The 72,089-nt window shown below is 35.5% G+C and overlaps 1 protein-coding gene, 3 long non-coding RNA genes and 1 pseudogene across 8 annotated transcripts; 1 reads left to right on the top strand and 4 right to left on the bottom strand.

Annotated features, from left to right (window-relative positions):
* Positions 1–1,881: 1,881 nt before the first annotated feature.
* On the bottom strand, positions 1,882–14,055 carry LOC136225641 (uncharacterized). Of its 5 annotated transcripts, XM_066013735.1 has the most exons (7): positions 13,492–14,055; positions 13,130–13,256; positions 12,349–12,515; positions 10,769–11,182; positions 5,681–5,772; positions 2,937–2,995; positions 1,882–2,508 (listed from the first exon to the last, which is right to left on the bottom strand). In XM_066013735.1, exons 4-6 carry the CDS (start codon positions 11,114–11,116, stop codon positions 2,983–2,985), a joined length of 453 nt encoding a protein of 150 aa, XP_065869807.1. In that variant the 5' UTR covers positions 11,117–11,182; positions 12,349–12,515; positions 13,130–13,256; positions 13,492–14,055; the 3' UTR covers positions 1,882–2,508; positions 2,937–2,982. The 5 variants fall into 5 exon arrangements, 3 of the variants coding, with proteins under 3 accessions (XP_065869807.1, XP_065869806.1, XP_065869808.1); XR_010687203.1 differs by lacking the exon at positions 10,769–11,182 and adding an exon at positions 6,421–7,303 and having other exon boundaries at positions 13,130–14,037; XM_066013734.1 differs by having other exon boundaries at positions 13,130–14,045.
* A 12,328-nt stretch (positions 14,056–26,383) lies between these two features.
* Positions 26,384–27,639, top strand: LOC136225548 (uncharacterized). Its single transcript, XR_010687152.1, has 3 exons — positions 26,384–26,496; positions 26,691–26,887; positions 27,531–27,639. It is a non-coding gene; the product is annotated as an uncharacterized lncRNA (long non-coding RNA).
* Positions 27,258–28,532, bottom strand: LOC136225547 (uncharacterized). Its single transcript, XR_010687151.1, has 2 exons — positions 28,315–28,532; positions 27,258–27,620 (listed from the first exon to the last, which is right to left on the bottom strand). It is a non-coding gene; the product is annotated as an uncharacterized lncRNA (long non-coding RNA).
* Positions 28,533–42,822: 14,290 nt separating this feature from the next.
* Positions 42,823–43,960, bottom strand: LOC136226709 (uncharacterized). Its single transcript, XR_010687824.1, has 2 exons — positions 43,829–43,960; positions 42,823–43,289 (listed from the first exon to the last, which is right to left on the bottom strand). It is a non-coding gene; the product is annotated as an uncharacterized lncRNA (long non-coding RNA).
* A 26,351-nt stretch (positions 43,961–70,311) lies between these two features.
* LOC136225782 (receptor-like protein 7) overlaps positions 70,312–72,089 on the bottom strand; it is a 3,005-nt pseudogene continuing 1,227 nt past the window's right edge.

Consider the following 72,089-nt stretch of genomic DNA (forward strand, 5'->3'; position numbering starts at 1 on the left):
TATATTATAGGTGAGCTGCAGCTGATGAGCTGTTACTAATTAGTGATAAAATGACACATGTGAAATGTAGATCACAAGATTCATTACTAAGAAAACAGTTTGATGAATAATTTCTCAAGTTGACCTAATTTCTCAACGTTAGGGGTAAAATTGCCCTTGATTAATAACATTAGGAGTAAAATTGCACAGATTTTTACGTTAAAGATAAAATTATTTCTGACCATAAACATTAACGATAATTTTGGATCATATCTTTTTTACTTGTAAGTATAATTTGTTTTTATTCAACTTTATGATGATAATTAGAACCATGGTAAATTCGAGATGATATTCACCTTATAGTTAGACCATATTCACCTTTTAATAAATAAATACAAGTTTCAACAACTTTGTAAAACTAATTTTTATTTTGTGAGATCTCTAAAAATTATACATTTCCTGTATTTTAATCCCAACTATGTTTTACCCATAACGTTTAAAATTATGCGATTTTACCCTTAAAGTTCGCAATCAAGAGCAATTTTACCCCTAACGGTGACAAGTTAGGTCAATTGGAGAAATTATTCATCAAATTGACTTTCTCGACCATGAATCTTGTAATTTACACTTCACATGTGCGTCAGATTTATTACTCGTTAGTAACTGATCACAGACATATGATTATACGTGAATTTTTTTAAAAATAAATAAATTATACTATATTTTGTACAAGTTTGATTATACATCGGAACTAAAGTGAAGTGGAACTAGATGACAACATAAATTGTGTAACACAACAAAAGAAAAATTTGAATCTACAATTTGTTACCAAATACTTCGAGAACATTAATTCTTTTTCTCGTCAAATAATAACCAGAGAACACTGTCCTTGATGTCGAATAATCCTGCACGCCTAACACGATTATTAAAAATAGTATTAAATTGATATAGTCGGTGTAGTCTTTGTTATATACAAAGATAAAATAAACCTTGAAATGAGCAAAATTTTCATAAAATGAACAAAAAAAATTATAAAATTGTAAAAATAAAAATGGTTTTTCCAAAAATTAGAATTAATTTTGTTTAAAAGGAATTTGGTGTTTCTAATCATTCAATTAAAAAAATCGTTGATGAATTGGCTGGGTTAATAAGAAATTAGATTTTTCATAATAATTGATTATTTATTAAAGGCATAATACCCATTTGGCTTCTTAAACTAAGGCTTCAAACTCAATTAAAACCTTAAACTATCAAAATCATCAATTAGGTCTCCGAACTAGCAAAGAATCATCAATTGAGTCCTCATCCTAAACAAAAATCATCAACTGAGACCTCAGCGAAAATAATCCGGTTTAACAGTTTCAGTCTCTGTTTTCCAAACTCATTTTGAACCAACATAGAGATTATTACAGTCTATACCAAATAGTCAAAGTTATTGATTTTAGAGGAGGCTCAATTGATGATTTTTGTTTAATTCATAGACCTAATTGATGATTTTGATAATTTAGATTCTTAATTCACTTTAAAGCATTAGTTTGGGTACCCAAATGGATCTAATGCCTTTATTAAATGTTATTAATGAGCGATTAATTATTAGATTTATGAACCTTGACGCAACGGTCGTGTGACCAAGAGGTCACGGGTTCGAGTCTTAGGAGCGGCCTCTTACCAAATAAATTGGCAGGGGAAGGCTTGCCCCCAGTACACCCTTGTGGTGGGACCTCTCCCCGGACGCGTAGTGCGACCGGGCCGCCTTTTTTTTTTATGAACCTGTGCAGCATTGCAATAGGAATCAATCATATACCATTTCGAGCCCAACAATACTTACAAGCACAAATTTTGATAGTTGGGAGAACAAAAAAATGTGCAACATATGATATGCACCTGGAAACCAGCTTAAAGTTGTCACAAAATCAACAATAACTAAAATCCAACAAGATATACAACAACAACAACAACAAAGCCTTAGTCCCGAAATGATTCGGGGTCGGCTAACATGAACCATCATATAAAACCGTGAAAATCAAGTCGTGTCAGCGACACAGATTCGCTCCCTCCACTCCGTCCTATCCACTACCATATTTTCCTCAATTCCCAATAAACTCATATCACTTTCGATCACCCTCCTCCAAGTTTGCTTAGGTCTTCCCCTACCCCTCACCACTACATCCCTTTGCCACTCTTCGGTTCTCCTAACCGGCGCATCAAGCGCTCTACGTCTCACATGGCCAAACCACCTTAGTCGGTTTTCTCTCATTTTATTCTCAATAGATAAAATCCAACAAGATATATTGTTCATTTATCTATGAAACAGAAAAAAAAATGTCTGATGCTGATTTTCTGAGCTTTCTTCATATGCTGATTTTCAGAGTTTTCTTCCTTAAGATTGGTTATCTCCATGTTCAATTAAGTTACACACCTCAAAGGAGGGATTAACAACAATAGATTCTGTTTTGCTGTTAATAGGAAGCAATCTTAACCTTCTCTCGCAGGAACTGCAATACATGTTCGCGTTTCCAGTTGTCAATCCTGCACAAAGTAAAATCACAGCCTCAGAAAAGAGAATCATACATCATTTCACAAGTCACTTTGAAAGACCAAGAAGCATGGAAGCTCTGTTTCTAGTACTAGTGCTACCATTCGGTGAAAACGCCAAATCAATACCAATTAAAGTTGGACTGAGTGGCAAGATTATCTTTGGAGGAGAATTGAAAACATATTGAATTTTAACACTAGGGAACTTTTCCTTCTCCTCTTCTATAAACCCAACAATTTCAAGATAAAATACTAATTTCCGCATGCAAACCTCCAGAGTAGCACCAGAATAAGTAATCTGCAGTTGCACAAATTTAGGTTCCTCTTTACACAGCCAAGAAGAATAAATCCATATTTTAAAGCTTCATACGAAAAATCCCATACTTTAATTAGCATTAGCACTACTAAAGGTTGATAGATACCTTGCTCATGGAGTCATCGGAGTCCTCAGTGCAGCACTTCAAACAGTCAGACAGCAACTCTGCAACCAAAACTTTAACCTTTAGAGTACTTGTATAAGCTAAATAATCTGACAACTATGTCTATTAAAGAGATGAATCCGGGATATAATCCAATCTTTCAAGAACTTGGTTGCAGCCTCTAACATGTGATATCTTCAACAGATGCACATTTCTCCCAAAAACTAGATCAGGTATTCTAGATAAAATTCTCTTGCTTGCATCATGTAATATGCCAGCTCAATTTTATGCCATTACAATATATAACTCAACAAATCAATTTTCAAAAGGAACAAAAGGAAGCCTTCTTGCTCTGAGCATAGCCATTTTCATGTCAACATAGCTACAAATCTACTTATTCAAGCAACTTTGAAGTTACTAGGGTTTTTTTTAATTTGGAAAGTAGAAAAAGACATTGACATCAATCATGGCCGAAAAATAAATAGGAAAAATAAGGCCATTTTCTGGGGATTTGTGCTTCATACAATGAATTTTATAGAAGAGTAGAATGTACTTTACAATGAGATATACTGTTAAAAAGACACGATCAAGTACAAGGTTACTGAATTCTTGTTATCGTGTTTTATTTGCTTAATATCTTCAAAAATATGTGTAAAGCATGAAAGTTGCAAGAAAATTGGCATTCATAACTAATTCATGAAGGCTATAGAAAGTTGTTAAAAAGAGACCATGGTAACTAACATCCTTAACCTTAAGTTGACAGGATACAAATACATGTGTAATGCATATAAGAATATACATGTGTATGCATTTACACACAAATTAAGGAGTTATGATGCGTATTGTTACTGAGCATTTACAAGCTTCAATGTTTTTCAAACCTAAGAGAAATCATTTTAGCAGCTCTGGGTTAAGATGGCATCTATCTGCAACTGCAAACACATTCCTATCAAAATTTGTGTACTATTGAAGGAGTTTACGGTGAAGAACAGAAAATCCTTTTCTTGAGAAACTCGTTGTAGCAATCAATTCACTTCAACATCTAGCATGAGAAGAATTAAATGCATGCTGAAGTTACAATCATAGTTGTTAAATCGAGATACGACTCGTGACTCGAAATCTCATTTTGTGAATCGAGACTCGTGAATCGTATCGAATCGTAAGATACGGATCAATTTCAAAATATTATAAATAAATAAAATATTAACCATTTTTAACTTTAAATATGAGTCTAAAAATGAAATATTCAAATATTAATATCCAAATAGAAACCTTGATCAAGTTAAATATTTAAATTAAAATTAAAAATTCAATCCTAATAAAACAAAAGAGAGACAAAAAGTAGAAAATTGAAAGAATAGAGAGAAGAAATTAAATTAATAACAAATAAATAGAAGAGTCATAAAATTTGAAGAGTCCTAATTATTTGAAGAGTCATTTTTAATTAAAGAGTCTTAATTAATTATTTGAAGAGTCCTTTGATTTACTTTTAACAGTTAAAAAAAAACTAAACCTGCTGTACGTTTTTTTCATTTGTGAATTGTAACAATTTGTTTCCATTAAATGAATGCATAGATAGCTAGACCTGTACGTTTTTGTTTCCATTCCATTAAATGTACAAAACAATCATTAATGCATTTATTATTTCCTCCACAAAGATTCATGAATCAGATACAAATTGGACTTTTGACATTTCCGATTTAAATTTTTTTTTTTTCAGCCAATGCCATGACTCGACCGACTCGGATGACTCGGCCAATACGGCCGAGTCAGCGACGATTCGGCCGAGTCATGGCCGATTCAGGTGGATTTCGAGTCAGACCATAGAGTCGACTCGAAATCCACTTGACTCGTATCGACTCGTACGAGTCGACTCGCGACTCGTACGAGTCTAATAACAGTGGTTACAATTGTTTGCATGTTCTAATATTTAAGATGTCTACAAGCATAAGACTTACTGATTCAAATAAGGCATTCATTATAAAACCCTTCACCAAAAATAGAAAGAGGGCAGTTCTGGGAAATGTATTAGTTAAAAAGGGAAACTTTGGGGTGGACAAACCGTTGTGCTTGATTTCATTGCATTTGTTAACACAAATCAAACACCGGCATTCATCCATGAGTAAACGGTAAGAATTTTCAACTTCTTTTGCATCTGATTGCTGATTATTGTTTCATCATTCAAACTCACAACAATGAGAGAGAGACAAAAAAAATCTAAGTACACAAGGGTAAGAATGGAACAAGAATCCTTCACTGCGACTCATCACCATCACCATCACCAAATAAGAAAACATGCCAATTGATTAATCAGCTATGTTGCACAGACACAAGGAAATGTTGTTTCTAAAAAAATAGCCTTCAAACTGAAAACTGAAACGGATACGACACTGACATGAAGGCATCAGATAATAAGGATACGACATGGACATGTTATACTTTTTAGATCGGATAATAAGGTATCAAATAAGATTACATTGTATAGCTATAGCAAAGAAACCACTATATTTAGAGACTTCTATTAAGAACTTCTATAGAAGATAATTTACATGCATTGCTAACATAAAACAAGTCATCTAAAGAAACAAAATTACAGCTGCTATACAGCAAACACACAAAGAACTAGAAACTGCCAGTGTGATAGCTCTCTAAATGGATAATAATCATAACATAGTAGTTCGAAGTATTTCAGGGAAAGCAATTGCATCACACTGCTCTGCCAGTTAGAATCTTGCTCGGTATCTTACCTTAGACATGGAAGTAAGCTCTCCGAAGCAGAAGCCTCTTGCATAGCCTCTACTGCTGCTGCCTGTGCAGCATCTCTATGCCTCAGAACTTCCTATAATGAAAATATGTGAAAGAAATGAGAAAATGGAAACAAGGTGTAGGACTTAACAAATCTTTTGGCACAACAGAAAAACCAAACGAATAAAGATCGAACAAAACATGGAAATCAATCTGAGTTTGCTCCGGATGACCCGAGCAGTTAAAGCACCAATAATGGTGCAGTCAGCTGCTAGATAATTTACAGAGAAAGTTACAATTTCTCATGTATATGGAAAAAAAAAATTCTTGATTGGAGAGGGGTCACCTAAAAGGTGTGTGATCAATCTCAAAGTCTCGAACCAAGTAACCGGATCCATTTACCAAAAAATTTTATGGGAGCTTTTATTTGGTCTGTTTCTAGGAAGTGGTTAATGTAGAAATAACGTTACAGGCGTCTCTTTGATTAATTTGAGATACAGTCTATTAGAGTATATTACCCTAGAAAATGGCTAAACCGATAAAATCAGTCTATTACTAATCAAACGGATATTGGTCCTCACCACAATCAATTTTTCAACTTTATTCTATTATCACAAAATCAACCATATTTAACCAAAAACTGAAGACGACTGAGATTTCTAAGCGAGGAATGCTAGTTCGTGGCACCAAATAGACATGGATGAATGTAAAGTAAAAAACAAAAGTTATAGACAAAAGTTACCTTTTTCATAGTCTTCATAGTTTGAACACGTAACGCAAACCCCCCCCCCCCCTCCCCGCCCCGCCCCAACCCACCCAACCACCCCCTAATCTAAGAGAGTCGTTGAAAGGAAAGGATGATACTAGAGCGGGAATTGAACCGACTGATCTGGTCTCGTTCTAAAGTAGCCACCATTGACCGACTGATCTGATCTCCTTCTGAAGTAGCCAACCATTGTCCGACTTATCTGATCTCCTTCTGAAGTAGCCAATCGTTGTCCGACTTATCTGATCTCCTTCTGAAGTAGCCACTTTTGACCGACTGATCTTCTTTGTCTCCACCGATGATACTCGAGCAGGAACTGACAAGGTTAGAGTTTTTTTGGTGAAGAAAGGTTTCGGATCTATGAGGAATTTAGGGACTGTTGCCTTAAAGTGAAAGAAAGGGTTAGGGATAGTTCCTTAAAGAGAAAGAGAGGAACACAGAAAAGGTTAAGGATTTCGGCTCAAAGAGAAAGAAAAGGTTAGGGATGGTTGCCTCAAAGACAAAGAGAGGAACACAAAAAAAGTTATAGGGTAGGGATTGAGTACCATGTGAACGAGACCAAATCCTCCATGACCAAGTCGGTTCAATTCCGGGAAGCGCTATGAAATCAAAGAAGAGATCGAGAGCTCCAGTTACAGGATTGTTAGGGTGCCGATGTGGAAGGCTCTAGTTGCAGGTTTGTCTAGGGCGTCGCTGTGGAAGGCTGCAACAAGGTTTGTCGAAAGCTGCTGTGGAAGGCTCCAATTGCAGGATTGTCGAAAGCCACCGTGGAAGGCTCCAGTTGCAGGTTTGTCGAAAATCGTTGTGGAAGGCTCCAGTTGCAGGTTAGTTGTGCTTTCGTGGAAGGCTCCATCAATAACTGTGCAACATTCACAACGAAAAGAACTGGCTGTGTAAAAATAACTCACTTAAACAATCGGGTACAATGGCATAGAAAAGGTTTCTATGTATATACTTACTACATACATATTTGATACCCCTGGTATTTATCATCAACCTAGCATTTATCATTCAGATTTTCAGTAATCCCAAAACTATTTTTGCGGAAAAAGAATACAAACCAATCATTATATACAGTAAAGCGGATACGGTTTCAAGGTCAATTTTATATATAAAGCACCTGACACATCCAACACCGGAGACGAAAATTTTGTATCTTAGAAAATAAACCAAAGAACAACCCACAAATATCTAGTTACATACTTCACAAAATTTTACACCTTCATGAATTAAGCATTGTTATTCACAATAGCAGAGAAACATATCTTTTGAATTAATTCTGATGTTCAAATCTAAACATAGAGGTTTTATTTATACCCCTCGTAGTTCAATATAGCAATATTATGGATGGACTGCTACTTAGTATTTAGAAAAAATTGGCGCACCATTTCAATCTACAGAAATAAATCGATAATTCATAAATGTTGCACACAGTAAGCAATTCCTGCCTAGAGTATCCATTTCACATGAAATTCAATCGAAAACAGAGCACCCTTCCCAAGCTGAATAACACGTTCACATTTGCATTGTTATAGGTTATAATAGTAAGAAAAAAAAGGCTACAAAAACCATATCTATGTGGATGTCAGGATTAGGAATTCTGACTATAGAAGATTATGGCTGAAATAGAAGTAAGGGGAAGGGAAGAATAAGATAGAAGAGAGAAACAAAGAATTAAGGAAGAAGAGAGGAAAAAGGGAAGGAAGAAGGTAAACTTCATTGATAATAATTTTCTGATGCGTAACCTTACAAAAGAGAGAGACTAAATAGGAAAGTACTGCTGATGTGGCGGCAGTTACAATTTCCTACAGCTGTGAATAGTACAGCTGTTACAGCTGTAAAACATTACTAAAATAACAACTATTTAAGCAATCAAACACTAAATAACAAGATAAGTAACCATCCAAATAATATCTAAATTACTCCCTTTAATTACTCTAATAATCGTGACAATACTCTCCCCTTTAAAGCATTCTTGTCCCCAAGAATGTATAAGATAGTACACTGAACTGCCACATAGATTGATTCTCACAAGTAGTGTAAATGCTTCCATACCAGCCCATTGTATAAACAGCAAGGAAGTCCTCACATTGTCAATAATGGCATTACGAGTGTTTGGGAATTGCATCATCCTTTGATGCTGAAGAAGCCCAAGTGGAGCAACTGTTCGCAGCTGCTGGAAGGCTGCCTGCTTTGCACTTAGAACAAAAATTTGAATATAATCGGCTAAGGCAGAATTTTGATTGCTTAGATTTGAGCTTTTTATAGGATAGAAATAACTCATTCCCTTCACAAGCTTGACAACCCATCCACTCAAATGATGGGATGGGATTAACAGTTGGCATATAGGACTTTTGCCCTTGAAAAGGACATCTTCAATACGATCAACTATTAATTCTGTCTCATTAGGTTCTATGTGACTTGCTATGTAACAGTCCAAGAAGCATCTTAAAAGCATTAGTAGAGCAAGCTTAGTAAGGTCTTCAGCTTGAAAATGAGGAAGCACTTCAAGTTCTTCCATCCAGGGCCATGCTTGATTCTGTAGTATCAAAGAGCAATGATACATGGCCTGCTGAGAGTTGAAATTCTGGTACTCCTTTATCACCATTTCCTTGATCACAAAAAAACCTGGCAGAATTGACTTTGAATTTTGGGATCTTTTCGATAACCCTTTCCAACATGATCCTGATTTTAGGGTTGTAACCAACAACATTATCCTGAAAGTTATCATCACCAATACAAGCAATGAAACACTTCTCTAGTACAATTTGAGCATACCCAAGTGTTGCCCCTACCGACCAATCAATTGAGCCATTTTGCATTTGGAACTCATAGCCGCATTTTGTTGCCCATTTTAGCTTCTGACAGTTGAACAATAAGTCCCCATCAATGACAACAATACCACTGGAAAATATACTGTGTGTATGCTCGAATAGAACATTAACCCTCAGTGGTTCTTTTGATTCACTTTTCAAAGGATGTCCGACAGGAACATAAATCGTGCGGTAGTTCTCAAAGGCATTGGACTTGATCCTCTTTGAAAGGGTAGAAACCTTCATTAGAACAGAACCCAATGTAGGTCCATTTGCAATCACCATACTAACAGGCTGCATAATGACGGCCTTATCTTTCTTGAGAAGAGAGTACCCAACAAGGTTATAATCATTGAAAATGGGTCCAACAAACCAAGAATCATCAGCAGATCCCACCACCTTAACACAAAAAGCAGTGCTTACTGCACCCCCATAAGTTCCCTCGAAATGGGAATGGTCTTCAGGCATGAGGCCTTTAGCTGATGGAATCACAACCACGGGATAACCAGATGCAACAGCTAACTCAACAAAAGCATCGCTTACTTTCGCAACTCTCAATTTTTGAGCAGCCACCAAAACTGGTTTTACTGCCTCATTTGAGAAATTTGTTGCTGTTTCAATTGCAGCCCCCAACCCTAATTTATCACTCCATATGAGGGAGAGTGAAGATGGGACAAGATCACAGCTAAAAGTAGGATGAGGAATCATAACCAATTTACAGCTAATGCTAAGATAAACAAGATGGTTTTCTTTCAAAACAGTGGATATAGCAGTATCTACAAGCCCATGTGTATCTTCCAAGTTATTCACCATAGCCTGGAAGTAGGTAACAGTCTGAAAATACCTATGCTCCTGGATGAAATCAGGCAACCCAATGGCACGATGAAGGGTACTATTAGTCCCATAATCATTAGAATTAGGCCCCCCAACAATACATATAACAAACATATTCTCACTATAAGCACCAGCAATTGCATTAAGAATGCTAAGTCCACCAACAGTAAAAGTAACAACACAAGCGCCAACATCACGACACTGGACATGACCGTTAGCACCATACCCTGAATTCAGCTCATTACAACAGCCAGTATTTTTAAGCCCCATTTCCAAACACCCTGGCTAGGCCCAATGCTCTTCTCCATTTTAATCTTCACTACATTCAGAACAAAAGGTTTCCCTTTCTTTGTACAGTAAGCAATGACCCCCAAATTCAGCTTGTTGGAGCTGATATCTTTGTTATAGGAAAAAATATCCCCAATAATCGGGTCTTTAGGAGAACAAAGCATATGCAAATGCCTAGGTTCTGTCTTCTTTATGTATGCATTTTTATTCACAAGATTTTGACCTTGAATACTAAACAGATCATCATCATGTTTGTTTGGGGTGTTTTGGGTCCAAGATGTAGTAGTTAATGGGGATCTAAATGTTGGTTTTGGTTTTAGAGTGTTTGGAATGTTTTGGGTGTAATATCTAACAGTAGATGAGTAAGACTCAGTAATGGAGGGACTTACCTTCTCCATTTGAAGCTTAAGAGCTTCGGAATGACCTTGATTTGCATCTACATTAGTGGTTTGCTTCCTTAGAGAAGGTTGCTCCACCATTTTCTCTGTTTTACCTTGCAAACAGGAATCCAATTTCTGCTCAGACTTTTCATCAAACACTTGGGGTGCAACTGAAGAAGGATCTGTATTTCTTTGAAATTTTTTAATCGATTGAAGCAAGTTCGATAATGATTTGTAGATTTGTTCATCGTTCTCTTGTTGCTTCTTGCAAAGTAGTTTCCATTGTTCATCAAACCGTTCCTGCCGCTCACGATCCTCCCTGAGGTACCGTTCCATTCGTTGTTCAAAGTCTTCCATGGCCGGAGGAAAAATGTCTCTGATACCAATGTCAGGATTAGGAATTCTGACTGTAGAAGATTAGGGCTGAAATAGAAGTAAGGGGAAGGGAAGAATAAGATAGAAGAGAGAAACAAAGAATTAAGGAAGAAGAGAGGAAAAAGGGAAGGAAGAAGGTAAACTTCATTGATAATAATTTTCTGATGCGTAACCTTACAAAAGAGAGAGACTAAATAGGAAAGTACTGCTGATGTGGCGGCAGTTACAATTTCCTACAGCTGTGAATAGTACAGCTGTTACAGCTGTAAAACATTACTAAAATAACAACTATTTAAGCAATCAAACACTAAATAACAAGATAAGTAACCACCCAAATAATATCTAAATTACTCCTTTTAATTACTCTAATAATCGTGACAGTGGATATAATTACAACTGACCTACCTTTATAGTTGTTACCAATCCCAACTTGAAACAGGCATATATTTATTACATGACTTGCAATTGCATATGAATTCCATTTTCACCTATAATAACCATGTTTCTTTGTCATGGAATAAGATTCAATAGATGTTCCAAACCAGTTATCAGAAGGAAAACATCAAACTATAAACATGTACAAGATAGAAAACCAAGAAAGACATAATTTGTTTTCTACATCAACCAGAATTCTCATTTAGAACAAGCTGCCATTTTAGAAGTAATTCTTCAATGTCAGAATTACACAGCACCATTAGTCGCTAATCCAAATATAGGAAATATACTAGATGAGGTGCAGCTAATTCTTCAATTTTTGAATTCCAAACACAAATGACATAATCAATGGACCATGTATTCTAAAAAAAATATATGCTTATGCAATAAGTATTAATACATTAGAGTGAATCCTGTTTGATCATTATATTCCCTTTTTTATCATTATATTCAAATGTGTCATATTCCTACCTAAAACTTGTATAGGACAATTTCGTAAAGCTACAGGCTTCCTTATTAAAGGGCAGGTCTAAACGCCATATTCTTTAAAAGAGGAGATCATGGATAATAATAAAAAAATACAGAATCTAAATATCAGAATATCCAGACCGATTATGAAAAATAAAAACCTAGATCTCAAGAACCATCAAACTTGCCAAATTTAGTACTTAAACTTAGCAACCACGCAATTGGAAAAAGAAAATTCATTATCCAGATTTTAGCACATGCGTACGTTTTTTTCTTTATGCCTAGAAAAGAGTGAAAAGAGTAAAATAGACCTTTAATGGGAGACGCCGCAGCCGCCTTTCTGGCCGAGGAAAGAACGCAGAGGAGAGTTGAGGTCGTAAATCATGGTGTTGAGTAGTTGCAGATGAACCCTACGTTTCCTCTTGTGCCGCTGCTTATGATGTCCTAAATCATGGCGTTGAGTAGTTGCAGATAAAGCCTAGGTTCATAGCAGTATAGAAGATAAGAAGAACTCTCAAAGAAATATTCAATTCGGAACAGATTTGAAGATGCTATACCCATTACAGAACGAACAATCATGTCCAAAGAAACATGCATTGCTGACTAGAAAACCTTAGTTCATTCATACTAGACATCCAAAAATCCTAGCATTTTTCTAAAATTCTAAAACACCGTCCATCATTCTACCAATTATTTGTATCCAAAGGTGTTCAAAATCAAGACAATAAACATGCAGCAGAAATGGCTTAGGATAAATCTTTATTAACCCAAAAGAAACAACCTCGAGCATGGAATAGTTATAATCGAATAGAGAGGCTCAAATCATGATTATAAATGTGAATAATACAGACTAACAAAAAAGATACATCTACCATAATCTCAAGGGACAATTATATAATACATAACAACCAGAATTCCGAGAATACCGATAATAAAACACATAATCTAAATATCAGAATATCCAGACTGATTATGAAAAATAAAAACCTAGATATCAAGAACCATCAAACTTGACAAATTAGGAAAAAGAAAAATCATTATGGTACGTTTTTTTCTTTATGCCTAGAAAAGAGAGAAAAGAGTAAAATAGACCTTTAATCGGAGCCGCCCTGAGGAAAGAACGGAAGAGAGGAGAGTTGAGCAGTTGCAGATAAACCCTAGGGTTTCCTCTTGGTGTTGACATCGTAAATCTTCTTATGGTGTTGACTGTCCTTTCTGGCTGAGGAAAGAACGGAGGAGAGGAGTAGTTGCAGATGAACCCCATCAGAAATCAGAAATAACAATAAAATCAAGGAGGGTCGGAGCCTATTTAATAAGCAAGGCTTTTGAGGGGCTCATCTTTGGGGGATTTTATATTAGGAGCCAGGAGTTCCAACTCACGCAAAACACCTGCCACTCATCTTGTGACACTTGGACTCCATTTTTAATTAAAAAAAATTCAACGCAATAAATACCATTTATCTCGGTCTCCATCAATCTCCACCAGCGATACCCACCGCCTCCACCTATCTTCACTGCCGGAATCAACCGATCTTCACCGTCGGAATCAAGTACTCATTTGAAGTCTCTTATTTCCAAGAGAGAATCTGGTTTTCTAGGTTCCTATCTGATAGTCTTTTGTTAGAATCGAAAAATTTCATGTCTGCTGATGGTTGCAAATTGGACATATGGAGGAACCTAATAATTTTAATTTAATCATGGAGGAAGCTAATTTAATTTATTGTGTATGTTGTGGGAGACTTGGCCTAGAATGAATTATAAATGGTTGGGTTGGAAAAGGAGGGTATATCTGTTGATGAAATTTGAAGGAAAGCATACATAATTTTTCTGAGTTCTGTAATTAGAGACTGATAAGGGTTGATTGATTCATTTGGAGAACACAATAGAGGTAGATAAATGGAAGACGAAAAACTGGAGAACGGCGGCGGCCATGAATATGGAAAGTGGAGATCGTGAAGAGATTGAGTTCTTTTTCTGCAAAAGTGTTTTAACTGATATTAATTGGATTGATTTTTTTTTTTTAATTAAAAATGGAGTACAGATGTCACAAGATGAGTGGAAGGTGTTTTGTGTGAGTTGGAACTCCCGGCTCCTAATATAAAATCCCCATCTTTGGGCCTTGGAAACAAATAAGAAAATTGAAGGGAAAATTACACAGAAATTCATCTTTTAAAAAACTAGTCAGAAATTAGGGTTGGGTTCTTCCTTTTCTGCGGAGCTCTGGGCTATTCTTACTGGAATCAATCTTGCTAAAAGGCTGGGTATTAAGAGGCTCTCTGTGGAGTCTGATAATTTGGAAGCAATCAAAATGATTTCTGAGAATCATTCTATGGGTCTTAACAATCGCAACCTCATCAAAGCTATTATAAGGCTTTGCTCCTCCTTTGAGTTCGTAGAGTTCAGACACATTTTTAGAGAGCAGAATCGTGTTGCTGATCGCTTGGCGGCGGCGGGCCATGAAGGGACGTTAGGCATTACTACCCTTCCTGTTTCCCCTAGTTTCATCTCTCATCTTCTCTTAGAAGATAGGATTGGGGTTAGCTTCCCTAGGCTAATTCCTGGGTAGTTTGTTGTTATTCGTTTTTCTTTTCCTTTTCTACCAAAAAAAAAAAAACTAGTCAGAAATTCATCTTTTAAAAAACTATTTACAACTATGTCAAGTAATAATTTTATATTGTATCAAACTAGTAAAATCAGTACTTTTAATATATTTTAAGGATTACAATTTATAAATAAAAAGTCTATAATATATTTTTTAGGGTTTATAATTTATGAATTAGAGTCTAGATTTTTTAAATTATGGTGTAAAATCATAATACATAGAGAATAATGACATATTAAGAATTAAGTTTGGTGATATGATTTAGTTGTAATTTTGTACTTAATTATGATATTCATGTATTTGACCCAAAATTGAAATACAAGTTTTAATAACTTTGTAAAACTAATTTTTATTTCGTGTATATTTAATCTCAAATGTTTTTTTTTCTCATAACGTTTAAAATAGTACAATTTTCCCATTAAAGCTGGTAGTCAAAAGCAATTTTATCCTTAATGGTGAAAACTTAGGTCAATTAGAAAAATTATTTTAATCCCAGCTGTTTTTTTTTCCCATAACATCTAAAATGATACAATCTTACTCATAACGTCTAAAATAGTGCAATTTTTCCCTTAAAAATGGCAGTGAAGAACAACTTTACCTCTAAAGATGGCAAATTAGGTCAATTAGAGAAATTATTCATCAAATTATCTTCTCGATCATGAATTTTGTCGCCTACACTTCATATGTGTGTCAAATTTACTACTTCTTAGTAACAGATCACAAGCATATGATTAAACATGAATTTAAAAAAATAAATAAATTATAAAATAGTTATGACGGGTAACGGGTAACGGGTGTCGGGTACCTAGGGGTATCCTCATTACCCTAATATGTAATGGTCTTGATCTCATACCCGTCCCGTACCTTTTTATACAGGGTACAGGTAGTCCCATTAAGGTCGGATACCCGTGGGTACAGTACCTGTTGTCTATCCTACTAACGTTTACTGCCAGGAGCAATTTCACTCCTAACGTCTAAAATTATAGTAATTTACCTCTAATATTGGCAGCCAACAGAGATATCAATAGAAAGAATTAAACGAACTGAATTTAGATACCCCTAAAAGAATTTCAAACCACATGAACCTATTAAAACGCATCAATTTTGCATTCAATATTAGACAATTTACCATTGCAGAAATGAGTTGCATAAAATAAAAACAAAGCCGTTTCAAAAATTTAAGGAGATGAAGAGGAGTAGTGTGTACTTTGGATTGTTGTTTTTATCCTTTCGCCATGGATTAATGCAGAAAATAAGGTGTGAGCGGGAGGAAACTCGCGTTTTATAAAACTATCCAAGAGCAATCTTTGTTGGCGATTATAGGTGCTGCCGCTGATGATCTATTACTAATTAGTGATAAAATGACACATATGTGAAATGTAAATCACAAGATTCATTACTAAGAAAACAGTTTGATGAATAATTTCTCAACTTGACCTCACTTATCAACGTTAGGAGTAAAATTGCCTTTGACTGCTAATATTAGGAGTAAAATTGAATAGTTTTTTACGTTCAAGATAATATTACTTCTGACCATAAACATTAACGATAATTTTGGACCATATCTTTTTTACATGATGCTTGTAAGTATAATTTGTTTTTATGCTTATCTCACTGCAGGGACATGAATATAGCGAGTTCACACATCTTTCGTGAAGGTAACCAGGCGGCAGAGTCACTTGCAAAATTCGGCTCCACCTCAACGGGCATTACGTGGTGGCCCTCGGTGCCCCCCTTTTTGCTCGTCTTCAATTTTCAATGATCATTGTAACATTTTTCATATTCACATCTCCTAACTCTTTGTATCTATTCTTTATTTTTTATTATATAAGGGTTTGGAGGTTGTGAAGGCCTAGGGTGCCGACCTAGTCGGGATGTCAGGCTAACACACCTCCTCGTCCCAGATTCTTATAAAAAAAGTATAATTTGTTTTTATTCAATTTTATGATGATAATTAGAGGCTTTAAGTTGAGCCGAAGTAAGACAGGATATGTAGAGTGTAAGTTTAGCGGCCATAGGAGTAGGGAGGCAAGTGACAATCACCCTAGATGGGAGAGTTGTTTAGGCATCGGATTGCTTCCGGTATTTAGGATCTATTATCCAAACGGATGGAGAAGTAGATGGAGATGTTGCTCATAGGATTAAATCTGGTTGGTCGAAGTGGAAGAGTGCTACATGTTTCCTTTGTGACCCCGGCATGCCTAATAGATTGAAGGGACAATTCTACTGCACGGCAATCAGACCAGTATTGTTATATGGTACGGAGTGTTGGGCAGTGAAACACTGTCACATCCATAAGATGTCGGTGGCGGAGATGCGTATGTTGAGATGGATGTGTGGTCATACGAGAAAGCATCGGGTGAGTAATGAAATAATTAGGACAAAAGTAGGGGTTACATCTATTGAGAATAAAATGAGAGAAAACCGACTAAGGTGGTTTGGCCATGTGGAACGTAGAGCGCTTGATGCGCCAGTTAGGAGGACCGAAGAGTGGCAAAGGGATGTAGTGGTGAGGGGTCGGGGAAGACCTAAGCAAACTTGGAGGAGGGTGATCGAGAGTGATATGAGTTTACTGGGAATTGAGGAAAATATGGTAGTGGATAGGACGGGGTGGAGGGAGCGAACTTGTGTCGCTAACACGACTTGATTTCACGGTTTTATATGATGGTTCATGCTAGCCGACCCCGAATCATTTCGGGATTAAGGCTTTGTTGTTGTTGTTGCATGCACCTTATAGTTACACCATATTCACCTTTCAATAAATAAATACAAGTTTCAGCAACTTTGTAAAACTAATTTTTATTTTGTGAGATCTCTAAAAATTATACATTTCCTTTATTTTAATCCTAACTGTGTTTTACCCATAACGTTTAAAATTATGCGATTTAATCCTTAAAGTTTGCAATCAAGAGCAATTTTACCCCCCTAACGGTGGCAAGTTAGTTCAATTGGAGAAATTATTCATCAAATTGACTTTCTCGACCATGAATCTTCTCATTTATAGTTCACATGTGCGTCAAATTTATTACTCGTTAGTAACAGATCACAAACATATGATTATACGTGGATTTTTTTAAAAATAAATAAATTATACTGTATTTCTTACAAGTGGATTTTTTTAAAAATAAATAAATTATACTGTATTTCTTACAAGTTTGACAAAAAAAAAATTAAATATTAATCTACTATGGTATTATTAAATCACAAATATATGAAATCTTTTTTTTAGAATCAAAATATCTATTTTTTATAATAATGTCTAAAATTGACCAAACTTGTCAACATTATGGAAAATTGCTCTTTCCTGCCAATATTAGGGGTAAAATTACACCATTTTAGAAGTATTAAGTCTAGTCCTATTTATTATTTTATAATCACGTTATAAGAATAAATTTTAGTTTTGTAGAATATTATCTAGTTTTGTGTTAGTTCACAAATATCTAAACTACATATTATTTCATTTGCTATTAGATGAGTTCGATCACAAACATAATAAATGAGTAATAGACGTACTATTTGTAAATATCTTGTTTATTTAATCACGAGCTTTGCTTGTGAGCTTGTTTATGTACACAATTAAAGAGCTATTTGCGAGCAAACTTCATAAATATAATTAACGATTTACTCACACACAATTCATGGTTAGATAATTTTCTTAATGAACCAAGTTCAATAAGGATTTTGGGCGCGAAACAAGCTCGAAGCTTGACTCGAGCTCGTTTATTTTCTAATGAGTTGAGTCGAGTTTGAGCAAGACAACTCGGCTCGGGTTCGAGCTTGTTAATTTTATAGCGAACTGAGCTTAAGCAGGCTAAAGCTCGACTCGACTCGATTACAGCCCTAACCCCTAACGCATACTATCAGGAGCAATTTCAGTCCTAACGTCTAAAATTGTACTAATTTACCTCAAACTTTGGCAGCCAAGAGCAATTTTACCCGTAACATTGGCAAGTTGAGCCAATTTTAGATATCACTAAAACACATATATTTTGTTTCTTGTTCTGTACTAATTGCATATCATCTTTAAAAAAAACCATACTTTTTATAATTTAATAGTAGAATTGGAGATTAATATTTTTAAATGCGGCAATTTATTTGAATTTTTTTGTCCAACTCGTACAAAATCATATGTATATATATATATATATATATATATACATGTCTAATTACATGTTTCTGATTTGTTACTAATTAGTGATAAAATAACACATATGTGAAGTGTAGGTCTCAATATTCACGACTGAGAAAATAGTTTGATGAATTATTTCTCAAATTGACCCAACTTATCAACGACATGGGTAAAATTGTCATTGGCTGCCAACATTAGGAGCAAAAGTGCATAATTCTTTACGTTAAAGATAAAATTACTTCTGGCCGCAAATGTTAACGATAATTTTGGATCTTATTTTTTTTATATGATGTTTATTAGTATAATTTTTTTTATTCAATTTTATGATGATAATTGGAACCATCGTAAATTCGAGATCATTTATTACTTGAATTTCTACGTATATTAGAAATTTTTTTATTGCAATAAAATTTTATATTTATTTGAATGAAATAACCTTTGAAATTCAAAATATACATTGTTTGGTTAAATATGGTACTGAAATTTTTAGGCGGCTGTCTGGACCGATTCTTATGGAAGATAAATAAGGAAGAAATTATGTGTTGATAATTTAACTGAGGTGCCCAATACAATAAACACATTGCCAATTCCCGATCACGTGAAACCATATTTACTTTCACATATACAATATTGAAAAAGTTAGTTATTTTAATCCTTATTTTATTTTACATTGTCATTAGATGTTATATTTTTTAATTTTCATATCTTTTTCGTTACTATATACTTTAATATATTTCTAGGTATTTGGAAGGAAAAAAATAGCATGACATATTAATAGTATAACTTGTTAATAATATATTTTTATATGAGAATAATTTATTTTGTTTATACTTTTTACAAAAAAGACAATAAAAAAACCATAAAAAAAACTCCTAATGGATACTAGGATTTTTTTAACTAAAAGGCTGGGACGCGAAGGAGAGGTCGGGCATCCCAACTAGGTTGGCATCCCCAACACAAACCAACAACCCGAATATTATTAATAAGAATAGAAAAAATATACAAGGAAATAGGAGAGGAGCGAAAAGAAAGAAAGAAAAAACAAATTAAAGAAAACGAAGATGTGCTAAACCACAAATGTCATTAAACACCAAAGATTGGCAGAAGTAGGGAGCAGACGACCACCACACAATCGAAGAAGCCGACTTGCCAAAGCTTGCAAGCCTATCCGCCGCCTGATTACCCTCCCTGAAAATGTGCGTTACACGGCAATTCATAGCGGAGACACGAGATAAGCATCTGCACCAGTCCTGTTTAACTATCCAGGGACATCAGCAGAATTTGCAACAAGTAAATTAACAGCATAAAGAGAATCTGATTCGATCCAGAGACAATGCCAATCCCTTTCCCATGCCGTATCCACGGCAAAAATAATAGCTGATAACTCCGCAACATGCGCATATGTGTTGGGGATTGGAAAGGCGAAGCAACCCTTGACGAAACCCCTGCAATTTCTGAAAATGCCTCCTGCACCACCCATTCCAGGCGCACCAGATACGGCTCCGTCCGTATTAACTTTTGTCCAACCTGAAATTGGACGCAGCCAACGCACCAACAGGAAATCCGGAGCTGGCAGCGGGCGTTCTCCTGGGCGGAACTCGCGGAGAAGGACGCGTAGACGCCGTTGTAACGTTTGGATCGAAGGCAACTCATCTTCAAATACAACAGAGTTCCTAGACTTCCAAATAAACCAGAGGGTGGTGACAACCGCGTGGTTCCAGCTTAAACGTAGGCCCCGATTCCGACGCACAGCCCGCACCGACGTGAAAAACTCATCAAAAGTCATACCACGACAGCAAAGCACACCGAACATGCTAAAAACCATAAGCCAGAGATTTGTAGCAACCGGGCAGACAACAAATAGGTGGTCAGTTGTTTCAACATTGCTCTTACACATCTCACACCTTGAGGCAAACTGAAAACCGCACCCTTGGATGTTAGTCTGAACTGAAATACGCTTATGGATGACAAGCCAGCAGACAGACGATCGTCTAGGGGGAATAGACGCGTTCCATAGGAACCTATGCCAATCACCAGGTGTAGCAGTTCGGAGTGAACTGTAAAGTTCACGCACCGTAAGTTTGCCTGAAGCTGATGGTTTCCATACACAGGTGTCCTGACCCTCAAGGTTCTGCTCAATCCGCCTGATATTGCATTGAATATGCGCAGGGAGCCGATGTAAATTAGACCAATCATTATCAGTTCGGAAGCTGCTGATCGGTTCAAAGAGGTTACGCTGAACCTTAATCGGTATATCAAACTGATCAGAAACCGTCGGGGATATCCAGAGGCCTGTCCAAAAATTCAGCGAAGAGTTACTCCCGAACCACCAAACCGTCTCCCGTCTAATCTGCACAATAGTGTCTCGCGTAGAAGACCAAATTGCAGAATTTAGAATATATTTTCTAGGAATCCATGAATGCTCGAAGAATCTCGATCTCAGCAAGGTGGGAATGAAAGAATTATTCTGTATTAAATCCCAACTAAATTTCCCGATCAAAGCAGAGTTGAAGGATTTGAACTCCTTGATGCCTAAGCCCCCCTCATTCAGTCTATTGCAGCAAGTTTTCCACGAGACAGTAATCAGCTTTCGTGTGTCCCTGTCACCCGTCCAGAGGAAATTTCTGATAGCTTTGTTGATTTTGGAGAGAAGAGAAGCAGGCCATTTATATATCAGAAAAGAGTGAACCAAGGCACCTGTCAGAACTGCTTTGATAAGCGTGAGGCGGCCTGCAAAGGAGAGAGTCTTTCCCCACCAAAGACTGAAATTGGCAAGGAATTTGTCCATCAGAGGCTGCAGAAAACGATTTTTTGGCGCGCCTTGGAACAGAGGAACGCCCAGATAGGGAAAAGGAAGAGAAGCTTGCCTTATTCCCAAAATATTCAAAAGCCTGCTTCGCCTTTGATTGCTGATATAATTCCCAAAAATGGCTTCCAATTTCTCCCAATTTACCGATTGACCCGAAATAGAAGCATAAAACTCAAAAAGCTCCCGAATACAGCGCATATTGCTAACTGTAGCTCTCCCAAACAACATCATATCATCCGCATACAGAAGGTGCGATGGAAAGTTGGAAGTCCCCGTGTAACTCATCGGGACATATTTTCTTTCCCTCACAAGGCCGGCCATCCAATGGCTGAAGAAGTCCTCAGCTAACCCAAAAAGAATAGGCGAAAGCGGGTCGCCTTGCCTCACACCGCGAGAACAAGCAAAATAGCCCTTACTACCCCCACTGAAGGCAATAGAGATTCGAGCAGATCGAAGAATTTCAAGGATCCAATTTCTGAACTGTAAGGAGAAACCAAAAGCCTCAAGCACAGATAGCATAAAGTTCCAGTCCAGGGTATCAAAAGCCTTCTTAATATCCATTTTTAGAGCCATATTCCCGCCAAAGCACTTCTTTTCCAACATATTTATTCCTTCAGAAGCCGCTGCAATATAGTGATGAATGCTTCGACCATGAATGAACCCAAATTGGTTTTCTGACACAATCCCCGCGGCAATTGGCGATAGTCTATCTGACAGAATTTTGGAGATTATTTTATAGCTGAAGTTCCCCATAGCAATGGGCCTAAAATGGTGAATTTCATTAGCATTGTCAACTTTTGGAAGAAGCGCCATGATGCTAGAATTCATGCCAGGCATAATGTAGCTCGTGTCAAAAAATCCTTTAACCATGTTACACACATCATTGCCGATAATTCCCTAGAAATACTGATAAAACACTCCTCCATACCCATCCGGGCCAGGAGAACTATCGCGGCTCATGGCGAAGACAGTAGACTTAATATCATCATCGGAAGGCCGACGCAAAAGTTCACCGTTGGCTTCGTCAGAGATGCATGGATGGACTACAGTTGCGACGGTAGCAAGGTCAATACTAAGCCGATCCCCAGTGAATAAAGAGAATAGTAGTCAATAGCATGCTGAGCAATAGTATTCTCATCAGAAGTTAAAACCCCATCAATACTCAAGCTATCCAGGGAAGAGTGAACCTTTTTATTTTTGATAGAACGATGAAAAAAGCTGGAGTTTCTATCCCCCGCGGCTAACCATTTTTCTTTGCTTTTCTCACGAGCCAAGAGCTCCTGACGGTATAACTGAAGATCAAGCATTTTCTGTGCTTCAATCTCCAAGTCTCTCCTCTCCTCATTCAGCCCAATATTAGAAATAAGCTTCTGGATGTTTTCTAGTCCAAGCTTAGCTGCAGAGATGTTTGAGTCCACTCTACCAAAGACTTCCCTGTTCCAAGTGCGCAGCTTCGGCTTGAGGGATTTTAACTTGTAGCAAAGAAGCTGCGCCGGAGGTAAAGAGATGTGTGAATCCCGCCAATGATCGGCAATTAGCTTATTAATCGAATCAGCGGTGGTCCACATCTTGAAAAACGGAACCGGGGCTTCCTGGTATTACCTGTCGTGCAAGACAAAAGAAGCGGGCAATGATCCGAGTGGTGCCGAGGCAAAACTGAGCAAGTGATTCTGTCCCAGGAATCCATGAAATCTTCATTTACAAGAACTCTGTCAAATTTGCTTTCTACATTCTCAGCTCCCAACCTCCCATTAGTCCAGGTATACTGAGGCCCCGTGCTATCAACCTCCACCAAGCCATTGTTACTGATAAAGCAACGGAAGTCTCTACAACTCACTTCAGATGGAGCCCTGCCAGTTTTCTCATGTGCCCCTGTAAGAGCATTAAAATCCCCCATTACTACTTTCTGATCGCAAGCTCTAATATTACCAACAGAATTCCACAGGCTTCGTCATCTGCCAAAAAAATTACTGCCATAAACAAAGGAGAATTGAAAAGAATGAGCGCCTGAGGAGCTGATAGTAATATGTTGTTCATGTTCCGCAATAACAGTGTAACGACTGAGGTAGCCTGTTCGACAGAAAACCCAGATAGAACTTACCGGATTACTGCAAATTAGCTCTAGACCAAGCGATTGCCAAAAAAAAAGAAAGGAATCCTGTCGAAAGCCACCATAGGTTCAGAAAGACAAACCAGGTCAGGGAGATTAACATTACAAATGAGCTTTAAAGCCCTCTGAGTTTCGCGGTTGCTGATCCCGCGACAGTTCCAGTACAGAACTATCATATAAAATGGATTGGAGGTCTAATCCGCACTCTAGAGCGGGAGTCAGAAGATATACCAGAGGTTTTTGGTTTGTGTTTTTTCCTGTTAGTAATCCATTCCGTATTTCCAGAGCCAGGAACACCTGAACTGCAGGCAACATCATCTTTGTTCTGCGCGCTTCCCCCCGGACTGGTTTCTGTAGCCTGTAGGGTCCCTTTTTCAGAATCCGATTGTTCCTCTTCTTCACTGTATTCTCCCTACTTTTTAGTTTCCTCCTGTTTTTCGTCAGCAGCAGGCTGATGTATTATCAATTGCAAAGGGTTAGACGGCTCCTCCTCATTCCCAGAATCATCATGTTGTATCTGTTCCCTTTGCTGTTCCCCCTCATCATCTCTTTCATTTACTGTCTCCAAATTCCTTTTATCAGTTTTCAAAGGTGTATTACGGCCCTGCTCACCTTCTTGCGAGTTAACCGCTGCCTTTTGTGGTTTCTTCTGCTGGTATTGCGGACGTGTGGCATTCCGTCTACAAGTTGCCGATGTATGGCCAATAGCCGAGCAAGTTCCGCATATAGCCGGTAAGTGCTCGTAATCCACATACACCCAGTGCTTTTGGTTATCTGTATCAACTCGAAGCTTTGTCTGAGTGTCCCGTGCAAAATCAACATCTACTAAAACCCTTGCATAATGACCAAATTTGCCCATTCATAGTATTATGATCAAAGCGAACCGGAGTTCCCACAACACGAGCAATACTGGCAATAATCCTAGTGTCCCAAAATTCCCAGGGTAAGTTGTAAAAACGAACCCAGACTTGTGCGGAAGTAGATTTGTACGAGTCTGGGTTAAAACCAGGGCTCCAAGGAGAGAACCTGATTACACCTGGTTTTAGCGAGAAAGGTCCTAACCCCCAAACAGATTGAATAGCATCCCTATTAGGCATAATAATTTGGTAGAATCCCCGTCCAAGGGAAATAAGACTCCAATCCATGTTCCGATTCCATACCTGATTCAGTTTTTGTTTCAGCTCTGCGTGCTTCCAAGGGCGATCCCCTTTGCTTAGCGTTAACTGGCCAATGACCGAGTGTTGAAAAGACTTAACCCATTCCTCGTAGATGGCCTGAGGAACTTTGATAGATTTGAAACCCCCTTCCTCTGATACCACAGGCTGAGATGGAGCTGGAATCCCTGTTGTTGCAATAGATTTTTTCAGGGCATTTGCGAAAGACATCGAAGGTTTCGTACCTCCATCTGAATCAGACGATACCAGTCGAGTGTAGGCGTGTCGATCGAATAAGTGAGCAATGGAGAAGGATGTGGCGTCATCCACGGCGTTGACGGCGGCCATGGTAGCGAGATTTGATAGCCTGCGCTAGGTCATCGGCGAAGAGCTTGTGAATCAAATGCAAATCCTAATGGATACTAGGATTAAATATGCTAAAAACAATTTATTATATCGCGCAACGCGCGGATACATTATATATATATCAGAATCTTGTGAACACATGGTGGTGGGGATGAGAATCCCATAAGATAGGTCATCGTAAATGAAGCAAATTTACTTTTAACGTTGGTATGTTTGACCAATATCACACATCATGAAAAAATTAGATATTTTGTTCTTGTGTTTTGCACTAATTGTATAAAAGAAGGAACATGTTACTAACTCTTTCCAATGTTTTTATATGCAAGTTCCTTCATATGCTTCGTAAAAGCAAGGATGAACATCATCTTTGTGTGTGACAATCTTGGAAGAACCTATTAGAAATTGATTTCCATAATTTCTTTTTATTATTATTATTATTATTATTATCTATTTATCCTAGTCAATAAATTCTTATTTGTATTTGTCCACGTCAATAGACCGAATCACTCTAACGATACGTGCCGCCTAAACTCGACGAAGATGTTAAATAAAGACTGAATACATAACAGAATCAATGATTAAAGGCTAAAAGTGGAAAAATAATTGATTATAACATATAAAGTTAATGGGTTAATAATGCTTTTTGTTTTGTTTTCATTCAATTATGATGATAATTATAACCATGTAAATTCAGGATCATATTCAAGTTTATTTATTAAGCTTAATGCATATTTATATGCTTAAACTTGATATGTTCTATCTAGTAGCAATTACGGATACACGGTTATCAATATATAAAGGGATATGGTGCAAAAATGTCCCTAACATTTAAAGGAGCAAAATATCAACCAGAAAATCAGCAAACAACCAGTTTATATTCCTATCGTATCAACCAGAAAATCAGCAAAATATTTTATAGACAATAATTTTCAAACAACAAAAACCATTATTTTTAAAACAACAATATATTTCGTAGAACATCTCCATGAGAGAAACCATTTGTCCGACGCAATCAACCCTAATCTTTCGATAGAATTCCATACTACTCTCACATTCTCCGAAACCTATCCCGGAAATCTCTGATCGTCTTCCTCTCTGTTCAATTTTGCTATTCATTCTCGATTTTCTGTTTCTGATTAACCAATCTCTACTAGATGGAAGTGAATTTCAGCAGCGATTGATTTTTTTTTTTGAAATGAAACCTGAGGATTTAGTATGAAGATAACTCGGTAGGAGCCACTCAGTGATTCAGATTTGTGATTCTTTATATTTCTCTGCTCCATTTGAAGGTATGAAGTTAACCCTATTTTCTGCTTCTTTCATGTGTAGTCTCTTAATTTTCTGTTTATCATCTACAAATTTTTTACTTATTTAACAAATTAATTTTTGTCGTTTAGAACTGTTTCTCTATATAGTCGTAATTCAGGTTGTCAATTATTTTCGATCAGAAAAAATTGAGCAAATTTTTGATGCTTTACTTCAGGCCATTCAGAATGCATTCAAGAGATGAGCTTTCAATTATAAGGAAGTGTAGATCCGAAACACAAAAACATCCATTGACAGAAGTTCATGATGATATCCTCTTTTTAATTCTTGAAAAGCTAGAATGGATAGATCGAATCCGCTCAAGCAGAGTTTGCAAAAAATGGTTACAACTGATTACTAAAATTCCTTATCAAGGTGAGTTTCCATGGTTATTTAGACATAGAATCATTGGGAGAGCTGGTTGGATATTTATAAAAGTTAAAAGGCATGAAATCACTTTGTAGGTATATTAATAAAGATGGTCCTTATAAAAGAGGTTCTTCATATGCTCCAAGAATAGCCCACTTTTATAAAAGAGTTAGTTGATGTTTGACCACCACAAACATACAGCCACTGCTGTCCGGCCAGATGGTGTCCGGAATTTAATGAAAGCTAATGAAGAAATAGGAATTGAAGTCATGGTCATGGTTATTGAATAAGAAACTCTATAAACAAACTAGTAGCTTTACATTCATATATATAGGCTATCGGACATGAAAGTATAAATAACTAAACAATAAAACAATAAAACTTGAATGCAAATAATTTATTAGTTGTTATATTTTTACTCAATACAATATTTAGTTTTCGTATTTCAATAATATACTATTTTAGTTCTTAATTTTTATTTTATTCAACAATTTAGTCTTTATAAACAAACCAAACTGTTAAATAACACAAAAATTCTATACTAAACACTATATTATTAAATTAATACGAGATTAAACAGTATGCTGTATAAAGATATAGAAATTATTAAATTATTTATCCTAGGTAATTACTGAATCTTAACATCCAGGACATGGAGAATCCGTACTAGGACCGCAGTTCACCGGTGGAGCTCCTGGCAGGTTGCTCATTGTGGTTGTTACTATTGCTTGCTGGCATTCTATCAAGGTGAGAAAATGCATAATTAATTAGTAATTAATAACAATACTAAAAAAAAGAATATAAAAAATTCGTGTTCTATTTTGAAAAAAAAAAAAATCATATTTGCAAATATATTGATTATGAAAGGACAAATTTTAGTGAATTCAATTTCATTTTCCATCAAACTGGTGAAATTAATTTAGTGATTTGAAGGATTTTAATAGGATTTTAAGAATTTGATTTTATAAAATAATGCATTAAAGTTCTTTGACCTATCATTATCATTAAAGAATTCAGTTCCTATAAAATTATTTGTGGCTACACTTTAATTTTTTTTTTTTATTATTATTGTTGTTATCTAATTTTTTTTGAAGAAATTATTGTTATCAATATTGAACTATGCATTATGTAGTTTAAGTATCATCTGTTTTCATTTTTCGCAATTACTTTTTGTTTTTTTAAGTCTAAACAAGAAACAAAAAGTGTTTGTGGTGAAGCTCTTAATTTGTTGGTTGAGAGCTTGCTTATGACCGTTGAGGTCATGAGTTCGAATCACATCAAAGTGGGCTGAGTTATGGATTTTCTTTTATTTTTAATGTAATTTTCCTTTGTTTAATATAAGTGCTGGTTAAAAATTAGAATAATATGTGCAAACAATAAATTGAAAAGAACTAGCACTAAAAAAAATAACTAATGAGAGTAAAATGAAATACCAGTGAGTAATTGTCGAGCAAGTGCTGAAGAAGGTGAAGCCATCATTGCTGCCAACAAAAGGTAGAAAAATAGCAGAGATATTCCCAGAAAGGCTTTCATTTTGAAATTATGTGTTAGCCTATCTTTCTTAATTCTAACTATTTATACAAATTGATTAATTGAATGGTTTCATTTCCAGGAAATTGCAGTACAGCTCCCTCTCTTTCTTCTAACACCAGCTGATTTATTTTAGTGAATTCAATGCATTACTTGGAATAAGTCTAATTTCAGATATTTATTAGTTTGATTTTAAAGAATCCACATAATGCTCTTCACCTGTACATATATATATCATTATCATTATTATGTCACAGTTTTTAATTTTATTTTAGGGTATAGTCACTAATTACCTAATCACGACTAATTTTTATTGACACCATTGAAATACTTTGGTGGAAAAAAGTATTTTTATCTAAAATTCTATGCTTTATTTATCTAATTGTTTTTCTTTGCATATTTTCTCATTCCATTTTTCTCTTGCTTTCTTTTTGTTGACACCGTTAATTGATCACAAGACTCATGAACTTAGCATAAAAAGTTGATTGGCTCCTTCAATTTGTAAAATGTCTAGAACTTTCTTTACGTGGTCTATTGACAATCTAAATTTGTTTAAATAGACATAAGCACATCATGCAGTACAACAAAAACAGTGCTTAGGGACCGTATTTTCTATCTGTATCCGGTCCTAAACTCGTGTTAGTGATCGAATTTCATGATTTAGCGACTGAATTAATTTGGTCCGTAACTCCCAAGCCAGTAACCATTTACCAACTATTTTTGAGGTCACAAAATTAGAAACCAATACCCAATATTATTGTCCCAATATCCAGGAGATTTTTACAGCAATTAACTTGTCAGGAAACATGTTTGAAGGAGAAATTTCGGAAGTGATTGGAAGCCTTACACAACTTCAATTACTCAATCTTTTCAACAACATTCTCACAGTTCATATTCCTTCGTCCTTGGTGAATTTGAAAAATCTCGATGCTTTGGATCTTTCGCTAAACAAACTGTCAAGAGAAATCCATTTAAGCAAGACATAGGAATAGTTATGATTTTATGAAATGAGAAGAGATTATTCAGTTCATAAAAGGATAATTGTATCACATAATCCACTTGTTTTGTTTTTAATTCTTAATTCTAATTCACTACAATAGGTCGAGGAATTAGGATTATCTATCTAAAAACATCCAAGTTATTTAATCATGGATCAAGAGATTGGATTAAAGACTCTTATCTGATACAACTGCATTAAGTTTGGAAAGTGTTTTCAGGTTTAAACTTATAAAATATGTATGTATTCTTGAGCTATGCACGTAACAGAAACTCAGGAAATATAATTTTATTTTCACTCTTCGAAACAAAACTATTTTCAAATCAAATTATTTATTCTCTATAACCAAGAGAAAACGAATTTATAAATTAAATCCATTATAGTAGTTAATCAACATTCTTTATGGGAACGATATCTTATTATTACTACAAGCGGAACCGTGCATTTACGGAATTCGCCTAACAAGACTTCGTAGTGATAGAATCACATAATATGGTTCTAGCATGTTTATTGACTTTTATAAATCACATGGTATTATACATGAAACTATACTGCACATTATTCACTAGAAATGAATGAAAGGCTGAAAGAAAGATAGGATACCGACCGAATCTGTAGTAGCTATTATGCTTAGTTCAGGTGTTGCCTCACACTACTGAGTAGAAATTTAATTGACTATTTGCTATATGCTAAATAGGGTCCCTAAGTCAAAAAGGCAAATATCTTCTTATGAGATTTTGAAAAATAAAACACCTCATCTGTCATATTTTTAGAACTTAGAGTTGTTTGGCTTATGTTAGGATTCATGAACCTAAGAGGGTTAAACTTGCTAGTAGGGCTTATGAATGTGTGTTTATTGGGTATGTTGTGAATAGAAAAACATATTGGTTTTATTATTTGAATGCACATGTTATTCTGGAATCAAATGATGCTAACTTTTATGTAGATGGATTTCCTTTTAAATTGAGAAATAGTTAGGGTGCATCATCTAGTAACATGCCTGCTGTTAGGCCTATAATGCAAAAGAAGGGTGAAGAATCTAAGCCTAGGAGAAGTAAAAGACCTAAAGTATCCATAGACTTTGATTTTAACTTTTATGCATTGACAATAGAAGAGGATCCACTTACACTTCATGAAGCACTAACCTTCTTAGATGCTTATTTATGGCAAGAAGCCATCAATAATGAAATGGACTCACTAGAGTCAAACAAAACTTGGCACTTATTAGACTTACCACCAGGTTGCAAACTAATAGGTTGTAAATGGATCCTCAAAAATAAACTGAAACCTGACAGTTCAATTGATAAGTATAAGGCTCGTCTTGTAGCTAAAGGCTTTATACAAAGAGAAAATGTAGATTTTTGGACACATTTTTACCCGTTATTAGAATTACATCAATTCGTGTTTTGATTGCTATTGCTTCTATACACAATCTTGTGGTGCACCAAATAGATGTTAAAACTGCGTTTTTGAATGATGAATTAGAAGAAGAGGTCTATATGGATCAACCTGAGCATTTTATAAATTTTTATCAAGCCAATAAGGTATGTAAGTTAGATAAGTCCTTATACGTCCTACAACAAGCACCTAACAAATGACATGAAAAATTTTATAATCTGATTATTTCAAATGGCTTTAAAGTGAATGAAAATGATAAATGCATCTACTACAAATATGAAAATGGTGTTTGCACCCTTATATGCTTATATGTTGATGACTTGCTTATTTTTGGATCTAATATTCATGTTGTGAATTCTATAAAGTTTATGCTATGTGAAAACTTTGACATGAAAGATCTAGGACAAGCAAATGTCATTCTTGACATCAAGATAACAAGGTCTGAAAATGGAATTACTTTAAATCAATCTCACTATATCAAGAAATTTCTAAAGAAATATGACTACTTTGAATGTAAACCTGCATGCACACCTTACGACCCTATAATAGACCTAGTGTGGAGCATTAGAATGCTATAGAAAGGGTCATGAGATACCTTAAAAGAACCATGAAACTTGGATTACACATTATCAAAGGTTTCCAGCAATCCTTGAAGGATATAGTGATGCTGACTGGAATACCCTGTCAAACGATTCCAAGGTACTAGTGGTTATATTTTCAATATACCTGGTGGTGTTGTTTCATGGAAGTCCAAGAAACTGAATATTCTAACTCAATCAACTATGGAATCAGAACTTATTGCACTAGTTGTGGCTAGTGAAGAAGGACGTTCGTTAAGAAGTCTGTTAGCTGAGATTCCATTATGGGAAAAACTGATTCGAACAGTATTGATCCAATGCGACAGTACCGCAGCTATTGCTAAGATTCAGAACCCTTATTACAACTATAAGAAACGACAGATACGTCGTAAGCACAACACTGTTAGAGCGCCACTCACTAAAGGAGCTATTACAGTGGATCACATACACTCATAAGAGAATTTAACCGATCCTTTGACGAAAGAATTAGCTAGAGAGAAAGTCCAAAATACGGCAAAGAGTATGAGACTTATGCCCTTATAATGATGAGTTACACATAATGGTAACCCAACTTATAGACTATAGATCCCAAGAAATAGATTTAATGGGTAACAACAAATTGCGATGTAATATGAGTTAGATCATGCATTGAAGGGATGTTAGGTTGAGATAATAGAAACTATTAATGAAGTTTATACTCCACTTTGAGTGAAATACATAGCTATATGAGTACTTTTGATAGACTCGCATGTATGTATGTGAAAGGGAGGCCGCTTCCTATGAGTTTAGGACAAAACTTTAGAGCATTCATTATACTGGGATAGATGTGTATAGCCATAAACACATGGGCTACTAGAACTGCACTCAAAGGTTATGGCGTGATACAATCTTCAAGATAGAGTTCACGACTATGAGTCACTCTAGTAAAATCTGAATTATACTCACTACGCAAAGGTTCAAATCGAAAGATACATTTGTTTATGTCTGACCTTATGTAACTGTTCAGTAAACGTTTTTTTTTTAATTGTAATGGAGGATTATTGTACTAGGCCACTTGACATCAATTTGAATTATGAAAAAATAGGCTCAAACCTTTGTGAAAGAGAGTTAGAAGAGTCGTTTAGAAACCATTAGGTGGAGATATTCATAAAGGGGGTCCTCACACACTTAGGTATACAGTACTCCATTTTTGTGAAAGGGTGAGGACATACCTCATGCTTGACCACCACACACGCGCGCCGTCGCCGTCAATCCGATCCGAGCCGGGTTTGGTTGGTATAGACTCCATTTTTTATTTTTTTAAATAATAATATTTTTTATTATTTTTTTTTAATAAATTCGGAATTGGTTTCTTAATTAATTAAATACTTTTTTCTTAACTTCTTTTTTTATGGGATCTTTTCTGAACTAGTCTTTCTGAACCTTGCCCACTTCCCTGATTTCTCTCCCTCTTTTTTCTCCACGAAATCATAGCGTAGTAGCTTTTTTTTCCTTATATAAATACCTGTTGAGACTGCCATTCCAAAACACAAATTTACAACAATAATTTCCTCTGAGCAAATTTCGAAACCGGACATTTAAAGACTGTAGATAGAAATAAGTTTGTACAGTGCAAATTTCGAAACCAGGCATTCAAATGTCAGAACCGGTCCTGACCTTAGTTAACGGTTTCCGATAACTCTCGAGGGAAATGGAAGTATAACCTCGTGCCAGGAGGATGAGCTAACCTCCTGGGCGTTATCAATGATGCAAGTTCTTTATTGAGTGTTGTGTCTCGTGCATGCATTTGATGATTGCAGCCACAAAATAATCATCATGGTTGTTTTCTCATTGGTCGTTCAGCCGTCTTCGTTGAATCAAAGCCATGAAAATCAACAAGATAAACGTGAATTAAAGAGGCTCTTAACATAACTTTTCGTTGATTTATGGAGATGACTGGACCAATAAATTTGGTGGTAGTATTTCAGTCACATAGTTTGATTTCTGAAATCTTCTTGCCAAAACTTGACCATTCTTGATTTGTTTCAATTTTGATTTTTAATTATTAATGGTCGCCCACATTTCTTTTTTCAACGTGTTTGTTATGCAAGAGACAGTGACGGAGCCAGGACCTATAGGTCGGAAGGGCTAGACCGCAGACAAAAAAAAAATATTAAATGCTATGGGATGGGCTAGATGTTGCGAGACCGACCCATATTATTTTTATAAGTCTCAAGAAATCCTAAATTAGACTCTAGATTAATTATAGGAATAGGGTACCAAAATAGGCCTATGGTTTTTTTGGAGAAGTATCAATTTAGGTTCCACGTAAAAAATAACACTAATATAGGCTTAACGTTTAAAAAAATGTATCAATTTAGGCCTTGATAACGAAATGAGACACGTCATTGATACTTTTTTAAACGTTAAGATTATTTTGGTACTATTTTGTACGTGAAGCCTAAATTGATACTTCCCCAAAAATCATAAGCCTATTTTGATACCTTATCCCTTAATTGTAATCACTAAAAAAATTCTGAGCAAACAACATATGAAACCCTAAAGCAGATTTCCTAAATTAAACCCTAAATTAATTGTAATTACTAAAGAATCTTTAAGTAAACAACATATTAATAATAATCCCCTAATAATAAACCTTAATTTAGAAATTATAAAACTAAAGCTAGAAGAAATAAAACAAAAATTGAGAAATACAAAATTTATTTAGAAATTGGAAGTTGATTGGGAGAAGAATAAATGGACAATTGAAATTTAAAAGGAAGTATAAAGTGATTTGGGCATTTTTCCCTATATTCAAAACTTTCTCGTTTTCTTCATCTGCTTCTTCGCGAATAAGAGATTAAAGAAGGAAAAAGAGAGAGCTTTAATAAGCATTTTTTCCCAACAAACCTCTGGTGCTATTTGAGCTTCACCCCTCTTCATATTGAAGGCTTTATTTCTTGGTACATTTTGTGTCTGTCCACCCATAGGAGCATTATGTCTACCCCCTCTACCTCCTCCTCGACCTCTGCCTCTGCCTCTATCCACTCCAGTTGTACCACCTGCTATATTAGACTGAGGTTAAACTCTCTCTCCTCTATCAACTAATAAGGGACAATCATTACGATAATGGTCTGTTTCTCCACACTCAAAACATGTACCCTTCTTAAATGAACCATAACACTCTCATGTGTGAGATCAGCCACAAACTAGGGAAGGTCCCCAACACTCACCTCGATGTACCCATCCATATGTCTGACAAACTGGAAAAGATGTTGTCCTCGCTCCTCCTCTATACCCAGTGCTAAATCGACCACCTGAAAATCTTTTACTACCAACAAATGGAGCACTACTCAAAACATCTCCAAATCTGCCCCGTGATCTAGTTCCACCACGATGGATACTATTACTACCTCTAAATTGTTGAGAATAGCCTCTAGAAGAAACTGAGAATCCACCTCTCTTTGATGGCCTGCTAGACTGACCCGCTGTATCAAATGGAAAAGGCAATTTCACCCTTTTTATCAGTTTATTTTTTTTAATCTAAAGGCCTAAAACGGTTAATTTTTTTGCACCTAAAGGCCCGAAACGACGTCATTTTGAGCTTTAGGTTTAAAAAAAATTAAACAGATAAGAATGGCGAAATTGTCCTTCCCATTTGTTCTTTGCTAAAGAAGAAGGAGTTCTTCTTCAGCTGCAGCTATGGCTGGAGGGGCTCCAGCCGTAGCAGCCGCTGGCGGAGCCAGAGTAGAAAAACCCATTCATGGGGTTTTTCGGCGGGACCGGAGGGTCAACCGTCCCTCCCCGCCCTCTGGCTCCGCCCCTAGTAAGAGATAATTATCATCTACTATAGATTAAACTTTTATTCCATTTAGTAATGGACCCTCTTAGCATCATTTATTGATTAAGTGAGTGCTTATTTCAGCTTTTCAGATGAGCGTTTAGCGTTTCACTCCAAACCGCGTGAAATATAGTGTTTGGTTAGGTTTATACAACTGCACCGTTTAACATTTTCTCCAGAAAGGGCAGCGTTTTGGAGCTTTTCACGAAAAGCTCATATTTGAGTTTTTCATAAAGAGTTGTCTGTAGTTATTTGTTATTGACAAAATTATCATTTTTATTTCTACAAAAATGTGTTTCTTTTTAACATTATTTATATTTCTACAACATAAATAACCAGAAGGATAAGATTTTGCTGCATTCAATAAATTTTTATTTTTTATGTAGATTATTTTTATTAATTTATGTGATACATTTTTTATTTTAGAATATGATAAGGTGTAAAAATACCCATAATGTTCATAGCTAGGAGCAATTTTATCTTTAACGTCTAAAATGATGCAATTATACTCCCAACGTTGGCAGTCAAGAGCAATTTTACTCATAACATTGATAAGTTTGATCAATTTGAGCAATAATTCATCAAAATGTCTTCTTGGTTATGAATATTGTCATCTACACTTCACATGTGCATTATTTTATCATCATTAGTATTTCGCCGAATTTATAAATATCAAATCAATTTTATTATTAAATCACAAAAAATATGAAATCTCTTTTTTAAAACTAACTGACACAACTTGCCAATGTTAGAGATAAAATTTCTCACAGCTGCCAACATTATGGGTAAAATTGCACCATTTTAGACGTTAAGAGTAAAATTGCTCATAGTTGTAAACATTATGAGAATTTTTTTCACCTTATCTTTTTATAATTTCTTTGTTGATTAATTTAAAACATGTCCATATTAGACATTTTAAATCCGAACAACAATAGTTCAATATAATTTTACCAAACATTAATAATTAAACAACTAATAAGAAACAGCTAACAGCTTACTGTAACTGCAAACAACTAACAGCAACCGCAACAGTTATTAGCTAACAGCTGAACCAAACAACTCGTAAATTTGAACACGATAAAAGATAGACACGCGTATTTGAATATGTAAGAAATAATTGTAAATTTGTATATTTTCTACATGCCCCCCTCAAGATGTAATTAGAGGTAAGGTAACTACACCCATCTTGATAAGGACTGAAAACATAGAATTAGAACTGAGAGGTTTTATGAACATATCAGCCAGCTGCAACTTTGTAGAAATGTGAGGTGTATGAAGAAAACCAGTTGCAATGTGTTCTCTGATCAAATGACAGTCGATATCAACATGTTTCGTTTGATCATGGAGAATCGGATTTTTGGCAAGAGCAATAGCAGATTTGCTATCATAGTGGAGAGTGATAGGTAGTGTAGGCTTGGTCTGAAAATATGTGAGAAGATAAGTGATCCATTTTAGTTCACAACTAGTGACAGCCAAACTCATGTATTCTGCTTCAGCAGAAGATCTACTAACTATCGATTGCTTCTTTGTGAAACTAAGGAATAGCCTAGAAAGATGCAGTAACTAGAAATTGATCTTCTAATGAGTTTACATTTGCCCCAATCTGCATCACAGAATGCTTCAATGGTACAAACATCTGTAGTGTTTGGATAAAGCAAGCCAAGTTTAGATGTGCCCTTTAAATATTTAAGGACATAAAAAGCAGCTTGTAAGTGATGTTGACAAGGTTCTTGCATGAACTGGCTGAGCTGTTGAGTGGCAAATGTGATGTCTAGACGAGTAAACCCTAAATATAAAAGTTTGCCCACGATCCTTCTATAACAGCTAGGATCTGTGAGTGTTATGCCTGGATCAGTAAGCATAAGTCCATGGGACATTGGACTGGAAACCGTGTGAGCTTGTTCTAAGCCCACTTCAACAAGCATATCTTGAATGTATTTGACTTGAGAAATGACTAGCCCTATTTCTGATCTTGCAATTTCTATGCCAAGGAAGTATTTCACATTTCCCATGTCTTTTATGGTGAATTGTTGATGCAGAAAATCTTTAACAGCTTTAATTTTACACTCATGTGGTCCCATTATAAGAATATCATCTACATAAATGACCAAAGCTAAAAAATCATTTGGATGCGTAGTGGATAGAGTGAACAAGCAATGATTATTATGTGATCTGGAGAAACCAAAATCAAGTAATTTTGTAGAAATCTCTTTATGCCACTGCCTGCCTGCCTGCCTGTTTGAGGCCATAAAGAGATTTCACAAGCTTACAAACCTGACCTACAACAGCTTTAGTATATCCCTGTGGTGGCTGTAGATAAACTGTTTCATCCAAAATTTCATGGAGATATGCATTATTCACGTCTATCTGGTGAATTTGCTAATTATAAGCTGCTCCAATTGCCAAAAATAGTCTAACTGTAACAGTTTTTGCAACAGGGCTAAAACTCTCAAAATAATCAATACCAAAAGTTTGGTTATAGCCCTTTGCAACCAATCTAGCCTTGTACCTGTCCACCTCCCCTGTGGGTTTGTATTTTACTCGAAAAACCCATTTTGTAGCAAGTGGCTTGATATGAGGGGGTTTTAGAACTATATCCTATGTATGATTGTCTTCGAGTGCCTGGAGTTCTTGATGCATAGCCTTAACCCATAACTCATTATCTTTAGCTTTAGCATAAGTATCTGGTTCTTGTATCTTCTGAATTTGAACATGAAAAGCAAAATGAGAAGAAGACATATGTAGAACTGCAGAAAAAGAAGAAACAACTTGACTGCATGACACAAAATCATTTAGCCATCCAGGCTTATGAACAGCTCGAGAAGATTTTCTAAAAGGAACTGAGCTGGGAAAAATAGTAGAAGTAGAATCTGCAGGACTGGGAACATCAGAAGAGTTAGAATCTGCTAGATTTGGAGTAACATGAGAACCAGAATCTGCAAAAACATGCTCCAAAATTGCATCAGAGGAGACAGAAGTATGAAATGGCAAAATATCTTAATGGAAAACTACATCACGAGAAACCATCAGTTTCTTTGTAGAAAGATCATATATCTTGTATCCCTTCTGTGCAGTAGGAAACCCCAGAAAAACACCAGGATAAGCTCGAACATCAAATTTGGATTTAGAAGGTAAAATGTGGGTATAGAAACACTTACATCCAAATATTTTAAACATGTCATAAGAGGGAAGTTTTCCATATAACTTTTCATATGGACTCATCCAATTTAGAACTCTGGTAGGTAGAACATTTATAATTTGTGCAGCCATTTGAATGGTTTCTCCCCAAAACATTTCTGGTAAACCTGCTTGAAATAACAAAGCTCTAGCCACATTGAGCAAATGACGATGTTGCCTCTCAGCAACTCCATTTTGCTGGGTGGGGGGGGGGGGGGGGTATAAGCACAAATCTTTTGGTGTAAAATCCCCTTTTCTTGAAACATTTGTAAACAAGTTTGATTTACAAATTCTGTACCATTGTCTGTGCAAAAGATCTTGACTCTAGCCTCATACTGATTTTCTATCATTTGAACAAAAATTCGTAAAGCATGAGCTACCTGATCCTTCTGTTTGATTAAAACGATCCAGGTAATTCTAGAAAAATCATCTATCAGTGTGGGAAAGTAATTTTCACATGTGAGAGATTGAACTTTATAGGGTCCCCAAAGATCAACATGGAGCAACTCAAAACATTTAAGTGTATTAATGTTACTATGCGGAAAAGGGAGTCTATGTTGTTTTGCACTTGGACATATATCACATGTATACAACAAACTAGAGGAATCAATCGTTGAGATATGATGTAAAGCATCCAGTGAGGCATGACCAAGTCTACAATGCCATAATTGTGTTTGCATATCATTTTGATTAGTTGTACTATAAGAAGAACAACAAACTTGTAATTTGGAAATGATAGAAGAATTGAAAGACTGGTCATCCAAGATATATAAGCCATCCAACAACTAAGATCTCATGTGATGCTTTACTTTGTAAAGAACAATGATCTTGATAAAAAAAAATGACCTCTATATGACTTTGCTATAAAAGTTGTCCAACAGATAAAAGACTATATTTGAAGGTAGGAATGTGCAAAAGATTATGCAAACTTAAATTTTGGGAAAGGACCGCAGTACCAATGTGATTTATAGTTTGAAGAGTGCCATCTGGGAGAGTAACATATTGAGGGATATGAGTTTCTTTGTAGTGACTGAACCATTTTATGTGAGGACTCGTGTGGGATGTTGCTCCACTATCAATGATCCAGTAATATTTTTGACCAAGAAGTGCAGTAGAAGAAGAGCCTGTACATCCAGCAAAAGCTGTAAAATCATTTGCATTGATAAGAGAATCTGGAATTTGTTTGCCTTTGAGCATTTTGTAAACTTCCTGGATCATGAAATTCATACTTTTATGTCCATCCTCTGGCTCATACTCATTTGCATCATTATATACATTACTGGTATGAGAATTTCTCTTTTCTGTAGAGGTTCCTGGAACACCAGAAACAACATTAGCTCGAAAAGAAGAGTTAGAATTTGAGCCGGATTGATCCCCTTTCCCAGTTATTCTTGGCCCTTTGTACCATTCAGGATACCCCACCAACCTGAAACAACCAGATCTATTATCCCCCCTTTGTTGTAGTAGTCACAATGATTACTCCCTTTGTCTCCTTCATATTTCTTGTATATGTGATCGCCTTGTGACTTTTTCTCATATTTTGTAAAATTTGCAATTTCCACATATTGGTGAATGGAAAGTTCTTGTTGTTTCTCTATTGTTAGCAACATTGAGTATGCCTTATTTATATTTGGTAATGGATCCATTAGTAACAATTGATCTTTAATATGATCATATTGTTCATTCAAGCCAAGCAAAAACTGCATCAATCTCTCTTCTTCTATTGCATCAAATATTCTTTTAAAAGCATTACAAGCACAATCTCTTGCTATACCACAGCGACAAAGAGGAATGGGACTCAATAAATTCAATTCTTCCCACAATTTCTTCAACTTATTAAAGTAATGGAGTATAGTAAAAGTACCTTGAGTAGATTGGCCAATTTCTCTGCGAATCTTGTAAATCATTGGACCATTTGTATCACCGAACCTATGCTTCAAATCTTTCCAAAGTTCCCTAACATTTGTAGCATATTGAAACCCATCTGCAATTTCTTTGTGCATTGAGTTTAGTAACCATGAAGTTACCAGATTATCTGCCTTGGACCACATTTGGTAAGCAGTTGTTCCTTCTTGAGGAATTTCCAGATCTTTGAGGATGAAATCACATTTCTCTTTCACCTTCAAAGCTCGAATCATCGTTTGACTCCATGACAGATAAATGTTGTGTGTCAATTGTATATTGACAATAGAGATGCCTAGGTTATCGTGATGACCTTAACTCCCTTTGTCTCCTTCATATTTCTTGTATCTGTGATCGCCTTGTGACTTTTTCTCATATTTTGTAAAATTTGCAATTTCCACATATTGGTGAATGGAAAGTTCTTGTTGTTTCTCTATTGTTAGCAACATTGAGTATGCCTTATTTATATTTGGTAATGGATCCATTAGTAATAATTGATCTTTAATATGATCATATTGTTCATTCAAGCCAAGCAAAAACTGCATCAATCTCTCTTCTTCTATTGCATCAAATATTCTTTTAAAAGCATTACAAGCACAATCTCTTGCTATACCACAGCGACAGAGAGGAATGGGACTCAAGAAATTCAATTCTTCCCATAATTTCTTCAACTTATTAAAGTACTGGAGTATAGTAAAAGTATCTTGAGTAGATTGGCCAATTTCTCTGCGAATCTTGTAAATCATTGGACCATTTGTATCACCGAACCTATGCTTCAAATCTTTCCAAAGTTCCCTAACATTTGTAGCATATTGAAACCCATCTGCAATTTCTTTGTGCATTGAGTTTAGTAACCATGAAGTTACCAGATTATCTGCCTTGGACCACATTTGGTAAGCAGTTGTTCCTTCTTGAGGAATTTCCAGATCTTTGAGGATGAAATCACATTTCTCTTTCACCTTCAAAGCTCGAATCATCGTATGACTCCATGACATATAAATGTTGTGTGTCAATTGTATATTGACAATAGAGATGCCTGTGTTATCCTGATGATGCGAACTTCCGCCTGGAAATTTTGATTTTGATCTTGAAGTTTCTTCATCTGTACTTTCGTAAGAAATTTCTTCATAAAATTCATCTTCATCATGGACCTCCTTGTTGCGATTATTCTTCTTTTTCTTCCCAGCCATTACTGATGCTCTGATACCATATAAAGCTTATAGAAGCTTAAATGAAAACAAACTGTAATCAATTTCCATGAAAGAAATGGAAAGGAAGAAAGTATATTAGATGTTGTATTTCATCTAAACAATGTAAATTTGACATTATACAGATGTTGGTATTTATAGAAAATACAGAAAACAGAGATACAGTAAAATACAGTTTTAATTGAACCCATAAACTGCTGCTAACAGAATTCTAACAACTTGACAGCTGCAATCTGGTGTGATAGGATCTATATATGATTTGTACATTTCCTACAGTTCCCATTGTTTTAACTCACACCACATGTGAAGTAAGTGACACGTACGTCGTGTGAATTAGCCAAAAAGAAGTTGATAGCAGCTACACAATCCACATGACGCGTCGACAAAGTCACACGATGTGCCTGTTCCGCTTAGATTCCTCCTCCCTTTAATTGCTCAGACGACGTGTTGACTAGGCGACACGTCGTGTTAACCCTGTTTCATACTTTGGCCAATTTGATCATGTTGATGCCCTCATCATTCTCTCATTCTCTAGAGGAGTTGGACCCAAATTCTTCCTTGGTATACTCAAGAGGCGAATTCGACTTGTACGGGCTTAGGTCATGTATATCAAAAAAGGAGAGCGACATCTTACCTAACCAATTTGGAAGTGCGATACGGTATGTATTTGGATTGACTCTTTTGATGACCTTATATACTTCTTCTACCAGAGTTTGCTACTTGGCACACTTGCAAGTCACTTCGTACTGGAGTATACCATCACTTCGTCCCCAACCTCAAACTGAATATATCCCTTTGGTGCAAGTCAACTTTAGCCTTTAGCTTCTTCTTCCACTCTTCAAGCATCTTTATTACCTCTTCATACATTTGTTGGTACTCGAAAGCAAACTTGCAAACCGGTATGCTCATTTTGTTGCCCTTTGGGGTGTTTACAATATCAAGAGTGTGATTGAGAGTCTTCGTATAAACCATCTCAAATGGTGACCTTCCTGTGCCAGAGTGAACGATCCTATTATAGGCGAATTTTCGGCTCGAGCCAACACTAAGTTCGACATTCTTGGCTTATCTTTGCACTCGCTCCTCAAGTGGTTTCTCAAGGTCAGATTGGTCGGTTTGCCCATCGTTTCGGAGTGATCGGTGGTACTAAATTTAAAAATCGAATAAGATCCACAAAGTTCTCCAAAAATGAGTTGGAATTCTAGTATACCGATCCGAAACAATGCTCTTCGAATACCACTTGTTATAGATAATTTTAGTAATTTATGACTTTAGATATTTCTAAAACATTATAAGTCGGTGTTGGTACTTTTTATTTTCACTGTTACAAGAAGTTTCAAAAGATTTTGCTATTGAATCACTCATCCATTCCGAGAAACTCTACAGATAGTCCATGGTTATTGATGAAACATATATGAGAAATAACATCTCAATAGGCCATTATACCCCAAATCTAGGTATATAAATCCCTATAATTTTTATTCCTAAAATATCACTCAAATAGAAACAACACCACACCAGATAACTCATACAGCTAAAAATGAAAGATACAATCTTTCTTCACCTCAACTTTTGCTGCTTTTTGAGGACTACTCGTAAATGATCCTAGAAATCTAAAACATCACACCAATGTCGTCTTCGTAAATCTAATACATACTTGTCTGTGAAATATTATTTTTTTCAATTCTTGGTAGGATAAGGGCGGGCAGCTGCTCTCCGTGCTGCCACCCCATTGCATATGTCATCACTGCACGGAGGATCAAAATTACCAGAGCAATATGCTGGTGGAGTTCCCCTCCGACTGTTGGGTAATGTATAAATTAATTAGTAACAATACAATAAAAATATAAATATACAACATTAAACAATACGAAATTCCATTCTGTTTCGAAACTTATTTTTCACTATACTCGTAAGTGAAACGATCAGTTGGAGTTACCTTATAAACATAATTAATGAGAATAAGAGTCACCACTCAATATGCAAGCAGATAAATGTGATAATCTAATATAGAATCTTATTGATCAATAACCTATAATTCTAAAATCTTATTAATCATAAAAATCTATAAAAACATAATTATAAAATTTTAAAATTGCAAAGACCGAAAAAAAATGAAAATATTTTAGGTAAAATTGAAAATGGGGTTGGAGACTCCTCCGACTGTTGTATTGGGTCTTTTCCTGAATTTATATGTAAATTTGATAATGGTAGACAGTAAATAGTTAGTCAATAGTAACATGAAACCAAACGAACTCTTAATAATATTAAATATTAATATTTAAGATATAATTGATGTTTGAAAGTCGAAGAGCAAAGATAGAGAAACTAATCAATTACCAACGTATTTGAGAGGAAGAAGCCATAATAAGGGTTGCCAACACAAACCAGAATAATACCACCGAAAAAAAGCCTTTCATTTTTTTATTTTGTTTTAATGGCCTGCTTCCTTGCTTGCTTGCTGCCTTATCTTCTGCCTATATTTTCTTCTATTTATACTAATATTTGTGAATTCATATTCATGTGATTACAGCATTGATGTACACGTCAAACAAAAACATAAGCAAAAGTCATACAAAAGACAAAACTAATTAATATAGGCATGTGATAGTTTTTGTTTCATGTGTCACACACGGTACATATGTTTACCGACAAGTCAACATTAATTATTAAAATATTACAAAAAAAAAACATTAATTATTAAAAAACAAAATAATGCTTTCTTCTTATTTGAAATGTGATATACTGTATTATCCAAAATAATAATAGTGTAATTGAGGAAGTTAAAGTAGGGATGGCAACGGGTACTCTACACGCGGGTATCCGACACTACCCGATTCTAATGAGATTATCCGTACTCTTCTCATATGAAACGGATATGGGATTAAAATCATTACCCGTTAGGATAATAGGACGGGTATGGGAAGACCCCTTAGGGTACCCAGTATCCGTTACCCGTTATAATTTTTTTATATATTAAAAAATATTATTGCGTTTTAGATGTTAGATGTTAGATGTGAGATTTGAACAACAACTTTTTATTTTTCAACCATTATGTTATACCACTAAGTTACTTTATTTTTATTCATGAAGGTTTAATTTGTTCAATTTCTAGATGGATGATTTATTAAATTTATATTTGTTAAATTTGTAAATTTTTTGTTTTATTTATTGATTTTTAACGGATAAAGGTACCCGTAAATACCCGTGAATTAAATGGGACGGATATAAGATGCAAAACATATACCCGTTAGGGTGATGTGAATTAAAGGTACATATGTTTACCGACAAGTCAACATTAATTATTAAAAAGCAAAATAATGCTTCCTTCTCATTTGAAATGTGAATGTATATATTGTATATCCAAAATAATAATAGTGTAATTGAGGAAGTTAAAGTAGCCAAATTTTATATAATAAATTATAGTATGAGACCGTGAATTTACACTGCATTAATTGTATTTTATAAATATGGTTTAGTTTCATTTTGTAATCTCAACTCAATTAAGTTCAATCAAAAAAAAAATTAGAAATAGTGTTCATTTTTTTTATTATGTTCTACTAATTGGTATAAAATATTATTTATACTCTACAATTAATTAATTAATTGCTTCTCTTGAATTGTCCAATGAAAAACAAGTAGTATCAGAGATTAGTCGATGAAATGTCAAAATTTTCCCTTTTTTCCAAATACCCAAACCCAACAAAAATAATTTTTTCTCTCCCTGTTGCCCTAATTTTTAACGGTGAAAAGTATGATTTTTGGAGCATCAATTTTAGAACGATACTACATACTTCAAATTTATAAGATATTATAGAACAAGGAATGCCACAAATTTCTCCATCGGCAGAAGCAGAAAAGGCATCATTAGATTCATCATGTGACTCTGACACCAAAATCAACTCCAAAAATAGTCATCAGTTCCAAGTCTATTCCAGATCAGCAAAAAGAATTGATCCAGAAGGATGCATGCACTAGCAAAAATTCACAATGTTGTTGCAAATTCAGTTTTCCCAAAAATCATAAATGTCACAATGGCTAAACAAGCTTGGAAAATATTGAGACGTGTATTTCAAGGCACAGCCAAAGTTCGCAACATCAAGCTCCAAACTCTTCAAAGATATTTTGAGAACCTTAAAATGAAAGATGGTGAAGGTATCAAAATCTACTCATCAAGAGTTAATGAAGTTGTGAACCAGATACGAGCTTATGGAGTAGATATTACTGATCAAAGAGTTATTCAAGAACTCTTGATTACACTAATTGAAAAATTCGATTTAGTTGTTAGCATTGTCGAATCTAGTGATCTTTCCAAACATCAGTCACCGAAGTACTTGGCACTTTACAAGCTCATGAAGAAAGAATATTTAGACGAGCATAAATTCATTCCGATGGAGCTTTGCAATCAAGGCACAAAAATAAATCTTCTTTCAGATCAAAAAATAAAATTAAAGGAAAAGAGGCCAAAGTTCGGAAAATACTTGGAGATCCAAAGATGGAAACTTCCTCCTTATGAAAGCATATGTCAATTGACAAACCACTTGGAAAAAAATTGTTGGAAGAAAGGAAAGCCCAATGCAATTATTGTCAAAAATTCGATCACACTGAAAATGATTGCAGAAATAAGCCACAAGAGCAAGCTGCAACTATTTAGGAGACTTGAGATGGAGAAAATTATTTGTTCGTCGCTTGTTAAACTGTTGCAGAAAATAAAGATATGTGGTTAATAGACAGTGGGTGCACTAACCATATGTTTAAAGATCCGCACATCTTCACCAAACTGGATGAATCTGTTCAAGTTCCAATTATGATAGGAAATGGACTTGTTGTAACATTTGAAGGGAAAGGAAGGTTCGCCATCAACACGAAGAAGGGAACAAGACTAATAAATGATGTCTTCTTTATTCCTAGGTGGAGTCAAAATTTGCCGAGTGTGCCACAAATGATGCTTAATGGTTTGCACTTTGAAGGTAACACTTGTGCAATTTATGATTCTTAACAAGGAAAGATTGTAACGGCCCGGTCTAAAATGGGTGGCGCTGGGGTAGAAGGCTTGAGCAAGGAGCGATCCTAAGGGATGGTGATGGGGGAAGGAATGACTAAATCCCATATCCAAAATGGAGAGGAGTGATTGAAGCTTATTAGTAAGATGAGAATCCAATGCATGCATATGCGTTTTTAAGCCGTGAGGCCCAGGGTGTTGGATTTATTCCGCAAAGGATAATATTTACATGGTAATAGGCAAGAATTTTACAATTGGTATCAAAGCTAACTCTTCACATACGATGTGTGGTTCGGGGATGAACCAGGCAGAAACTGGTGGGCCTGTAATGACCCGGTCCAGAGTGGGTGGCGCCGGGGTAGAAGGCCTTAGCAAGGAGCGCCCTAAGGGATATCGATGGGGGTAGGAATGAACTAAATCCAACATTGAACATGGAGAGATAGTGAATGAGGCTTATTAGTAAAATATGAATTAATGCATGCAAATGGGTTTTAAAGCCGTGAGGCCTAAGGTGTTGGATTTGGGCCAAAGCGGATAATATTTACATTGTATTAGGCAACGATATTACAAAGATAGTACGTGTAAAGATAGAGAACAAATAATTTCCTATTACATGGGAAAGTATAGCTACGACAATAATGAAAGCTCAAAATGAAGCTGTCAATTTGCTTTAGCATAAAAGGTTCGGATACAACAATCTTCAAAGTTTGAAGCTAGTCTCTCAATAGAACATGGTGAGAGATCTACCTATAAACTCTGACTGCACTAGAGTTTGCAATGGTTGTCAATTAGGAAAACTGAATCATCATTCATTTCCTACAAGAGAGGCTTGGAGAGCAAAGGAGAAGCTTCAATTGGTACACATAAACACCTGCAGGTCAATGAGGACTCTATCACTTGACAATAGTAAATATTTCAGCTTGTTTATAGATGATTATTCAAAAATGACTTGGGTCTATTTCATGAAAGATAGATCTGAGGTTTTGAAGATCTTCTAGTTTTAAAAATCTGGGCAAAAACCAAAGCGGAGACAAAATTGAAGACAATCAGAATTGATCATGGCAAGGAGTACACATCCACACAGTTCAAAATGTTTTGTGACAAAGAAGTTATTCATCAACAACTCACTACATGGTATACTCCTCAGCAGAATGGCGTTTCAGAATGGAAGAACAGAGCTGTAATAGAGATGGTCAGATCTATGTTAAAAGATAAAGATACGCCTAACAAGTTTTGGGCAGAATCAGTTTATACTACTGTTTATCTTCAAAATCGTAGGACTATAAAACGGTTTTGCTGAGAAAAGAGACAAGCGAGAAGCAAAAGCTGAAAAAGGAATCTTTGTTGGTTACAGTTCTCAATCCAAAGGCTATAAAATATACAACTTGGAGACATAAAACGTTGTTATTAGCAGATACTTCAATTTGGATGAATAAGCTTTTTGGATTGGCAATAGAACAACGAAGAAAAGAGACTAGTGAACATTCCATCATTTTAACAAAGTACTCAACCAAAACAAGATCAACTGCAAGAGGAGCCACGTCAGGATTCAAGTGATTATGATTATTGTCCAAACAATTCAAAATCATCGACAAGTTCCTCAATAAGGACAAGACTCTTAATGGATCTCTTAAAAAAGTGATTATTATTATCCAACCAATTCAGATTCAAGTGTTGTCATAGAGATTCGTAATCCTTAGAATCTACACAAAGAAGGACATACTCTTAACAGATCTCTATAACAATAACAATGAAGTTGTAAAATCTTGTAATTATGTTTCATTTGAACCAAAATGTTTTGAAGAAGCAACTTAACATAGTGAATGAAGGCTTGTAACGAAGAAGGAGATATGGATGATCGACAAGGATCAGACTTGGGAGCTAGTTGAAAAACCACCATACAAAGATGTTATTGGCGTTAAGTGTATTTTCAAAACCAATTGAACCCCGGTTACTCAATGTAGAAGCACAAGGCTAGATTGGTCAGAAAAGAATACTCAAAACAATTTGGAGTCGACTACAACGAAACATTTTCTCTTGTCTCAAGCCAAGATACAGTTTGTACTATTCTTGCACTAGCAGCACAAAAGACGTAGAAGGTTTATCAGCTTGATGTGAAGTCAGCTTTTCTCAATGGGGTTTTCAAAAAAGAAATCTATTTTGACCAACCTATAAGTTTTATTGTTGGGAAATATGAAAATAATGTATTAAGGCTCAAAAAGGCCTTGTATGGTCTCAAACAAGCCCCGAGAGCCTGGTACAACAGAATCGATGCCTACTGCAGTGAATAAGGCTTCAAGAAAAGTCTGAGTGAGTATATCTTTTTATATAAAGGCTGATAAAAAAATTCAAATATCATCATTGTTTCTCTTTACGTTGATGATTTGATCGTGACAGACAACAATCCATCCTTAATCTCTAAACTCATAGACGAGATGAAAAAGATTTTCGAGATGACAGATTTGGGCTTGATGAATTATTTCCTTGTCATTGAAATTATTCAAAGTGCTGAAGAAAATTTTCTCTGTTAGAAGTTATGCAAACAATCTCTCAAAAAATTCAAGATGGAGAATTTCAAGTCAATAACTACACCTCTAGTCAATAATGAAAATTTGACTCAGGAAGATGGTTCACCTCCAGCAAATCGAAGGCAATACAGAAGTATCTTATATCTATTAGATCATATATCATGTTCTCTACAAGCTTATTAATTATCACGGTTTATGGAGAATCCAAGTCAAATTCATTTGACAGTAGTAAAACGAGTGCTAAGATACATCAAAGGCCATGTTGACTTTGGAATCTAATACAAACAAATGAAATTTTTTGAACTAATCAGTTTTTTCGACAGTGATTGGGAAGGTTCATAACATGACATAAAAAGTACGCCCGGTTACAATTTAGTCTCAGTAGCGGAGTACTTTCATAGATCTCACAGAAATAAAACACCGTCATGCATTCAACTACAAAAGCTGAATATATTGCAACATGTTCAGCGGTTAATCAAGCGATATGGGTGAGAAGAATTTTATCCCACAAATGTGGGAAGTGCAGAACCATCTGATAAAAATATTTTGTGATAGCATGTTTGCAATTGTCATTGCTAAAAATTTATTCTAGCACTAAAAAATGAAGCACATCAAAATCAAGTTTCATTTTATTCGTGAAGGTGAAATTAATCTGATTCATTACAATAGTAAAAATCAGATTGTCGATATTTTTACGAAGGCTGTACTGAAAAATAAATTTGAGTTCCTACGAGCTAAACTTGGTGTTTATGGACAAGACATCAAGGATAAGTGTTCAAAATGATGTGTCTGTCAAACAAAAAACACAAACAAAAATCATTAATAAAAAAGACAAAAATAACAAATAAGAAATAATATATATACAGTAAAACCTCTATATAGGAATACACTTGGGACCGGGCTATTTGTATAACAATTGGGAGGTTATTACTAAATAGAGTTTAGTATAATAAAAAATTTCAACACATAAAATTTTAAATTTGCTCGATACTTGGCTAAGATTATCATAGGCATGCATGGTTTATATATAATGTCTGTGTTTCCAACTCATAGATAATTTCAATAGTTTTTTTTTAATATTTTATAATTTAGTTTGAATTCTTAATATATATATATATATATATATATATATATATATATATATAATTATTACTATATAGAGGTATAGTTTCTAAAGGTGGGACTTGAAAAGTGTATAACAAATAACGTTTGAGAGGTTATTCCTATTTATAACTGGCCCAAGCTGGGACCGAATTTTTTTTATAACAAAATAGAGGTTATTCCTATATAGAGATTTTACTATATATATATATATATATATATATATAAAAGTAAAAATTAGCATGCGATCCTTTTTTGTTCATATATCACATGCATACATATGTGTCGGGAATTCAACACTAATTATTAAAAAAATTTAATACTTTGGTTTAATTTGAAATGTGAATGTGCATATTAATATTGTATGAAAAATAAGAGTGCAATTGAGGAAGTCAGCCGAATTTTGTATAGTAAATTACGCGTATTAGACACTGTATTTACACTGTATTATATTCTATAAATATGATTTTGTTTGATTTTGTAATCTTAATTCAATTAAGTTCAATGAAAAAAGTTTTGGAAATAATTTTATTTTCTTTTTAAGTCCATATTAATTCTTACAAAATAGTATTTATACTATGCGATTAATTAATTGCTTTCGTTAAATTGTCACACTATTTCCAACATTTAACCATTAATTGCACCTCGCAATAAGTTATAGCTACTTTAATTGGGACATCCTTAATAATAGCAGGGTAGATCCAGCTAAAGCAGTTGGAGGAAAAGGACTTAAATGAAAAAATAACTAATAAGGAAATTATATTTTTATTAAAGAGGATAGAAGTACAACAATATGGAAGAGGTTTTGTAGTGCACTCTCAACTCACTCTTTTTATTATGTTCTGTTGAAAAGCTAAAACAAACTCTATTTATAGTGTTTAATTTCGGACACCATAACAATTACATGAAAAACCATAATTAGCAACTAAAATTTAAAATCATAGTGAGAATTGATTGGAATATTGCAACTTATGTGGTTGCAAAGGATTATATTTAGTTGAAAGGTGATGATTAGATGTGTGAAATGTGTTTGAGAAAACAAACATGGTTGGAGAGTTGTAATGGTTACAAAAATTACCACCACATAGGTTGCTAGATACATAGTTTGGTTGCAAATATTACCAAATATATTGGCGCCAAAGTTGTCGCCACTTACTATAGAGTAAGTAAAAAAATAAAGTAAAAAGTAAAAATATAAATTTCACATGTTACTCTTTGATCATCACTGTTAATCTTCATTAGTAAATTATGAATTGTTGAATAATTAACATTTGTCTTGTCTCTTCTCTGTCCATCTTCTCTTGAAACGCTCTCCATAGTTTTACTGTCTTCTCCATGGTTCCTCACCTAAAATTGGCTAGGTTTCATCTTGAAAATCAAATGCATAAGGCTTTACTTGCTTCTCTATGATTATTAGCTAGTCCGTTAAGATTTTCTAGCCGAACATTTTCTCTCAATCCCTTAATTGTTGCCTAGGCCGCACTTTTGAGTTTTCAACCTAACATGCGATTTTTTCTTTTATTTTGCCTAGATTAATCTAACATGCTATTTTTTCATTTTTACACATGATAGAGCCTTAGCCGGTCTTGGTTGATGGGATCGGTGAATTCATCACCATCCATGTCCATGATCTTCATAGGTCCTCATGACATAACTCTTTTGACGACGAAAGGACCTTCCTAGTTGGGCTTGAATTTTCAGCTGACATCGACATTGGCTGGGCAAAGTAGCTTTAGTACCCAGTTTTAAGTGCCATTTTCTAAAGATGGACTTTTTGATTGAATGCATGGGCCACGCGCCTTTGGTACATTTACTAGTATCCAAAGCTTTTAGCCTATTCTCATTAATAAGTCCTAGTTGATCGTAACGAGCATGCAACCATTGAGCTTCAGGGATCTGTGCTTCGGTGAGTATTCTCAATGATTGCACCTTCATCTCTATAGGTAGGGCTGCTTCCATGACATACTTGTTCTGTAACCCTAAAGTGTGAAAGGTAGCTTATCCGCCCAATCACAGCAAGTCTCCATCGTCTTCCACAAAATACTCTTGATTGGCTTATTGGCAGCTTCTACTACCCTATTAGCTTGTGGCCTATAAGGTGACGACTTATGATGGTTTGAATAGCTCCTTTAAAAGAAAGATAAAAGACCATAAAGTCCTCACTAGCGTTACATCTCATAACCAATGAAGTAGGGGTAAGGTGGGGTAGAAAGTATAAATGGAAAAGCAGTAAATTAATAAGCTTTAATGGTAAAATAGTAATAACAAAATGGCAAAACTGTAATTAGAATGATGCAAGATTATGGCAGGTTTGTCTCCTTGGTGAAGAAGCAATCCTACACGGCGTGTGGTCTTTCTGACACGTCGGGTGGATAAAAGTTCAAACAGCTTATACGGTCATAGATATAGTCTTCGATGGTCTTCTCAAAATGGTCACACGGCGTGTGAGGAAAGCTACACGCCGTGTGAATTGTCATAAAAGTTCCAGGAGCTTCAGCAAGCCATCCACAGGTTGTGTGGCCCTTGGAGACGCCGCGTGGATCAATGCTCATGCCCTCCTTCATTTAGTACTCCACTCACATGACGTGTTGCTAATGTTGCACGCCGTATGAGACCTTCCTCTCTTGTGGCTTGTATTTTTTGAAGGAGATACCCGCATCACAAAGTCATGGAGTTCATATGATTATTTTTTTTTGTTAATTTAACAAAATTAATTAATGAATGTCATTCATTGATTTTGTTTATTTTATTTTTTAATTAAATTATTACTTTTTTAATTTTATGGACAATAGTCATTTAATTTGAACAGTCCTCCTTGATTTATTTCTCATAAACACAAAGTTTGGCTCGTAGGAACTCATATTTATTTTTCGGTAATGCCTTCATAAAAATATTTAGCAATTTGATTTTCATTACTGTAGTGAATTAGATTAACGTTGCTATCATTTTCTTCGGGATGACGGTTTTGAACTATCGTCCCAAAGGGTATTCGACGTAGTGATGAAGAGACTGTTAAATAATATAACTAAACTTAATTTATTAAGATGGTCAAATAAGAATTGTGATGTTGGAAAATTATCAAAAAAAGACCAGGAACCTTAATTCATGCAAGTAATAAATGTGATAAAAAAAATAAGAGGTGAATTATGTGGAAGATGGTTTGTGGAGTTGAACTAATTGTGGCTAATTTTTGTCCAAGTCTATGTCAAATTAAATATCAAAATTTGTGGTGTATTTTGTCAAAGTGATGTCAGTGTATTTGAGTATATATATATATATATTATATATATAGGAAAGATCTACAGTGGTGGCAATGGGGTCAAAGTGATGTCACTGTATCTGTTCGCGGTAATGTTGTATTTGGAGATTCTTCCAATATTCCTATTACAGGCAAAGGAACCATTCTTATTCGGCTCAAAAATGGCATTCACCAGTTTATTGATACTGTTTATTATGTTCCTAACATGGTGGACCAGAAACTACTCCAGTTGAATGAGAAAAAGGAGTTGATTACACGAGTACCCATGGCGAAAAACAGAATGTTCACAATTAACCTTCAGACGGACGTGGCCAAATGTTTGAAAGCTTGTATATAAAGTCCCCCTTAGCTTTGGCATCTACGGTATGTGCATCTCAATTTTAGAGGACTGAAGTTGTTGGGACAAAAGCAGATGGTAAACGCATTGCCTCACATTGACCAGCCTCATCAACTGTGTGAAGGATGTCTTGTTGGAACACAATTCAGAACCAGTTTTCCAAAGGAATCCATGTCAAGAGCAAAGACGCCGCTTGAGCTAGTTCACACAGACGTGTGTGGACCGATCACTCCACAGTCCCTAGGTAAAAATAAATATTTTCTACTTTTCATTGATGATTATAGTAGAAAAACTTGGGTGTATTTTTTGAAAGAAAAATAAGAGGCGGTAAATACATATCCATCTCTTTCAAGCAATTTTGTGAAGAGCATGGAATTCGTCATTTCCTTTTAGTCCCCAGATCACCTCAGCAAAATGGCGTAGTCAAAGAACAGAACGGTGCTCAACATGGTGAGGAGCATGTTAAAAAGCAAAAATTTGTCGAAGGAGTTATGGGCCGAAGCAGTAGACTGTGATGTCTACCTATTTGGGATCAAACTCCACAAGAAGCATGGAGCGGAATAAAACCCAGTATTTCTCATTTGCGTGTTTTTGGCAGTGTTACTCATGTCCATGTACCGAATGAAGAACGCAAGAAGTCAGATGATAAAAGCAAGAAATACTTATTTGTGGGCTATTCAGAACATTCCAAAGGGTACAAAATGTTTGATCCTCAGACTCAGAAAATCATCATCAGCAGAGATATCACCATTGACGAAGAAGCAATTTGGGACTGGACCAGTGAAAAAGAAAACAACTACAGTTTTTATCCTTTCATGGATGAAGACAAAGATCAGGAAGAACCAGCCACAGCCGTAGCCACAACACCAGCAACCAGTTCGACATCAGCAAGCTCATCCAGTTTTAGTTCGTCCTCAAGTGATGAAGACAGTTCAGATGAACATCCGCCCGGAAAGCCAAAAAATTCATACCTATTAAATATCTCTATGATGTAACAAGAAATCTCAATGATGAATTAACTCTTTATTGTCATTTTGTTAATGATGAACCAACAGATCCAGAAGAAGCAATGAAAGATGAAAAATGGAGAAAAGCCATGGAAGAGGAGAATCATTCGATCGAGAAAAATAAAACATGGGAGCTGACATCACTTCCAGCCGGTCAAAAACCCATTGGAGTTAAATGGGGGTTCAAAGCAAAGAAAGATGCAAACGGTGAAATTGTCCAATATAAAACAAGATTGGTGGCGAAAGGGTTCAGTCAACAACCCGAAATTGACTACGATGAAATTTTTGCTCCTATTGCCAGAATGAAGAGTATCAGACTGGTAATTTCTATAGTTGCTCAACACGGGTGGAGAATCCATCAAATGGACGTGAAATCCGCATTTCTCAACGGATATCTGGAAGAGGAAATTTATATTCAGCAACCACCTGGGTATGTTGTGAAATGTCAAGAAAATAAAGTGCTAAAATTGAAAAAGGCATTGTATGGTCTCAAGCAAGCACCGCGAGCTTGGAACAGCCGCATTGACAAATATTTTCAAGAAAATGGTTTTGTCAAATGCCCACATGAATATGCCTTGTATGCAAAGGTGAAAAATGGAAATATGTTGCTTGTTTGTTTGTATGTAGATGATCTCATTTTTACATGGAGTAATCCAAAAATGTTTGAAGAGTTCAAGCAGACTATGACTCGTGAGTTCGAGATGACTGACATTGGTCTAATGTCATATTATCTTGACATTGAAGTGAAGCAGAATGACGATGAAATTTTTATTTCTCAAAGTGGTTTTGCAAAGGAGATCTTAAAAAAGTTCAAGATGGAAAATTGTAATCCCGTCCGCACGCCAGTCGAATGTGGAATTAAGTTGACAAAAGATGAAGGTGGAGACAGAGTCAACCCGACATTATTTCCGAAGCTTGGTCGGAAGTCTCAGATACTTGACATGTACGAGACCAGATATTCTCTATGCAGTCGGCTTAGTAACTCGATACATGAAAGCCCCAACGGTGTCACATTGGAACGCAGCAAAAGAATTCTCTGTTACGTGAAAGGTACAACTCATTTGGGATTACTTTATTCTAAAACTGATGATTTCAAATTAGTTGGATTCCGCGATAGTGGTTGAGCCGGTGACAAGGATGGTCGAAAAAGTACAATTGGTTTTATATTTTTTCTGGGTGATACTTCATTTACGTGGAGTTCGAAGAAGCGGACAATTGTGACATTGTCAACCTGTGAAACTGAATATGTTGCTGCAACCTCATGTGTGTGTCATGCGATTTGGCTCCAAAAATTGCTAAAAGAATTTCAGATGACTCAAAATGATCCGATGGAGATTTTTATCGATAATAAATCTGCACTGGCATTAGCGAAAAATCCAGTGTTTCATGATCAAAGTAGCACATTGATACGATGTACCATTTTATTCGGGAGTGCATTGAGCAAAAGGAGGTGAAGCTGAAATACGTGAAAACTCAAGATCAAATTGCAGACATTTTTACAAAGCCCTTGAAGTACGATGTGTTCAGTCATTTGAGAACTCAATTGGGAGTCACGAAAAATTAAGTTTAAAGGAGGATATTAAATAATATAAATAAACTTAATTTATTAAGATGGTCAAATAAGAATATGTGATGTTGGAAAATTATCAAAAAAGACAAGGAACCTTAATGCATGAAAGTAATGCATGTGATAAAAAAAAATAAGACGTGAATTATGTGGAAGATGGTTTGTGGAGTTGAACAAATTGTGGCTAATTTTTGTCCAAGTATATGTCAAATTAAATATCACAATTTGTGGTGTATTTTGTCAAAGTGGTATCAGTGTATTTGAGTATATATATAGAGGTGTGAAGTAAGTTTGAATATATATATATATATATATAAAAGAAGTGTGCTAAATAAAAGAGTGTCAATAATTGTTTTTGTTATGTATGTGAGGGTCAAAAAAATGACAGAGTGATATTGAGTTGTGTAATCCGAAATGTTTATTGACTTGATGTAATGTTTTGATAAAAATATCAATTTTAATTCTTTTTTTATTTTTAAATCTCTTTTTTATCTCCAACAGATACATTTCAGATTGTGGAATAGACTAGAGCCGGATTGGTCCCATTAGCAGCCATGGAATTTCCAAAAATTTGGAAGAGAAAAAGAGGAGAATTTGATATCCAGGGTTGTTAAACCTCAAAGAGCACTGATACTATGAAACAAAGATGATCTCGACTAAGATTATATTTCATTAATGTGGAGTATAAATATGTATATACATATATTATATTTATAGTAGAATAAATTCAAACTAAGTAAATATAATCTAATCTAATCCCTTTATTCTAGAAAACAATAAAGCCTTATGAATTCAAAATAAGGTTGATAAACTCAAGAGACCAACAGATGCTTAATGGACTCGTCTTAAGCTTCTTTAAGCAAGGAATGGATTCTAGCCAAGTCATTAGAGATGGTGTGTTTTTGTGTTGTATCCAAATCCAAATCCATAATAGTGATATGTAAAAAGGTTGACCATGTTTTAAGAGAAGCTTTGGACTTGCATGTGTTTGGCATGTGCAAAATCCATTGGGACTCATTAAAATTAATGCTATAACTTTATAGGTTTGATTGGGCTTATTTCTAGCTAATTAAAAGGCCCAAATAATGTTAATTAGTGGGCTGAAATTGGGCTTTAAAGGACAAAAACGAATTTCATGTTTTTCCTTGTCTACTTAGGATTTCTTTTAGCTTGGTGCACTAGGATTCAACTTTCTTTGTAGTTTAGGTTTAGGTTTCTTTTGTAGTCTATATAAAGGCTTGTATTCTTCATTATTTTTTATCAATCGAATATCAATATTTTTATGAACAAAAGTTCTTCTTCTTCCTTTGGGAGTTATTTTCAATCCGGGATTGAATTCTTTATTGTAAGCTTGAGAGACCGGATTATCATTCTTGCAATATTATCTTGATCGTGAATAAGTATTTTGGTAAGGTACTTGTGAATCGTCAAACACTCAGGTTCCAATTTAATTATTCGAAGGTGTAAGGTTAGATCTCCTTTCCTTGTCTTTAATTCTTTGGAATTGGTTTGTTATCACCAATTTATGCTTGTTATTTGATTGTGTTAATTCCTTAAGATAGATCGGGAAAACTTGTTGATTTGGTTATTATTTCTCTTTTATAACCCATATCACATCAATTGGTATCAGAGCTTTGGCTCTTAAGGAATTTGTTGTTTTTATTTTGTTTATCGAAATTAAAAAAAAATTGCCCCAATCTAGAGTCTTTAATTATTGTTCGAGTTCCTCGTAGCTTTGCATCTAGTTATTTAGGTTCTTAGTTGTAGCGACCTGGTTATTTTTTTGGATTCTATTCTTACTAGCCAAATCTATTTATGTGTGTGAATTTCTTTAATTTTTTGCATGCTAAATCATCAGTGCAAGTTTAATTTGTTAATCAATTTAAGCCTAGTTTAAAAAAAGCAAAAAAAAAAAAGAGAGGAAAGAATCGTCTCATTGTTTGTACTAAAGTTACAAGTTTTCTAGAATTTGCATGCTAAACACGTATTCTTAAAATTTCTTTCAAACATTTGTCTCTTCTTTGAAAATCATCTATTATTCTATTCTTAGTGTGCTAAACTTTGGTTATCGTTACACTAATAGTCTTCTTTGCTTCTAGTTTCTGCCCTACTTTATTTTGTCATTCTTTTGCTTTATTGGCATTTATATTACCCGAGATAATCCTTGTCATCTATCAAGATAATACAAAAGAGTGATTGAACCGATTGTGAGGTACTTCTTTTACTTTCTTTTTCTTCTGTTCTTGCTTTAGACTAGATTTCACTTCTCTTTCATTCTTTATATATTTTGTCATGTCTAACGGACCTAAAGAGGACAACGTTAACGACGTTGATTCTAAAGAATGGCAACAAGGTATTGTAGGTGAGATGAAGAGGTTAGGGGCTATTGTGGCTGATTTGGTTTCAAACCAAAAGAAATCAAGCCAAAAGAAAGGAGGGCGGGGGAGATTGAATTTTGATGATGAACTATCCGAGTCTGAAGAGGATGAGCAATTTGGATACCGAAAAAGGGGTAGCGATCGAAAAGATAGTAATCTTAATGCTATCAAACTTAAAATGCCTACTTTTTGAAGAGCTAGTGACCCAGAGGCGTATCTTGATTGGGTACGAAAGGTTGAAACAATCTTTGACATACATGAGTATTCTGAGGAGAAGAAGGTGAAACTTGTAGTATCCAAACTAACTGAATATGCGGCTCTTTGGTGGGACCAATTAAAGAACACAAGAAAAAGAGATGGTGATGAACACATAAGAACATGGGGGGAATTCAAGAAGGTCATGAAAAAGAGATTTGTGCCGACTCACTATTATAAGGAGCTATTGAAATAACTCCAATCTATGTCTCAAGGTAAACAATCTGTTGAAGATTATCACAAACAATTAAAGATGGAACTAATCCGAGCTGATATACAAGAAGATGATGAAGATACCATGGTTAGATTTCTCATGGGAATGCAGAGGGAGATTCGCAACCCTCTTGAGCTATAAACTTATTTCCACATGGAGGAGATGCTCCATAAAACGATAAAAATTGAGAGACAACTTCAAGAGGTTGAGAAGGGGAGATCATAGTTCAAAGGCACTACTTCCGCTCCATGGAAGTCAGATCCAAGAGGTAATTTCAAAACTAAATCCGAACTTACCTCTAAAAGTGATCAAAAGCCTCGGGTTGATTCAAAAGCATTTGGGAAGTTGCAAATTGGTGGAACTACTCCAAAATACAAAAGTACTGAAAAACCTATAAGAACTCGTGAAATTGTGTGTTTTAAGTGCCAAGGGAGAGGGCACTATGCAAGAGAGTGTTCGAATTAAAAGGTGATCGTTATGAAGCATGGTGAGTTAATATCTGAAAGTGAGTCCGAACATGAATCAGATGATATGGCCGCCTTAGAAGATTGTAGATATATAGAAGAAATGGATATCAAAGGAGGACATGGAGTTAACTTAGTCACTCGTAGAACATTGAAGATGGGAGTGAGTGGTGACATTGAGCAATGAGAGCACATCTTTCATGCTCATTGCAAGGTACTTGGAAAAACATGCTTACTAATTATTGATGGAGGAAGTTGTTTCAACATGGTGAGCAATATGTTAGCATGCCGATTGGGGATATCAATAATTCCACATCCCAATCCTTATCTGTTACAATGGTTGAATTATAGTAACGAACTCAAAGTTACTAAACCGGTGCTTCTAAACTTTTCTATTAGTTCTTTTTATGATGATGTATTATGTGATGTAGTACCAATGCAAGCATATCATGTGTTATTGGGGAGGCCTTGGCAATTCGATCGATCAACACTACATCATGGCCGAACAAATAAATTTACTATTGCTAAGGATGGGAAGAAGTATATTTTGCCACCTTTGACACGTGCTGAAGTGTTTGAAGATCAGCTCTACATGCAAAGAATGTTACAAGAACAATCTGTGAGAAGGGAAACAATTAAGGCGAGAGAAAATAAGAGTGATAAAATCAGTGAGGGTGTGAAGAGAGAAGAGTTGAGTGAAAAGGCATTAGTGAGGTCGAGAAATGAGGGTGAGAGGAGAGAAAAAGAGAGGAGCATTAACAAAAGCCAAAATCTATCTTTATATGCTATATTGAGGGATGTAAAGCAAGCTGATTTTGAAAACAAAAATTTATTATTATTTTATTGTAAGAGTTTTTTGTTTATCTTCTGTAAGTCAGTCTAACCTTCCTTCTAGTATTTCCCCTCTTTTGTAGGAGTTCAAGGATTTATTCCCCGAAGAGATGCCTAATAAGTTACCCTTGATTCGAGGAATTGAGCATCAAATTGACTTTGTTCCCGGAGCACAAATTCCAAATCGACCAGCCTATAGAAGTAACCCTGAGGAGACAAGAACTTCAAAGGCAACTGGAGGAGCTAATGATAAAAGGGTTGATTCAGGAATCTATGAGTCCATATGATGTACCAGTCATCCCAAAGAAAGATGGAACTTGGTGGATGTGCATCGATTGTAGAGCCGTCAATAAAATCATGGTAAAGTATCGTCATCATATCCTTAGGTTAGATGATATGTTGAATGAACTAAATGGGACTGTTAATTTCACTAAAATAGATCTTAAGAGTGGTTACCATCAGATTCGCATGTCATTAGGAGATGAATGGAAAACGGCTTTTAAGACTAAACATGGTTTATATGAGTGGTTAGTTATGCCTTTTAGTTTAAAAATGCACCTAGTACTTTTATGAGATTAATGAACCATGTTTTGAGAGAGTTTATAGGTAAATTTATTGTTGTTTATTTCGATGACATTCTTAGCTATTCTAAATATGAGGCAGAACATATAGAACATGTTAAGGTTGTATTAAATGTTTTGAGAGAACGGAAATTATACGCTAACCTTTCTAAGTGCTCATTTTGCATGGAGAAAGTTGTGTTTTGGGGTTTTATTATTTCAGCACAAGGAGTTTCTATTGATGTTGAAAAGGTGAAAGCCATTCAAGAGTGGCCAACGCCAAATTCAGTTACCGAGGTGAGGAGCTTTCATGGCTTTGAGAGTTTCTATAGGAGGTTTATGAAGAACTTCAGTACCATTGCCGCACCACTAACTGAGGTAATAAAAAACAATGTTGGGTTTAAGTGGGGTAAAGCACAAGAGGATGCTTTTGAGATGCTTAAAGCAAGACTAACTTCTGCCCCCGTTTTAGCACTTCCAAACTTTGATAAATCGTTTGAAATTGAGTGTGATGCATCGGGAGTAGGGATTGGTGCTATTTTAATGCAAGAGGGTCGACCTATAGCCTTCTTTAGTGAAAAACTTAGTGGTGCAACCTTAAACTATCAACTTATGATAAAGAACTTTATGCATTAGTTAGGGCTTTGCAAATTTGGCAACATTATTTATGGCCTAAAGGGTTTGTAATCCACACCGATCATGAATCCTTGAAACATCTTAAGGGTCAATAAAAATTGAACTGAAGACATACCAAGTGGGTGGAATCTATAGAAACGTTTCCTTATGTGATTAAGTATAAGCAAGGGAAGGAAAACATAATTGTTGATGCATTAAGTAGGAGAGTTAACTCATTGAATGTGATGCATGCTAAGTGTTTAGGATTTAAGTGTATCAAAGAATTATATGTTGATGATCTAGACTTTGCATCTATTTATAAAGCTTGTGAACTTACTGCTTTTGGAAAATTTTATAGACATGAGGGCTACTTACTTAGAGATAATCGAGTATGCATGCCTAAATGTTCACAAAGAGATTCGCTTATGAGGGAAGCTGATGCTCGTAAAATATATAGCATTTAATAGGACAAGTGTATCCTATCGCAATAAGTAATATTGTGCTAAGCACGAGATCAAACCACAAAGACTATTTGTTACAACTAGCAAATCTACCTAGAGTGATCTAATTGTTTAGAGGGTTGGATAAATGTTTCGGTTTTTTATATCTAATTAACCAATTGAAAGCAATAAAGATAACAAGATAGAGTGAACAATTGACAGGGTAGAAGGTGAATTAATGGATGGCATAACCTAGGCTGAGGAATCCTTTGATTACATCCTATGTATGGGTTTAGGGAGTTCAAATTAATGTTTTACCAATGATTTGACGGTAATTACCCTAAGTGAAAGACTAATGTGATCAGTATTGTCCTTCCTATTCACATGCATTCGGGTGACGGCTTGATTAGGCATATACCCTAGGTCATGCAAAGCATTAGGTTCATTGGCAACTAAGGCTAAAGCCGTAGCCCAGCCACGAAACCGCACTCCTAGTGGTCTCTAGCGAGGTCAGGTTTATACAAATTCGGGATAGACAATTCCGTGGTCAGGTTATCATCTATCTATAATCCTATTTAATGTCAGGGTCACAGGCATTAAGAACATTATATACATAAACAGGCTAGTTGACCATTATCAATGCTCATTCTAGCATATATCCTATTCCTAACATCATCTAGGCATTAAGCATGCATAAACTGATCAATCAAAGGTCCTAAATCCCTAATCATACATATTCATACAATCAATTTCATCTCCATCCCAAATTGGATGGGGATCAGTTCATAGACAAATCAATCATAGCAAAAGGCATATATGAATAATGGAGAAAGCTTCAATATATTATAAAAGTAAAAGATAAGAGGGAGAGATAGAAATCCAAAACCCGCTTGTCGATTCCTATTACAAAAATAGAAGATCTAGAGCTTCTCCCATCAACTGTTCTTGAAAGAAATAACAAACTGAAATAATCCTAATCTAGAAAGCTGGAAAAACTAAACTAAAAGGCTAAATAGAAATCTACGTGGTGACGACTCTTAAGGAATCCGCCTCCCCGAATAATGAAGATTAGCTCCCTATTTATAGAGTTAGGGAGAAACCCTAATGTCTCCGGGGGTACCAAGGTCGTTTCCTCTATTAAAAAGGGCTTTATAGGCATTATATTTCGTCATTCCAGCAGGGGAGAGGCGTTTTTGCGCCTCTCCCACCTCGTCTCGTCGAGACAGAGGCTGTCTCGTCGAGACGAGCGGCTGTCTCATCGAGACGAGCGGCTGTCTCGTCGAGACAACACAGTGTCTCGACGAGACAGTGTCTGTCTCAGCGAGACATGCCTGTGTCTTGACGAGACAGGCTTCCAAATGGGGCAAAAGGGCCGGATTTTCTTCGTTTTGGTCCCTGGGCTTCTGAAATCTGCTCTAATGGTCCCTGACGAATCCCAAAAGTGCTCCGACGGTCCCTGAATTGTCCGGAATTGCTCCAAATGGCTCGGGGTCTGGTTCGGGAATGCTAAAATAGGCCTAAAAACATCTGAAAACATAGAAAACACCATAAATACTAGAAATTACTTATTCTAACTAAAAGGTATAAAAACGATACTAAAACTGAAAGGAAATAAAGAAAAAAGGAGCTAAAAGGGGCCTAAAAACCCTATACAAATGGGAGCTATCAGAAGCCCATGGTGGAGGCTTAATGGGGAATATTGGAGTTGCTAAGACTTTGGAGATGATTTTTGAACATTTCTTTTGGCCTCATATGAAACGTGATGTGGAAAGAATATGTGCTAGTTGTATTAATTGTAAGAAAGCTAAGTCTAGAGTCATGCCTCATGGTTTATACACTCCATTACCTGTGCCGAATGAACCTTGGACTGATATATCCATGGATTTTGTGATGGCTTTACCTAGGTCTAAGAGAGGTAATGATTCCATATTTGTGGTTGTAGATCGCTTTTCTAAGATGGCACATTTCATACCATGCCATAAAACTGACGATGTTATTAATATTGCTAACTTGTTCTTTAGAGAGGTTGTTCGTCTGCATGGGATGCCAAAGAGTATAATTAGTGATAGAGATCCTAAGTTTCTAAGCTATTTTTGGAAGACTTTGTGGAATAAATTGGGGACTAAACTGTTGTTTTCTACTTCTTGTCACCCCCAAAATGATGGTCAAACTGAAGTAGTAAATAGAACTTTAGGACAACTTCTTAGGGCAGTCATTCAAAAGAATCTTAAGTCATGGGAAGAATGTCTACCATTTATTGAGTTCACTTATAATAGGGCTATGCATTCATCTACTAACTTTTTACCATTTGAAATTGTTTATGGTTTTAATCTTTTGACACCATTAGACTTGATCCCTTTGCCTGATGATAAAAGGAAAAGTTTAAATGGAAAGAAGAAGGCGGAAATGGTGCTTAAGTTACATGAATAAGTGAAACAACAACTGGAGAAGAAGAATGAGCATTATGCAAAGCAAGCTAACAAGGGTCGACAACATTTGTTATTTGAACCCGGTGATTGGGTGTGGTTGCATATGCGCAAGGAAAGGTTCCCCGCTCAGAGAAAATCAAAGCTACATCCTAGAGGCGATGGTCCATTTCAAGTAGTCGCACGAATTGGGGATAATGCATATAAGCTCGACTTGCTAGGTGAGTATAGTGTGCATGCAACTTTTAATGTGGCTGATTTATCTTTGTTTGATGTAGGAGATGAAGATTTGAGGACAAATCCTTTTCAAGAGAGAGGGAATGATGTGATATCAAAAGCACAAAAGTATGGAACAAAAGAGCTTAGAGTTAAGGAGCCCCGTAGAAGCATGAGGGATCCATTGGAGCTGTCAATTGGACCTATGACGAAGAATCGTGCAAAGAAAGACCAACAAATGCTTAATGGACTCATCTTGAGCTTCTTTAAGCAAGGAATGGATTCTAGCGAAGTCATTAGAGATGGTGTGTTTTTGTGTTGTATCCAAACCCAAACCCATAATAGTGATATGTAAAAAGGTTGATCATGCTTTAAGAGAAGCTTTGGACTTGCATGTGCAAAACTCATTGGGACTCATTAAAATTAATGTTATAACCTTATAGGTTTGATTGGGCTTATTTCTAACTAATTAAAATGCCCAAATAATGTTAATTAGTGAGCTGAAATTGGGATTTAAAGGACAAAACCGAATTTCATGTTTTTCCTTGTCTACTTAGTATTTCTTTTAGCTTGGTGCACTAGGATTCAACTTTGTTTTTAGTTTATGTTTAGGTTTCTTTTGTAGCCTATATAAAGACTTGTATTCTTCATTATTTTTTTATTAATCGAATATCACTATTTTTATGAACAAAAGTTCTTCTTCTTCCTTTGGGAGTTATTTTCAATCCAGGATTGAATTCTTTATTGTGAGCTTGAGAGATTGGGTCATCATTCTTGCAATATTATCTTGATCGTGAACAAGTATTTTGGTAAGGTACTTGTGAATCGCCAAACACTCAGGTTCCAATTTAATTATTCGAAGGTGTAAGGTTAGATCTCCTTTCATTGTCTTTAATTTTTTGGGATTGGTTTGTTATCACCAATTTATGCTTGTTATTTGATTTTGTTAATTCGTTAAAATAGATCGGGAAAACTTGTTGATTTGGTTATTATTTCTCTTTCATAACGAAATCACATTGTAGTCATATTTATAAAGAATGTGCTTACACACTTGGGTGTACCCCACTTTTGTGAAATGGTGAGGACCTACTTTGTACTTGACCACCACATGTGTGCGCCGCCACCGCTTAGGCCGAACTGGGTTGGGTTGGATTGGTATATGGTGTGTGGCAGTTTCGCGAACGTCTTAAAGAAAGCGGCATAGTCCGTGACTCATCCCATTATATTGTGTTCGGTAATTTTGGTGCTTTTCCAGTTTCTATTCTAATAGTTGGTGATTGTCATGAAAAAAATAATATTTTTTTTTTGGATTTTGTTATTTAAAGGAAAGGGAAAAATTTTGGTTTAGTCACTTGACTGCAACTAGACAATAATACCATTTATTGGACATATTGCAACAATTTAACGGAAACTATTACATAATTAATATTACTAGAATGAAAAAAAAAAGCTAATATTAAACTGAACTCAAATAAAATTCGAATTAAACTTAATTGAATTTTTTTAACAATTTGTTTTACAGACTGAAAACTAAAGTCTATTTATAAAGTTTCTAATAAGAAGAAAATTTTGTTGAAAAACACAGTTAAAAAGCATACCTAGGATAACCTCAATTTAATTGTTGTACCATTATCCAATCTACACAAACATCAAACATGTGATGCACAATTGTCTGGACCAACTAATAGTCACTGAAAGGTCGGTTTCTCTTTTTTGTGAAAGGGTCAATTTGGCCCTTTAACTCCTGGGGCCAATATGTCAAAATAAATTTAGATTTAATTCACAACTCATCAAATTTATCAAATCATGTTACAAATAATATGCTGGTGGTGTTGGTATAGCTGTGAAGTAAACCAGCTTTTACGTTGATTTTAGGGGATGAGTGGACCAATCAATTTGGTGGTTGTAATTCAGTCACATAGTTTGATTTCTGAAATCTGACCATTCTTCTTTTCTTTCAATTTTGATTTTTGGTTATTAATTTGGTGGTTATAGTAACCTCGCGTCACGTAATATAATGTAACATAACGTAACGTAACATATATAATGAAACGTAAGTTAGCATAACGTAACTCAGCGTAATGTAACTTAGTGTAATATAAATTAGCGTAACATAATTTAACGTAACGTAACTTACCATAAATTAAGGTATAATGTAACTTAGCATAACATGATTTAACGTAATGTAACACGACCTCACATAACGTAACACGACCGCACCTAACATAATGCAACATATATAATGTAACATAAGACAGCGTAGCATAATGAAATGCAACGTAACTTAGCGTAATGTAACTTAGCATAACACAACTTAGTACCTAGTGCCCTTCTGAAGTTCTTGACGTGGTCGTTGGATCTCTGCTCCCACTATATTTCTCTAGAGAGGGGTATTTGAACCCTCATGGCATCGGTTCCCGCATGACGTCATGGAGAGGTGAGCTAGTATATGTGACCTATGACATTCAAGTGTCCAGATTTCAGCCCCCTAGTAAGTTCTACCATGGATTCTATCCCAACATTCTCATAAATATCTTTCTTGTTAGAGAATTAAGCAATTGAGGGTAAATCCGAGATATGTGCATGTACCTTGATTGTAAAGTCGCATTCTATTCATAGAGAGCCAAAGGGCAAAACTGTGAGTCGGTGTATCATTAAATTTTATACAATATTTTTTATTATATTAATGTAAGTATGAAAAATAATATTAGTAGTAAAATTGCATTGTTATCTAGCGTACTTTTATTTTTTTTAATAGAGCAGGGGAAAGACTACCCGCACACATCCTAACCAGGTTGGCTAACATTCTGTCAAATCATTGTATTTTTAATTAAAAATGCAATAAAATTTATAATAATATAATATTTTAATGGCTTAATACATCATTTGCTCTCTGAACTTGTCCAAAAAGTTTGATTGGCCCATGAACTTTCAAAGTGTCCCGATAGCCCCTCAACTTACATAAAATATTCAATTAGCCCTCTGAACTTGCATAAAATATAATCAATTGATCACTCGGTCGTAAAAAAGTAAGTTAAATGCGGAAGATGTATTCCACGCATCTTAGAATGTTATTACATAATTCAAAAATACATTAAAAATGAAGTTATTACTTGCTCAACTATAAAACTTGTATTCTCTAATATTAGAACTGCATACTCCAATTTTTATCGTTTTACTTTTTCTAAGACTCGTCCAATATATTTTCCGCATTTAACTTATTTGCAACCGAGTGATCAATTGATTACATTTTGTATAAGTTCAATGGGCTAAATGAACATTTTATGCAAGTTGAGAGGGTTATCGAAACACTTTGAAAATTCAGAGGGTCAATCAAGTTTTTTGAACAAATTTAGGGGATAAATGATGTATTAAAACTATTTTAATTTGAATAATAATGAATTTATTGAAAAGGGGGTTTTTTGAAGATTAATGGAAAGAAAGTGACACTTCTATCTTGCAACAAGATTTACGTTCAGTTGTGCATAATAACAAATAGGAGAATTTCTTTGGTGGACCGGATGCAATTGACTCGAGCAATCAAAAAAAAAAAACTATGTCATTTTATTGGGAAATGATTGGTGTAGATAAATAAAGTCTACAAAAATCATATTTCTATTGCTAAGGTGCAATGGCCGGTTACCATAATAGAATGGGAAAATTATAAAAATGGGTCAAATGGGAGGCCCATTTAGATATTTAACCCATTTACTCAACCTACTATATATCTAGACTATTTTTGTGTGACTTTCCTATAATACCCATAACCTTTCCACTTCCCCCTTACGCGAACGGTCTCTCATCCCTTCTCCTTGGTTACGCGAAACGGTTGGCTCCTCCATTAATGATTCCCAGACTTTTGATCTTCCTATCTTCCTTTAAATTGCACGAAATTTGCACCATTTCTCCAAATCACAATGTATTTCTCTTCTTCCTCTCTTCATCTCTTGATTCTTCATCTCCCTAATGCTAGAAAACGAAGCCATGGTTCTTCATCTTCCTGTTCCTGCTCGTTACTTGGTTTCTTTCTTCATGTTACCATCAAAGAAATGGTTATTATACGTTGTTTCCATCGTTTTTCCCAGTTTATCATATTGGAATTATCGCTTTTAAGGGTGACAGGCGCCAAAAATGCAAGTATCTACTGTTTTCTCTGCGTTTCCCATGAAATCACTTCACATAGTCGATGATTTTGCGAAGATCTGCGATGAGAAAGAGCCTCAAACGTGACGATCTGCTTAGCGAACCGATTATTTCGCGAAGTCTACGAGTAGAAAAGTTCATAATTTCACTCGCAGACTTCGAGAAAGCATCGATTCGCTAAGTAGATCGTCACGTTTCAGACCTCGCAGACTTCGCGAAAGCATCGATTCGCTAAGTAAAATCATCATCTTCCCTACACATTTACACTCGCATGCTTTGCTAAGCCTCATTTCGGGAAGCCAAATCGTCCTTTTTCCTGCCTAACACGATTAATGTTTTTTTGAAGGTGATTGAATACATAACATCCCTTTCTGGAAGGCGGTGTCCTCGGATGCAGAGGAGATGACTTTCTTTCCTGTATAGGGAGAAATTTCCCTCAAAATTGACACATTCACTTTGAAATGATTGGTTAGGAGAGATTCTGTCAATCTTGGTGTGAACCATGAGACACGTCTATCCCAAAAGGTTTGGACTTCCATTTCTCATCCCAAAAAGTCTAGACTTCATGTAGAGGGAGAAATTTCCGTCCAGATTAGTTAAGTTCACTTTGAAGTGATTTGTTAGGAGTTTATTGTGGCAATCTTGTTGTAAATTTTGATAATGTTATGATTTTAATGTTAGAATCCGTTGTTGTTTGACATTTTTTGTTATATACCACTTAATGAATTTTGTTAAAAACACAACCAGACTTCGCATATGCTAATTAAAATCATCAACTAAACTAAACATTAGCTTCGCAGGCTTCGCATATTCTAGAATCTACGAAGTCAGACGGGAGGGAGATAGCCGCTCCATAAATATTAAGGGTATTATGGAAAAGCCATACAAAAACAGTCTAGATATGTAGTAGGTTGAGTAAATTGGTTAAATATGTAAATGGATCTCCCATTTGACCCATTTTTGTAATTTTCCCTAATAGAATTTGTGTCGCACACCAAATTTAATGGTCACATATCCACTAAAATCAAACGTAAAAGCTCTTCTCCTCACTGCTGCCCCTGTTTGGTTCACATTGATCTGGTTATTAGTTATTTGTTCTTGCCCGTAGAAGTTTGTCGAGTTTCATGTCTGATTCAGATTTATCAATACTAAGAGGGCAAGATAAATTGTCCTGTCCTGGTGAATTCAGAGGAATCACCAAATCATCTTCGGCATAAGAGGCATAAGCTGAAGCCAGTGTTCTAGGCGATGAGATGGTGAAATGTCATCGGTGATACTTTCTTGTAGTGTTTTTGAAGTGTTGATAAGGGGTGAAGAAGATGAAAATGGAGAAAACAAGAATCCAGAGACATCAAGCTCTGCGTTTTAGCTTCAATTCCACAAAGATTAGTTGAAAAGTTTGCAGTCCTTATTTTTCGTTGAGCCAAAATATTTTGTTTCATATCATGGATGCCAAAACCAAATTTTTCATTTAGCTAGCACAATTTGGTGGAAAAGCACATGAAGTGTATATTAAGATAACTCAAAACCAAAGATTATTATTTAAAATATATAAACTATATTTGACACATATTCTCATTTGAGACACCGTGCGAAAACCTTGGTAAGCCATTGTTGATACTTTTTAGTGTTTATTCTGCACCCAATAACTACACTTATCACAAATCCGCAAGCATATCCCATAATCATAACCTTCCAACCAAATTCAAATTCATCATCAGGATCTTCATTCGTGTTTGGAGGTTGTAATGGTCTAAATTCACATCTTTTTGATAAAGGATTCCCACAAAGCCCTGAATTTCCTGAAAATGAATCATTTTAAAAGTGTTGAATTGGTTTCCCTTTGGTACTAGTCCCGTGAGGTTATTGTGCGAGACATTAAAGGACGAAAGAAAGGTAAGCTGCTCAAGTTGAATTGGGATTTCTCCTGACAGTTTGTTTAGGGAAAGATCCAAAGCTTCGAGATTTTTCAAATTCCCCAAGGACGAAGGAATATGTCCTGTCAGAATGTTGTTGGAAAGATTGAGCAATTGAAGTTGTGTAAGGCTTCCAATCACTTCCGAAATTGCTCCTTCAAACATGTTTCCTGACAAGTTAATTGCACTAAATATCTCCTGGATTCTCTCATATGATAACTGCGTCCCTTTGTTTGTTATTGTTATGGAGTAGCTAAAATGGTTCTCCCATGAAATGCCAAGCGCTTGGAAACTTATATCAGCTTGCATATACTTCAAGGTACTGCTATGATCGACATTTTTCATGGCAATCCAATTGTTGAAGTACTCTGATGGCAATTTCCCTGTCAATTTGTTGTAAGAAAGATCAAGAATCTGCAACTTTGGAAACTGAAAGACGGTTTCTTGTTTCCCCATTTCACCAAATAAGCCATTAGATCTCAGAATCAGTACTTTTAGCTCTGGAAGAACACCTAACCAATGAGGGAAGAAATCAGTCATCTGATTTTCTCCGAGATTGAGTGACTCTAGCTTGGAACAGCTGGCTAATGACCTTGGTATCGTCCCATCTAGTTCGTTTCCACTCAAATCCATCATTCTCAGTGCACAATCACACGCAAATTCATCAGGAATTTGGCCGGTTAAGTTGTTGTTTCGTAAATCCAGAGCTGAAACAAAATTAGCCAAGAATCCGAAGCATTGTGGAAGTGTGCCACTCAACTTGTTATTTGACAAATCAAGAGTCAAAATAGAAGTCAAGTTGCAAAATGCTTGTGGGATTTCTCGACTGAAATTGTTGTTTGATGCTATGTAGACGAAGATGGAAGGCAGGGGAATTGGAAGGGATCCTTGGAACTTGTTGGCTGTGAGATTCAAGACAAGCAAATTAGTCCATGGAAGAACATTGGAGGATTGCTCAAAACCTGTGAGGAAATTTGAATCCAAATTCAAAATCTTAAGATTATCAGTAGCCAAGTCTGATATCCAACGAGGTACATATCCTGCAATTTTGTTGTGAGAGAGATCCAAAATCTCCAATTTATTCTGTCCACGCAAGAAAAATGGGAACTCACTTAAATTGCATGAACTCAATCCTAAGATTTTAAATTTGGGAAGGTCAGTAACATTGAGACTGGGATCATACTTATAAATCAAAGACAAATTGTTATCGGATAATTGGAGAACAGAAAGGCTTGTTTTTTTAAGAAACAAATAAGAATTCAACGACCCACTCAAGTGGTTGGAAAATAGCACAAGAACTTGAAGATTTGGAATCCCAAAAAGGGACTCTGGAATGGAACCA

Source organism: Euphorbia lathyris, chromosome 4, assembly GCF_963576675.1.
Source record: "Euphorbia lathyris chromosome 4, ddEupLath1.1, whole genome shotgun sequence".
In the NCBI taxonomy this organism is placed as follows: Eukaryota; Viridiplantae; Streptophyta; class Magnoliopsida; order Malpighiales; family Euphorbiaceae; genus Euphorbia; species Euphorbia lathyris.

What these genes read in the sequence shown, in the direction of transcription:
- LOC136225641 (XM_066013735.1), bottom strand. Translation starts at nt 11,116, where the DNA reads ATGGAAGACTTTGAACAACGAATGGAACGGTACCTCAGGGAGGATCGT. An exon ending in TTAAGCTTCAAATGGAGAAG is followed by an intron (nt 5,773 to 10,768) that starts GTAAGTCCCTCC and finishes TTTTCATTATAG; the next exon opens with GAAGTTCTGAGGCATAGAGA.